Raw genomic sequence first — 65,605 nt, forward strand, 5'->3', positions numbered from 1 at the left:
CATTCATCCGTTCCAGTGATGCGTAGTGAGAGGAGGAAAATTAAATGTTTAGATTTCGAAGGTACAATTAACCTGCGTATCCACTTGTTGACATTCATACAAAATAGTGGATTTTATTTAACCAACGCCAGATTTCACACTGAAATCTATTTGTGAGTACGAGAGTTTAATTTATTCCCCCAGCCTAATCTATATTGTGAGTACAGGTACATGTTAATTTACTGATATTTGAGGGAAATTATTCATTTAGTGTAAATGCCCACAAGATGACGCCAAAGCCTGATTTAATATCAAGTAGCCCTTTGGTGCCATTTTGGAACCTGAACTAAATCATGTTTTGCAGATTGAAAAGTGAATCGCCAGGGTGAGCAATGATGAAGAGACAGCAGCTTCTCATTTGACAGATTTTATTGGAGATGAATGACTTGGGGACACTAACATTGTCTAAAAGAATCGGAGGATTCTAGCACAGCTTGATACTATGTGGTCTCCCGTTACATAAGCGGTGGGCCCTTTGACTTCCTCGTCAATCCTCTACTCTTAAGCGTCTTCCTCGGCATCCTCCTCGAACTCGCCCTCTTCCTCGGCCGTGGCATCCTGGTACTGCTGGTACTCGGACACCAGGTCGTTCATGTTACTCTCGGCCTCGGTGAACTCCATCTCATCCATGCCCTCGCCTGTGTACCAGTGCAAGAAGGCCTTGCGGCGGAACATGGCGGTGAACTGCTCGGAGATGCGTTTGAAGAGCTCCTGGATGGCCGTGCTATTGCCGATGAAGGTGACGGCCATCTTGAGGCCGCGGGGTGGAATGTCACACACGGCCGTCTTCACGTTGTTGGGGATCCACTCCACGAAGTAGCTGCTATTCTTGTTCTGCACATTGAGCATCTGCTCGTCCACCTCCTTCATGGACATGCGGCCGCGGAAAACGGCAGCCACGGTCAGATAGCGGCCGTGGCGTGGGTCGCACGCCGCCATCATGTTCTTGGCGTCGAACACTTGCTGCGTGAGCTCAGGGACAGTGAGGGCGCGGTACTGCTGGCTGCCGCGGCTGGTGAGGGGGGCGAAGCCGGGCATGAAGAAGTGCAGACGGGGGAAAGGCACCATGTTGACGGCTAGCTTGCGCAGGTCGGCGTTGAGCTGGCCCGGGAAGCGCAGGCACGTGGTGACACCGCTCATGGTGGCGGAGACGAGGTGGTTGAGGTCTCCGTAAGTGGGCGTGGTCAGCTTGAGCGTGCGGAAGCAGATGTCGTACAGCGCCTCGTTGTCGATGCAGTAGGTTTCGTCTGTGTTCTCCACCAGCTGGTGGACGGACAGAGTGGCGTTGTAGGGCTCCACCACTGTGTCAGACACCTTTAGAACAAAAAAAAAAAAAAAAGCATAATGATCCTGTTCGGAAGGCATTTTTGTTTAGTTTTGAATAGAGCAACAGGGAAGTCAAGCCTGGAATCGCTTCGGGCCCAAAGTTGAAACGGGCCCAGAGAGATACTGGCACCATTTTAATGACAAAACTGTAACACTACTCCAGACACTGTGACAAGTGGAACCCCGTTGACATTACAATGGCACCCACGGATTCGCATATTCACAGATTTTTTTTCAAGGGTTTGTGGGTGGGGTTTTTTTTTTCCATCGGTTTTCAGTCACCCCCCACCCATTTGACCCCCGTTTTCCAAGGAAACGCTATATTGCATGGCTATCAGCATTTTTCAAATATATTACAGATGCTAAGAGAAGAAGAATTTGAGAAGAGCTTTACAATGACTAGAGAAAATGCCAGAATAAAGTGATCTCACCTTGGGGGAAGGCACCACGCTGAAGGTGTTCATGATCCTATCAGGGTATTCCTCTCGGATCTTGCTGATGAGCAGAGTTCCCATTCCCGACCCGGTTCCTCCGCCCAGAGAGTGTGTGAGCTGGAAGCCCTGTAGGCAGTCGCAGCTCTCTGACTCTTTGCGCACCACATCCAGGACCGAGTCCACCAGCTCGGCACCTTCCGTGTAGTGACCCTTGGCCCAATTGTTTCCAGCACCGCTCTGACCTACACAACAACACAATTTAGCCATTCTGTTCACGGAAGACTAGTCGGTCGTGAATGCCTGAATGTGTTAGTGTACCGTTTGTGTTCAAATATCGGATTAAATGGTTGTACTGTATATTGGTTACCCAACTTATTAGCATTAGCATTAAGCTAGCAGACTAAAGACCGTTTTACACGTGTAATTCTGCTAGTTTTGTTTACCTTGACAGAACACTGCAACTGGGAGTGGCATCTAACAGCTTGAAACCTCATTTTAAGAGGATTTTTTTCCAAGCAACAACAAAAAGGTGAATAATGACTTGCACTTTTAAAAACACAATAGGGTCACTAGCACCAGTGTAGAAATAGAGATTTCTTTGAGCATTTATATTGCTCATGATTCTCACTTTTACTTTCTTTCTTCTTACATGTGGAATTTGTACTCTTTAGTCTTGTAAAAATAGGCTTGTTCCCTTTCGAACTATACTATGCCACTAAAACATTTCTTGCCACATCTACTGTATGTTTATAGCATCTTTTTGATTTTTAATTGAGTGTTCATTCCGATAAATAAAACTTAAAACCAGTAACATTTAATGTCAAAGTAACACTCCTTACTAAATAAGTCATGCTACCAATGTAGCAGTGGTGGCTTTTGTCTACTTGTTGACAGTGCTAATACTAGCTTAGTATTGCTATTTTGTTCAAGTTAGATGTGTCTTCTCTGCCTATTTGAGAAGTGCAGTCATGCACATTAGTGGGGGGGGGGGGCATGGTTTTGGGTCACAAACTGAAGGGGGGGGGGTGCGAGGGGTGTTAGTGAAGGGACGCTACATTAATTGCAAATCTTGCTCGCAGTTTTACCACTGCCAATTCCCCCTTTCGTTATGGAGTGTGAGTACTGTTGAAAACAGGGTTTCGCAACACACCCACCGAAGACAAAATTGTCGGGTCTGAAGATCTGTCCAAAAGGTCCGGACCTTACGGAGTCCATGGTGCCGGGTTCCAAGTCCACCAGGATGGCACGGGGGACATATTTCCCTCCTTACAGCAGGGAGACAAGAAGGAGGCCCACATAAGGACACAGTCCAAAACAGCTCAGTAATGGAACACAAAACAGTGAAAAAAAGTAACAAAACAAACACAAAAGGATGATGAAGTCCCTCCCCTCTGCTGCCATGCTGTGAATCCAACCCCTGTCCTCAATCTTTCCATGTCCAACTCTCCCAGAAGCAAATCTGCTGCTACGCTAACCTAGATTTACTTCGACAATGCCGGGCTTATCTGCAAGTTAAAAAATAAGTCAATAAATAAATTGAAATCAATCCATTGTTTGAATTACCTACATTGTATACACATTCACAAAATATTTATTTTATACTTTAAATCAGGGATCATTAACCTTCTGGCTACTTTGCACTTGATTTTTTTAGTTTTTTGTAACGTCACAGTGGGTTGGAAGAGACATTTCTGATGGTTTTACTATTTCTTAAAATATTATTATAATATAATTTATATTTACATTCCTTTAAAAAAAAATCTTGTTTAATGGTCGAATTTTGAACCAAAATATCCAGAAAAATGTACCTCAAATGTTACACCTCAACTGCTTTCTTTCACTCTTTATGCATTTTCTTTCTTTTTTTTTCCCTTTACATTTATTAAACGTCTTTCACATAGTGAATCCTAAGGAACAGTTTCTTTCATTTCTCTGTACATATTGGAGTAAGAAAGACTTCAAGAGAATGTCTTGTAACCTGTGGCCTCATTGTAATAAACGCTGATCCTGTCCAGCTGGAGGTCGCTGTCTCCGTGGTAGGTCCCCGTTGGGTCGATGCCATGCTCATCGCTGATCACTTCCCAGAACTGCGCGCATGCACACACACACGGCATCGCATGAATGTCCAACAAGCAGTGGTGTTCAAGTCGTAGGGGGAAGGGAGAGGGTGAGTGAGAAATGAATGAGAATGAGAAAAACAGGAGTGTGCACGTTTGCAGGGGTGGCTTTGCAGTGCGGGATGATCCCTCCTTTGACTGAGCCATTGAACATGATGCAGCTGCGATGACTTCCCTTGGAGTCACAGACTGATGACTGGGCACTTCTTTGACATTTAAACATGCAAAGAACAAGGCACAAAGACGCCACTCATCTGCTTCGAACTAAAAATAAACGTCACACTGAAGAAGCCGAGTGTATTCAGATCACCCCCTCCCTCTTTTTTCCCTTTAAAAGACCACACTTGTGAGATTTAAACCCCTCTAAGCCAGTGGAACCGTTGATGCAAGCAAGTAGCTATTTGCAAGAAGAGATCTTCCAACTTTTCTTCCCTCTGTCATGCAGCCTCATTTTTTTTTTTTTTTTTTTTGCAGCAGACACAGGATTTAGAGCAATCTGGATAAACGGGTCACAGTACTTAAGAGATTGAGAGATCTGTGGACTATGATTTAAAAAAAGAAAACGTGACCTTAATATGAGGACTGACAGCGATCAGCAAAACATTGACGGTGAAAGAATGAGGACAATAGGCATCAAAGAGTGATGATGCCACACCCTGACCCACTTGAGCCACGATGACGCCCGCTCAGCCATTGTGTCAATCAAAGCCGGACTGGGCACCCTCGTGGGTCCGCAGGGACAGCAAATGCTACAAAAGGGCCAAATTTAATAGGAGAATGATGTCAAATGTAGCTGTATAATTGATGCTATTCTTTCATAGGCTGGCCATGAGCAGATTAGTAGGGAGAAAATTCAATTGGTGGGTTCACCCGGGATGCAATAGGCGTCAGCTGTTTCCTTCATTCCTTCCCCCACCCTCACCTTCATTTGGTTTAAAGGGAGGAACAATCCACATCGATCACAAAGACAAAAGACAAGACACACATCGGAAAAAAATTATTGAATTTTTTTTTTTTTTACATCGATTGAAACACACCCTGTACCATATTGTACAATGTATTTGGATTTTTATGAAATTTTGTATTTGTTATTAATGGAGGGGGAAAAAAACTAATGCATGCATTGTTCTCAAATGAAATACGGTGATTTTTTTTTCTACAGTGCATTACAGGGCATCTTTTTTCTTGTTTTTTGGATTATTTTTTTAAATTGTTAATTTTCAATTGTCTTTATTCATATGGATCATGAGGGCAAGACCCACAATTGACTAAAAAATATGTATACAGTAGACATCTTAGTATTTTTTTTAACTCAACAGAGCATCTTGTACTTGTTTTCATTCGTTATTTTTTACATTTTAAATCTAAAAGGTTTTAAAGAATTAAAGTTTTCATTTTATTTTATATTAGACTTTTTATTAAAGAGGGCATCGTGTACCATTTAGATTTTTATTATGAAACATTCTGCATTTGAAACATATTTAATTTGACCTATATTGTTTAATTTTTAAATAGGCCTCAAACTATAATCAAAGCCACATCAAAAATGTTGATTCAAATTATGTACCATATTTATTTGACTTCAGTTGTAATTTGTCTATGTTGTCAGAGTATTTTATTGTGATTTGAATTAAACTCCTTTCGATTTAAAACCAAATCCAGACTTATAAAAGCATGGTCTATGGAAATATATTGAAAATATCACCAAAATGATGTTGCTAAGAAAAAAAAAGTGCAATCGTGTGACAAGTAAGTGGGTGGTTGTTTTCAGCGTTTAGAGCCTTGTTTTCCAAGCAGATGTGTGGCCCTCAAGCACAATGATGTCATATGCTCAATTGTAAGATAAGTGCCAATGAAAGCAAAGTAAAATGAAAATGCTTTTTTAAATCATTAGATCAATAGATAACACCCCCCAAAAAAACATTGTGAGTTTGTGAGTCATTTTAAAATATTTTTTTCATGCTTTGTCTGTCAAGTATCTATGCCACACCCAGCAGCTGATAGTCTGAACCATCAGCGCCAGCCCTCAGAAATAAAAATCTAATCGATGGCAATTATTGATTAGTCCTAGAAATTGGGAAAGGCAGGGAAAAAAAACAACATTAACACTTTTGGGCGGGATATTTAAACGCACGGCTGGACAAAGAGAGGAATCGACGTTGAATGGACTTTACAGTTCTTCAGTATTTCTCTCATTTCCACACAGGCAGGCAGGCAGGCAGACAAAGAGCAGACACGCCCGAATAGTGGCCCCGAGGAGACAAATGTACCGTTATTCCGGCGTTCCACACCCACCCTCCATGACTGCACAATGGTATTATTAAAACAAAGGACTGCGTGCCACTGTGTGCCCCTGCCAGCCAGCCACTCTTCTTCTTGCATGCAAATGAGAATTTCATTTTCATTCCTTTTGTTGGGTGAGCCTTTTGTCCACCAACTAGGAAACACTGCCTGCCTAGCCCACCTGCATAAATTAAGACCGTCTTCCCACACTCAAATCGAAACTGCACACTTGATCGAATATCTGTTTTGTTTGTTTCTCATTGTTTCCTACCTTGGCACCGATCTGGTTGCCGCACTGGCCGGCCTGGATGTGCACGATCTCCCTCATAGTGACTGCCAAAAAGTCGGGGACAAAAAAAGGGGAGAGTTCGTTGAACGAGCAGAGATGAGACGAGGAGAGACGGCTGGACAATGGTTTTACAATGCTGGAGGACCTCCAGGGAAAGGCAGGCTGGGAGTAGAGGGCGTGGCTTGTGGGAAGCAAGGTCTGCTTGACGTGCAGGATTGGCTGGGTTTGTTGCGGAGTAGGCTGGGGCCCTGTTGCAGGAGCGTCGTCGCTGCTGCTGCTGCAGCAGAGTTGGGAATGGCAAGGAGATAAAGCAGGCAGACAGAACGCAGCTGTTTTTCAGACACAGATTTGTTTTCAGGTTGAAAAATCATCTATGTATTTTATATTAATTAACTTCTTAATACCACCCCTTGTCCACGTTGTAGTCATACAAACCATCAATACTATTCCTAAACATGAGGGCGGAAAAAAAAGCACCCAACTGTGTGTGCATCATAATCTGAGGCAATCACAATCAATATGTAACCCCTAACCCTAATAACTTGGCAAACACATCAAAACATTCAAAAAAAATACATCATGCTCACCACAGTATGCCGATTAATAAATATATAAATGTGCATAAATCGCTACAGATGTGCATGCAGTCGAACATTGCCTTGACAAAGCAATCAGAGGGCGGGGAAACTGCTGATGTCCTTGAGGGCCAGAGGATGAATTTGAAACCAGATTGGCTAAAGAAAAAAACAGCTCCATTGCCAAAATAGTTTAAATTGGACAGAATAATTGATTTTGCCACTGCAGAGTGAAACATTTTGAGACGGTTGAGAAATTGTGAATTCAAAATAAATGTTCTCAATGAATTTGGGAAGGGCGGCCCGGTAGTCCAGTGGTTAGCACGTCGACTTCACAGTGCAGAGGTACCGGGTTCGATTCCAGCTCCGACCTCCCTGTGTGGAGTTTGCATGTTCTCCCCGGGCCTGCGTGGGTTTTCTCCGGGTACTCCGGTTTCCTCCCACATTCCAAAAACATGCATGGCAGGCTGATTGAACTCTCTAGCATTGTCCCTAGGTGTGAATGTGAGCGTGGATGGTTGTTTGTCTCTGTGTGCCCTGCGATTGGCTGGCAACCGATTCAGGGTGTCCCCCGCCTACTGCCCGAAGACAGCTGGGATAGGCTCCAGCATCCCCCGCGACCCTAGTGAGGATTAAGCGGTTCGGAAAATGGATGGATGGATGAATTTGGGATTTTTTTGGGGTAAATGTAAAATGTCAATTTTTTTTAATAGTACATTATGTTTGGGGGAGTTCAGCATATTGTTACACCGAGGAGCATAATTGCGTAATTAATTTTTAATTCACTGTTACAATATAGATGAAAAAATAATTTACTCACGTAGATTTTCTGTCATTTATGTCATGTAATCAGCCAATTTTTAAATTAAGGCAACAGCTTGTTGTTAGTTAAATTGTGTTTTTTTTCTTGTTTTCCGAAATTGTTAAAAAATGATTTATGGAAATATGCTATTAAGCTAACGATACCGATGTTAAAACAGTGTTTTTTTTCCTCCCATAAATTAGACGGGATTTTGTGCAGGAAATGTGGGCCACTGGATAAGTGGGCATTTGTGGAATTTCAATAATTGTCGACCAGATATTTTAAATCTTGATTTATGTAATAATATGAATTTTGGAAGCTATAAACTCTAAGAAAAGTTCAATTTCGTCATGACTTTCCACGTCACAATGTTGGCATTTAACGTGTAGGTTTACGCTTGGCCACTAGATGGTAACAGAGTGACGTGAATGAAATGGGCGTGGTCATGTTGCACTTCCGGTCGAGCAGACATTTTTGTCGTTCCGATTGACGGTAAACAGCGCCTCTCACACTTGAGCCGCCCCAACGCGAAGAAAGCTCGTTTTAATCGCTCCCCCGACGAATAACGGTAAGTCAAACCTCCACCCCAACGATTTATTCATACGTTTTTCTTTTCAACGTCGTTGCAGCGTTACCCGTTAAACTCCTCGGAATGTGGAGGCGGGGGATAAAGGGGTGGAGCATATCATGCGGAATTTCACCACCAAACACTGTCATTTGGCCGTCTTTATTTGTGTAAAACTTGTTGACAAATGTCTTGAATTTAAATATTTACAGAATGTATCGAGCTTCGTGTCGTTTTCTTGGTTAATTCCTCGGTCGTGGGGGCGGGGTCGTGTCGGTGCTGCGGATTGTTGTAATCAAATTTATTGGGAACGTTCCCCATATAAAACCCGTTAATCCCCACCAATATTTAGTGAAATTGTTTACAAACACCCTAGAAAAGAAATCGTTGTGTTTTTATTTCTGACAAGGTTTTCCGTTTGTGTTTTTAAGTCAAAGCAGCCAAAATGTTTTACACGTGTGGACCCAATGAAGCCATGGTGGTCTCAGGTAAACTGTGTGATTACTATATTTACATTTTTTAATCTTGTATATAAAATGTTTTTTTCTAACTTCTACCAGATTCTCTTGTTTTTATTCCGTCTTTGCAAACGGGATGTGAATCCAGAATTTGATAATTGTTTTGTTCAGTTTCGCAGTGGGCTGTCATTTTAGTTGCGTGAAAGGAAAAACGGCTTTATATACCACCATTTACGTCACTGTGTCATGTGACTGATTTGAGCGAACACGTGTGCCGTTGACGTTGTGTAACGATCAAGGGCACAGAATAGATTACCAAATTATCCAAAAACTAGATGAAAACAACAATAATAATTGGATCAGAATTAAAAACAGATGACCCAATTAACAGAATCCCCGTTGTGGCATTGAGATAATACATGATTGACATTTGTATCGGATATTAGATTGTTTACTATCATGCACGTGGACGTTTATTCCAGCATAAACCTAAATTTAGCAGGGGGAATCCCGTGTAAAGACATTATGGATTAACAGAGGTATTTTTTTTGTGTATGTGTGTGTGAAAGGTTGCAATTTGAATGCAGCCAGTTCCACATTTGTGAAAGTCATTGTTTGTGTTGTGCGTCCTCCGCTTTGCGTGCAGGCTTTGGCCGCTCTCCTCCTCTGATGATCGCCGGAGGACGAGTGTTTGTCTTCCCATGTATTCAGCAAATCCAGAGGTGATCACACTGGTTTTCTTTTTTTCTTTTTTTTTTTGAGGTTGGGCTGCCCTCGAAATGATGGTCTTGAAAACATCCAGCTCATTGTTGGTACGAGACGAGTGTAAAATGCCGTTCTTGGTCTTGCTGGTCATTACGGGCCTGGGGGAGTGGTTGATAATTGATTTACTTGTCCCTGGCTCTGTCTCTCAGATCCTCTTGTATAATAACTCAAACTTGTTATTACATTTGTGTTTTTTGTTGGCATATACTTACGGTGCAACCCCTCACGGTCAATTTGTTTGAAAATATTTTTTAGCTATCGGCCTATTAAAATAATGGAAACTGGGAAAAAATGTTCCAGAGTCAAATGTTTTGCATCCTAAAATGTTGATTAACTTAAATAATTGTTTTTCATCTGTTCATCCAACAAAACCCATTGAGGCTCTGCTTACCTTTTGAGCTTGAACATTGTAGCGTTTTAGAGCTCGACTTCAAGTTCCACGGTAGTCTGTAAGATCCGGTTCTTGATTTGCCCCTTTTTCCGTTTTAGGATCACGCTGAACACGCTGACGCTAAATGTGAAGAGCGACAAAGTGTACACCCGCCGCGGTGTCCCCGTCTCTGTCACGGGCATCGCTCAGGTAACGTTTGAGAGGCTGGACAACGGGAAATGTTACATTTTAAATGAGATCATGTACAGTGAAAGGGTTTTTAAACATACCTTGATTTGGGGTTGCTCGGTTTCAACTGCTACAGACTGACAAATTAAAATGTTCTCCAAAAAAAAACATTCTACACTGGGAAACCCCACTTTCTGTCTGACCAATCACAGCCAAGAAGAGGCGTGTGTTTTCAATGTCAGCGCTTATCTGAACTCTCATGCCGATGCCGTTTCAAACACACGCTGACAAGTTAGCAACTCGTGGTCCAATGACATCTCGAGATAATGACAATGACGTAACAGTTCGACGGTGCATTTAGAGTTGTGAGGCTGTAGAACTGCACTGCATCATCCTGAAAGCGATTTGATGTGTCTTTCCCTGTGCGGTCATACCTTTTTACCTCGCAGGTGAAGATCCAGGGCCAAAACAAGGAGATGCTAGCCACCGCCTGCCAGATGTTCATGGGCAAGTCGGAGCCCGAGATCGCCCAGATCGCCCTGGAGACGCTGGAGGGCCACCAGAGGGCCATCATCGCTCACCTCACCGTGGAGGTGATGCCGTGATTTCGGATCGTTGGCACCTCGGCCGACCACCCGCTAGGACGAGTGACTAAAATGCGTTCCTCACCTGCCGCAGGAGATCTACCAGGACCGCAAGAAGTTTTCGGAGCAGGTCTTCAAGGTGGCCTCCTCGGACCTGGTCAACATGGGGATTGGAGTGGTCAGCTACACCCTCAAAGATGTCCATGATGATCAGGCAGGCGCTTCAGAGAAACACAGCACGGCAGTCAACTGAGGCACCGCCGCATTAAAAAAAAAAATCACAGATGTCAAACTCGAGTCCGCAAGGGCCACTGCCTGAATGATTTCGATGATTCCCCCTCCTCCAGCATACGCGATTCTAACACTCGGTGGACGTTTTTACATCAATGCAAAGAATTCCACGTGTATTGAATCGGAACAACACTCGATACAAAACGCCACCAACGCATTCGTTTTTTGTGGCGCTAGCATCAACGTTGTCATTGTTATAAGCAACGGATGTTTGAACACAAACGGTGCCGCATCACATGTGGATAGACCAAAGAAAATTGAACATTCGGGTATATATGCCTAATCCTCTTCAAAAATCATGAATACTACTGCAGCTTCCTAAGTCACTTATTTGTGCAATTTGTTTCATGTTTATACTAGACTGCACCCTGGTGGCCAATGTGTCCACACTACCAGCAGCCCGGTTACTGTATGTACTGTAATTTCCAGACTACAAACCACACCTGATTAAAAGCTGCTAAAGCTAAATTTAGCCAGAAAAACGAATTTGTACATCCATGAGCCACTTTGGACCAATGACCGCCAGTCTCCACGTTTTTAAATGGGATATTATCGATATTATCAACCCATGGGTTGCTGCTCTCTGTAAAACAACAATGCCGAATGCAGCTGCAGCTACACCGAAAAAAGTTTCACGCCACACAACGCCAACTTGGCTGTCGGTTCACATTCAAACATGAGATGATACTCCTACGACACAAAATGGACGATATTTCATCACAGGAAAGTGCCTGGCGCCTCGGTACCAATACAGTCGCGCAGCAAGCAGCTGGTGACGTAGTTATCACGGACTGCAGACGTACGACTTTTTAACAATCCGGATGCAAGGATATTTAGTCCCTGTGGACTCTACGTGCATCTTTCTCATCTTTTCATGAAGCTTTTAGTAGCCGTGGCCACTAATGCACTTAAGTGGCCCGTATTGACTCTCTCAACCGCTCTGTACATTAGTGCCGAGTGCTACCATGGCAACCATGCGCCGTCAGACTGATGGATGATTTTAGGGTACCCTGTAATGTCGACTTAAGGCAGCCAAAATATTATGACTAGCTGACAATAATGGCTACAGCGCAGTTGCATACCAAAAAAAATGATTATATTGTTCAGTCAATACATCTCAAGGTGGAATAATCACATCGGGCCGTCTGTCGTGTTTGGTTTAGGACTACCTCCACTCATTGGGCAAGGCCAGGACAGCCCAGGTGCAGAAGGATGCCCGGATCGGAGAGGCTCAGTACAAGCGGGACGCCGTCATCAAAGTGAGAGAGTCGTCGTCTTCCGAGCGAGCAAACCTTCCTACGCTCGACGTCTTCTTCTCGTCCGCGTAGGAGGCCCAGGCCATGCAGGAGAAAGTGTCTGCTCAATACAAGAACGAGATCGACATGGCCAAATCCCAGCGGGACTACGAGCTGAAAAAGTCCGCCTATGACATGGAGGTCAACACTAAGAAGGCCGAGTCGGAAATGGCCTATCAGCTTCAGGTACGTAACTCCCGGCTCGTTTCCCGACGGCGCGGTCATCTCCGAGCTCATCTCCGAGCGGTCGCCGCCGCCGCCGCCGCCCTCTCGTCCTGGCAGGTGGCCAAGACCAAGCAGCGCATCGAGGAGGAGAAGATGCAAGTGCAGGTGGTGGAGCGCAGTCAGCAGATCATGCTGCAGGAGCAGGAGATCATCCGCAAGGAGAGGGAGCTGGAGGCCAAGGTCAAGAAGCCGGCCGAGGCCGAGAAGTATCGTCTGGAAAGGCTGGCCGAGGCCCAGCGGTAAAAGCACCCGACGACTCCCAAACTAGGATTTGCTTTGAGTCATCAAAGTTACGCTTGTTTTTCTTCTGCCGACAGCCTGCAGCTCATCATGGAGGCTGAGGCCGAGGCCGAGTCCATCAGAGTGAGTTTTTTTTGGGTGGGGAATTACCACTCACGGAGAGAAATGCAACTTTGGCCTAGCCTGACGACGATCCGCTTTCTCTTCTGCGCGTGTGTAGATGAAGGGCGAGGCGGAGGCCATCGCCCTGGAGGCCAAAGGCCGCGCCGAGGCTGAGCAGATGTCCAAGAAGGCCGAAGCCTTCAAGCAGTACGGAGAAGGAGCCATGGTGGACATGCTGCTGGAGAAGCTCCCTCTGGTGGGTTCCTCTTTTGCGGCAACACTTAATGCGCGTGTCACGGGCGAACGAAAGGCGCCGGTCCCCGTACGTCCTTGAGCCGGCCGGGGCGGATCTGCGGGCCGGATCTCGCTCCGTTATAGCAGAATGAGGTACCAAACGTGCAGTGCCGGAGTTTCGTTCATTTAGTCTTGAAGCAGCCGGCAACATTGGAATGGTCACCGATGCGCGTTCCCGGGCAGCGCGCCACGTTCATGATGAGCAGAGGCAAAAGGGAAACGTTACCCGTTTGATGGTGGTGACGAGGTGATCGGCTTACCCGATGGACGACCCGATGGGAACGTTCACGTTGGCGCCGGTGGTCGCCACACCTTGATAAGCCTGGACGTCAAGCAGAGAGCTTTCAGATTCCTACTTTTTAACTTTTGTGGCCAACCAGAGTTGAAAAATAAAACTGCTGTCGGGGGGGGGGGGGGGGTAGATAAGAAAATGGACATGGGCATTCATTTTAGGAAGGTGAGCAAATCACTTTTTCCCCCTCTTCACTGCAAACTCTGCCTTGAAAAGCAGACCCGCCACACGTGTCCTGACTTCCTCTCTTTCTCCGCGCGGTGCCGCAGATGGCCGAGGAGATCAGCAAGCCGCTGTCGGCGGCCCAGAAGATCACCATGGTGTCCAGCGGCGGCGCGGACGTCGGCGCCGCCAAGCTGGCCGGCGAGGTCCTGGAGATCATGACCCGCGTGCCCTCGGCTGTGGAGAAGCTCACCGGAGTGGACATCTCCCAGGTACGCTTCGCGAGTCGATCCCCTGCTGGCTCACGTCAGACACGCCCCCGTTACCATCCCGCCCTCGGATTTGATGCGTGACGCCATTCGTCCCGTGGACAGGTTACGGGCCAGTCCCTCCGCGTGCATTAAGATGACATCACGCCTCCTCCCCGGTGCCTTGTTGACCAGTCCTGCGACGTCATCTCCCTTCGTGCATGTGGGCCTCATCCAACCGCGTGTGTCCGTCGTCTCCTCTTCATATCTCTTGACAGGTGCTTTTATGGCCACCGGCGAAGATCCGCTAAGCTGCCGCGGTGGCGCCAGAAAGCCTTTTCGATGCGTTTAAAAGAGTCAATCATATGTTTGTCTATTGGATGAGGCAGCCTCGCTTCATGTCCGCTCTGTTAGTCTGTGAAATCAAGTTAGCGTTTCGCAATGCGCCGCGTCGTTACGCCCGGCTGAGCTCCAAATGCGTCCCAAAGAGTGGCTGGGCCTCACTGAAAAGAATCGTCCTTGTCATTTCACGGTGTAAAATGTCATCCTTGCGAGAGTACGACAAATGGCGACGCGGTTAAAAGGAAAAAAAAAAACGAGAATTTTGCAAAATATAAGGTAACGTTAAGAAAATAACTTCAGCATGTAAAAGTCAGAAAAGTTGGGGAATTTTCTAACTGAGCAGCACGTGATGCGAATCGTTTCAGAATACACAAACACACAGAAGAGAAAGCTGTTGTCGTTATTTTATATTACGGCAATATCGCCAGTTCGGCCAAGGACAAAAGTCAAATCAACATTTCATCGAAAGAAATGACTATCCATATTGCGGAAGTAAAGTCGTTTCAGAGTCTCGGACAATCTTGGATTTGAGTGGGAATTTTCAGTTGGTTGTGTGGGGACTTAGTCACATGATAAAAATAATCCTGTACATGTCGATTTTTCTTCCTCACACAAACTTAAGTTAATGCTCAGCAAAGTATGATTTTTCTTCCCTTCTTAAACGTCACACCTTTTATTCTTTGAAAATCTCAACTCTTAGAAAAGTGGAAAATGACTACCAGTAATTTATTCTTCTAGTTCTAATGCCCCCCTCCATTTCAAAATGGACTCATTTATTCCTTGTTAGTCTTTTACCTTTTTGTATGTATAAATTAACATGTATTCTTAGAAAATTTTAATGTTTTAAAACATTTTGAGGGTCTTGTAAAAAGTCCCTGAGAAATTGCTCATTTATTCACATGACAAGGACCCCCCACCCCACCCCCCACTTTCTTCTCAATGTTGCCCGGCTTCTCTTTAACATGGCGACTGAAGGATTTAATTTGGAGGTTCCATTTGAAAGAAAAGCGGTTGTTGGGAGCGAGACGCCGAGTGTCACCTACTGAAAGCGAAAGAAAGTGTTTTGGAATGTTCATGTACGTCAGTGATACTAACTCGGCCGCGCTACTTTTTTGACTAATCGTCCACGTTTAGAAGGACGCTGTAGGGCTGACTTTGACGTTTTTGTAGTACCATTTGTTTGTTTTTAAGCTTTTGAACACTTTACTAATCACCCAAAGCTGGACGCGTGTTGTCACCGTTAAGTGCCTGCCTGCTTCAACATGGTTCAACTACTCCCGGTCAAACCTCGGCGCTCGTGCGCTCAGCCTGTTACGCGTTAGGGATGAAAAAAAAAATAGAATGAAAATCACCGTATCTCGGAATAGGGGTGGAAAATTTATGGTAAATTTCCATGGGAAGTTAAGATGCTGAAACTTGGCAAGTCGGCATCACTCAAAACTGTTTGCTTGATTCTCGTTAATTCCCATGGAAAGTTTCCAACCGATACAAGCCATAATGCTGCCACTACGGATGCCTCTTTTATTTTCAGCGGAACCCTTATTAAACATCTTCTTGACCAATGGTCTAATTTTTTTGTTCAAGAAGAACAAAGCACGTGTAGCCTTTATGTTAATCTTAAGTGTTGAGCATTTATCTGTATTAAAGTGACAAATAAAGTTTCAATTTAATTTCTGCAGCCTTTGGGTTTATTTTTATTTTTTGAAAAGTGATTAACTTTATTGAAACATCTACAAAAATAAACGGCACAAATGGATGACAACGGCATCAAGGTAGCAAGCGTTTCTACAGAAATACAGAAGGCTCCAAAAGGAGAGAGTTTTCTGTATTAGTACAGGAAAAATACAAGATTTGTATTGAAAATATGTACAAACTAAACAAAGCACGTACTATAAAAATACAGGTTTAGTTGAACTACAGTGTATCAAAAGAGACTCCAACGGCACCGCGGCCGTTTGCAATTGGTAAACAACCATACCCCCCCCCCCCACACACACACACACACAAGAAAGCATTTATTCGATATCTCGTTGACAACTGCATGCTACTAGTGAAGCGCTAGAAGTCAACCGGTGTCCATTTTTTGCCTGACGAGTAAAACTGAAGTTGTCCTACTCGTCTGCGGAACTGTCATACAGTAGCTGAAGGCAGTACAGTGGTGCCTTGAGATACGAGCCGTCATTCGGACATTTGCTTTCAGTTGCAAGCGCCAACTTAAGTTACTTCACAATAAGCGACAGTTTGACAAAAACGGAACCATCCTTCCTTCAAGCAAACGGTTTTAACGCCCATCCCGGTTGAAGTATACTGTCAAACCAAACAAACAAAGTGAATTACCGGTACACTTTGTGTATTTCAAACAGACTAGTATTGCTTTTGCAAAGCCCAATTAGCTTAATGTTACAAGATTGAAGCGAAAAGTCACCATAGTCGCAGTTTTTAAGTGATATTTGAACAAGGTCATATTTTTTATGCTTTAAAAAAAGGACTCATAGGAGTGAAAGAAGAAGTACTTTGTGTCTGCATGATTGCAGACACAAATGGAGAAAGTTTGGGGTAAGGTTCACCAGGTTTAAAAAAAATAATAATAATAAATACGTTTCGTGGCGAGTTGGAGGCCATTCAAGGCAGGGCGCGCCCTGGAATTGAACCCAAGGCAGCTATGTGAACCACTACACTGTCCACTGTACACCACGGGTCCTGTTGAGTGCGGTAGGAGAATGAGGAGTCTTCCCCTTTGAGCCTGGATCGTATGCCATTGGCCAATATATGAATCGCTCCACTGACAAATGTTGCAGGGGGAGCCGGTTCCCATTCCCAGTTCACGAAGGACACCAGGCGGGCTGCCCCTCTGGACTCCACTGCCATCAACCAAGAATTGAGGCTTGGCCGACATAATGAAAGGCAGCTATGTGAATCACTGTAATGGTTATTTACTATTTGGCTTCTGCTGTTCAGGATTGTTTGAAGGAGCTCGAGCCTGTCCCGACTGATTTGGGGATGAGCGAGTGGAAAATCAGTAAACCACTACAACAGCCATTTGTTTTCTATCCCGCATGTCCACTTCACTGTTGCAGGACGTGCGAGTACAGCACTGAGCGGTAGACCAAGAACTGAATCCAAAGCAGCTACGCGAAGGAAGGAAAGATGGTTCTGTGTGCCGGAGCTCATCCTTTTATCGTCTCCCATCTACAGATGAGAGAGCAGGTAGAAGTATTTTGGGGAAGTGAGGCAGGGCTTTCCAATCTCATTTCATGGAGATGTCTACTCAAAATAACAGCACGTCTTTGGAGCGAGTAATAAATGAACCGTCTTTGTGGGTGATTTATTACTATTTCCTATCATACGGGATACAGTATGTTTCTAAGACCCAACCATGGTCAGCTTTGCATCTCTGTGAACCACTACATCCACGCACCTTCTTCCTACACAGCTTTTCTTGTATGGGGTTGCAAAGTGGGAAGGCGAGATGATTAAAGTCAACTATGCGAACCACTACACAGACAGTTCAGAGGCGCTGAAGCCGTCAAATCTTCAGATGCTGGTGAAGCTGCATCAACTTCCTCTTATGTCATTTCCTGTCCTTGTAAAAAAAAGAAGAAAAGGCTCCTAATGCAGATTGCACCCGCCACCACTACACTACACAAGCTTCAGTTACTCGGCCTCATAGCTACACCGATCAAGCTTCAGTTACTGTGGCTTTAGGGGGTGTGGGGAAAAAACTGAACCAGCAGCGTCTCCAGCAGCCCCGTCCACCCAAAAAGTACAAAAGATTGTAGTAGGGGGGAAAGAAAAAATCCGGAACGACCGAGGCGGGCCGTTGAAGCGCTGCGCGGCCTTACACCATGTTCATAGCGTCCTCGGCGAGGAAGGCGTGGATGTGGCCGAAGGACGGTCGCAGCTTGCAGTCTCGGTTCCAGCAGCTCAACATGAGCTCGTAGAGACCCTGAGGGCACACGGCGGGCTTGCCCAGGTACACCTGCCGAGGGAGGGGGAGGGGTGCAAGTTAGGGGAGGGGCTTGCGTGGAGGCTACAGAATTGTCCAAAATAGCCAGCGCTACCTGTCTGCCCTGGTCTCGGAAGAACTCTCCGGCGTTGTCGATGACTTGCTCGTCCGTCAGGTTGGAGTACGGCTGCTCCTGGCATACGCTCAGCATCTCCCACAGGGTCACGCCGAAAGCCCACACGTCGCTGGCCGTGGTGAATTTACCCTGTCCAAAAAAAAAACATTTTTTTTAAAGTCTGTTTATGACCCGCCGCGCACCGAATGCTGTGTGCAAGGTTCGTCAACTAGTTTTTGTGTGTCAACTAATCAGCTAATATCAACTAATTAGCACTTGTGGACCAAAATTAGGCCTCCTTGATCCATGTTTTTGTCACGATACTACTCTCAGCTCATCATCAGGGCACTAAGATTTGTCCTTCTATACACAAGGATAAGGAACGTGCACCATTCAGTTTATTGCTGAAAAGGTTCAAGCAATGCAACAGAGATGCTAATTTATGCTAGCATTAAGCTAGCGGGCTAAGGCCACCAGAGGGCGCTCCCAATTGTGGTCATCTCACCATGAGGATGCACTCCCAGGCCATCCAGCGGATGGGCAGCACGGCTCGGCCTTGGATCCTGTAGTAGTCCCCGGCGTACAGATTCCTGCTCATGCCGAAGTCGGCGATCTTGATGTGGCGCTCTCCGCCAGGGTCCTCGCCGCCACCACCGCCCACCAGGCAGTTGCGCGTGGCCAGGTCGCGGTGCACGAAGTTGAGCGAGGAGAGAAACTTCATTCCCGAGGCGATCTGGCTGGCCATGGAGATGAGGGCCGGGTAGCTGCCGGAAAAAAAGTTTGCTTGCATTATTCTCGTCATCTCATTGAGGACTTCTGTGTTTTTATGCCGCTCTTGTTTGGTGGAATTTGGGGACGTTGTCGACGTGAATGCTTAAAAGACAGCGAGTCAAAGTGTTTTGAATAGAGTGAGTGTAAACCTAAAATATCATGGCATTATCTTGATGTAGAATAAAATGCATTGAAAGATGGCGTTGAACTAATAATCTCAATCTTAACGGGGAAGGGGGGGGGGGTGGGGGGGGTTCCAATGAATGTTATTTTTTTCCCCCCCCAAAATCGGTCACCCTAACTTGAATGTTTGTGTCACCTGATTGTGGGCGTGGTGTGCGAAGGCCCGCTCTTGTCCAGCAGAACTCGGTGGGACAGGTACTGGTTGAGGTCGCCGCATTCCATGTACTCGGTGACCATGCAGAGGGGGTCGCTGCTCACGCACACGCCCAGCAGACGGATGATGTTGGGGTCCTTCAGGCGGGAGAGGATCTTCACCTCCTTCAGGAAGTCGTTCCTAACGAGCAATACAAACCAAAAAAAAAAAACATTCAGGTATACGATTACAGACAGGAGGAGGATGCTCATCTCAGCTTTCAAAAGAAAAGGGAACTCTTTTTCGAATCTTTCTTTTGAATGATGTCATTAAAGCGCGGATTGTCGACATTTCATGGAAACATCCTTTGGAGGGTACAAAAATAAAGGTTGACCGACCTAAAAAGAAACATGATTCACAGTGGAAAATGAAATGCAGTAAGAACACGATTCAATACAATGTAAACAATTCAAAAAATAATAATTTCAAATCTGCCTAAACTGAAGGACGCCAACCTGGCATTTTTGGAAGCATCAGGCCGCAGTATCTTGACAGCCACCAGCAGAGGGCGACCTTTCCTCACATTGAAGGGGAACTCCAGGTTGGGAAGGTCCTGAGGGTTTTCAATCTCGCACAGGTGCACCTTTCGCGAGAACAACGGAGACACTGTTGAGCCACCTGTTGCGACACCGACAGACTCCTCCGAAAAATCCGCCCGCTCTCTCATCGCTTGTCGGCGCTCCGCTGGCACATTCGCAGCAAAGTTCAAAGTGAGGGCAGAAGCTACTCAGCAAGGCAAAGGTCAGATACTTGAAGACTTTTACTTGAGTAATCTTCTCCACAGTGACTAACTTGTACTTCAGCAAATATTACAAGCATTTTTTTTCCCAGCAATTTCTTGCATTGGCTGAACAATAGTTGTAATTGTCAATGTATATACCCGGGTACACATCCTTTTTTTTTTTTTAAGCATTATGAGATTTTAAAAAAACTAGGTCCTTTTATTAATAATAAATATAGAAATATTATACCCGGTACACATCCTCATTTTTTTAAAGCATTATGAGATTAAAAAAAAAAAGGTAATTTAATTAATACGAAATAGATATAAATATGAATCAGACTTTTATTCAGCCAAATATGGGAATTGGCATCTGCCCCCCCCCCACCCCCACAATTTTTTTTTTTAAACTTGTCCGGGCCCGAAGCCTTATGCTACGTTCACGTTGGCAGAGGCTTACCTCTCCAAACTGTCCTTCCCCGAGCTTCTCCTTGAAGACAAGACACTGGCGCTGCAGCTCGGGCAAGGGGCCGGCGTCGGCGCCCGGGCTGGACGGGGCCAGGGCGGGCACGGCGTACATGTTGTTGCCGCTGACGCCCTGCAGGCTCACAATGTCGGCCTCGGCGTAGTGCGGCACGCTGGGAGGCAGCGGGGGAGACACGGGCGGCGACAGGGCCGGGTACGGCGGCGAGCCCGGGTAGGGCGGAGGCTCATCCTGCGCCGGGGGGAATCCCTTCTCCGGGGCCGGCTCCAGGCCGCACGCTGGGGAAGAGGCGGACGTTGAGGGTGAAATGCGAAGGAACCGAGCGGATAGGACACGTCGGCTGCTCCGCCGAGGAGGCGCGCGAGATGGTGACGCATGTTTTGAGAAAAGAGAACAAACATGCGTGGCGACAGGAGAAGTCCGGAATGCCAAACCAATCACCAAGATGAAAAACACTTCAGGATTTGGAAAGAGAGTGACACTCGGCAAAATGTTTTGTCTGGGTGTGCCCCACCTCTTGCTGGGACGGACGGGCCCCGGGTCACCAGCGACCCCGGTAAACAAACACAGCAGGCCTCAGTTGGCGTGTCCTTTTACCCCACGGTGACAGCTCGTGCCGCTAGATGGTAGTGTGTAACTTCACTTGGAGTGAAAATGCAAAATGGAATAAATGTGACCGCTAATTGATCATCCATGTTCATGTGAGGAAGAAATGATGCAAAAAAATAGATAAAATAAAATAATATATTGAGGTAACATTTTAAAAAAATATATATCATAGTAATCCCTCAAGGGATGTGGCGCAGCACATATTTATATATTTTAAACATTAAAAAAAAAAAAAATCACACATAAATAGAATGGAAAAAACCCAAAGTCTCATAACCCTGCTCCATATATCCATGTTGGTATTATACGGCCCCGAGGTGGCCAAGACGCCCACAAAAGAGAGAGCAGCACCAATGTCCATTGAATCAAAGCAAAAAAAAAAATGGTTTTATTCTATTTAATAATGCCATTACGATACGGTTCCATAAAGTACAATATGATCGCGTTATTTTTCTTGATAAGGATTTTTTTTTTTCCCCAGCTCTGCTGAAACTACAAAGTAATAAAAAGGCACAAAAACCTGCTGCCGGCAATAAAAATGCTGCCGGATGAGCGCTAGCATGGATTAACGGGATATTGAAAGGTTCCTGAGAAGAAAGTTACCAAAGGCATCCGGCTCGGAACGTCAGACCTTGTCTTATTCGCAAATGAATGAATGAATGACCCACCACACAAGGCAAGAGTTAAAAAGGCAGTGAAGTCAGTCTCATGCATGACTAGAAGAAGAGCGACTACTGACTACACTATATTACTCCACCCGACCCTGACGGGCGACGGCGACCAAAGTAAGAGGAGACCCGATAGGGTTTTGGGGCACGGGGGGTGCAGAGGGAGGGGGGGGGGGGGTCACTTTTTGGGCTGTGGTCGGCCCAGTCCGAGGTGTCTTACCATGGGGCACATTGAGACTCTTTTCCTGAGCCTGACAGGTGCTGGGCCTCGAGCCTTTCCTGTGATCTGACAGGAGCAGGTGATAGGCCGGGTTGTTTAACAGCAAGGCTGGGAGAGCACAAACGGACACAATACACACACACAGATACACACACACACACCAACACACACACACCATCGACACAAGACGAGGTGGGCCACCGCATAAAGTAGACAGAACAAAACAAAATAAGGTCCTGTTAGCATGTGGCGACTGATCAAACAAGAGGATGGGATGCAAGGTGGAGCACACGGCAAGCACGGGCGACGGCCAAGGCGGGTGAGCGCAAAAACAAGGCCGATGGGCTGAAAGCATCTTTTGGAGTCGAGTTATTCCAAAGCGGAGGGGATCTGGCGGAGACGGACGGCATGCCAACCTCCTGTGGTGCACAACAACTGCAAGCGTAACCCCCACCCCCCCACCCCCACCCCTGCTTTTCCCTTCTTTCCTCACTCTGCCTTCCTCCTTTTTTTTTTCTCTCTCCTCGGAACAAAAGCGGTTTCCCGCCCCTCTTGTGCGCGTGCGTCGAACCCACCTGTGCTGTCGCGGCGGTCCCGCGGGTGCAGCAAGGCGCTGGGCTCCTGGTACTCGCTTTCAGCCTCCCGCTCGGGGTCATCGGGGAAGGTGTGTATGCGCTGGTAGCGGCTGGAGTAGCTGTGCGTGTTGTTGATGACCACGTTGTCGGAGGGAACCGACAGGTGCACGCGCAGCTCCTCGCTCGACAGGCCGCCCTGAGCCTGCGGAAAACGGGGATGAATTCTCTCGTCGTCATTTGAATGACCGCGCGAGAGCTACGAGGTAAAGCTCACCCGCCGACGCTCTCCCTTATTTGCTGGAAAAAAAAACTCATGTCATGTAAAAATAGTGCTTGGGTGCCATCTGGTGGCATCTTGGTAGATAAAGAGCGAAGTTTGTGACGAATCGAAAAAGGCAATGACAACGGGCGGCCAATTTGACACTTGCATTCTTGCGAATGTGCCAATGTGAATTATGTGCCTTGGCTCAATAAAGGTTGGCTAACACCGTTCTCGTCTTTGGTTCTAATAGTTTTGCAATTTCCATTATTGTTACTTTTATTCAATTTTGCCTTTTTTTTTTTGTAATTCAGCGAGTCGTAACTAGTTGCATTAGTCAATCTTGCAATTGACAAAAATAAAAAATCTAAAACTAATAAAAAAAAAACAAAACGAAGCATTAAAACCCTGGAGAGCCCACGGGGTCAAATTTGGCCCTCATCCTAAATTAGGATTGAAGCACTAAATATTTGAAAAAACATATTTTGGTGTTCAGTGAACATACAGCGGTCATTTCATGTAAAATTCTTCATTTTCCAAAGAAGAAAAGGGTTCTTGGGTTCTCCAGGGTTAAAAAACAAAAACTGATAGAACAAACTTGCCCTAGAAAAAGAATTAAAAAAAAAAAACTAAATTCAAAACTAACCGCAATGAAAAATGCCAACGTATTCTAACCTTACTAACACAACTCCTGAAATCAAAGTGGTGCGCGTAACGAGACAATGTTGTGCGGGTATGGAAAACGCACTCTCCATTCCACCTCGTCGGCTCACGAGTCGGCGCAAAAAAAGCCAATTCCCCAAGCGTCGGCCCGACTCGCGCCGTTGCCAAACGCGCCTCGGCCTCGGCGACGTGGCAAAGCCACGCCGGCGCGGGCGCTCGGAAGCTCACCTTCCCCAGCAACTTCTTCCAGTACTGCCGCCACAGAATGACGGCGATGACGGCCAGCAGCAGCAGGATGATGCCCACCAGGCAGCCGATCAGGATGGCCGTGTTGCTGCCGTCGTCCTTGGCCACCGGAAGCCCCGCCCTCGGAGACACGGCGGCAAACTCCGAACCTGCGACGGAGGGCGCCAGCAAGCGGGTGAGCGGGCCTCCGGTCGGGATGCGCGCAGTGTAACGTTTCCGACGGCACGCGGTCAGCTCAGACGTGACCGGGGGTGACCGATTCATACCACGCAGGCCTCCGCTCGGAGAAAAGAATGTGAAAATTCCGACGCTCCTTTTCTACACACAATGTATCAAACTCGAAGGTCATACAATCCCCTTTGAAGGTCGTATGAGGCATGCAGGCGTGCAAGAACAAACACCAGCGCCAAGAATGACAACCCCCCCCCCCCCCACACACACACACATCGGCCTGTCAGCACAATCTCTGTAGTAAATCCTCAGATTACTACCCCCCCCCCCCCCCCACCCCCGAATATGTGAGCAAATCATGCCACAGAGTCTACTTCCATCTTAGTTTTTAGACTTTTCCAGACTTCAATCCGGCCAGGTCATGCGCACAAAACACCAGAGGAAGCCATTTTGTTATTGTCCATGAACATGTTGCCCGTTACCGTTTTTTTTCCTGGACACACCAAAACCTCTAAAGTCGGAATGAAAGCATCAAAAAAAAAAAAAAGTCCCGACAATGAGGGAAATGATCAGGAGATGCTGGGACGATTGTCCGCTCGGCTGTTGGTCTTTAAATCGTGACATTTATTCATGAATTCTCAAGCGTTGCGGGAAATATTATCTGTTGCTTGGGAACTCATTTGACGGCGCTTCACGGTGCGACCCGAAGCCGACTGGCAAAGGGCTGCGGAAGGTGGCAAAGGAGTGGAATCGCTCCACCGCCTGACCGGAATGCAAATTTGAGGTGCTGAACACAAAAGTGAAAGCAACAAGCAGGAAGTGCGGCCGACCGTGAGCAGGGGACGAAAACCGGCATCCCGTGATGTCATTGACACCTTCCAGAAAGTGTGAAAAACTGAAAAAAAAATGTTTGGGTTTATGATTCGTCCCGTTGCTCTCGGGCCTTCCAACCTTTCGATTTTTCTGACTGACTGAATCAAACTCTGCGGCCAAAGGAACGCGCCTTGTGTGCTCCAACTTTAGAGGCTCCGGCGGAGTGAACAGAAGGGGCGGGGGGGGGCGATACGGGGATTCGCTGGCAAGGCCCCCCCCCCCCCCCCGGCTTCATCCTCCCTTTGTCTCACCTGACGGCGTCCAATTAGCGGCGGTGTCCGTGGCAAAGCTGGAGCCGGCGGTGGGAGGAGGCGCTGGAGAGGGAGGACGAGGAGGAGACGGACAACGGAGGAGGGTGTGAATGGGCGGAGGTGGCGATGGAAGAAGACGGCAGATGGGGGGGGGGGGGGGGGGGGGGGCGGCGAGGACGCAAATCGTCTCTCTCTCTCTCTCTCTACCGTACAGTATATATAATTTATAGCTAATAATGGGGGGAGGACTTCATCTTTGTACTCTTGCGCTCAAATGTCGACGGAGTGTACAAGTGCACCTCAAGGCGGGTCGTGCAAAATTTTTGGGTTGTTTGATTTTCCGCGCAAGCTTTTGACCGAATCCGTCCGTGCCACTTGCATCCCCAGGAACTCAAATGGATATATGCCAATCAACAGAAAAACTTTTTTATTTTCGAAGCAAAGTGTCCTCCACATTGATCTGATTGATTATTTAATTCAAACAAAAATTGATTTTCGCGACCTTAAACATCGACAAAAAGCAGCATTTGTTGAGTGTCCTCGCTTCCCGAAATTTGATTTTACAGTGATAAAACCTTACAAAATCCTTTAGAATTGTTTTTTTTTTTTTTTCCCAGCGTACTCGCGTGGCTCCTTATCGCAACTCGGTTCAGTTCAAATCGACACCGTAGGAAGTACAGCGATTGATTTGTCTGCATCGCCGATGATATTTCAACAATGTTTGAATTTTTTGGATGCCGTTGGATTATTTCGAACATCCATTTTCTGTTGAAGCACCGCGATGTGCCGAGTGTCAACATGTTAGCATCAACGCAACGTAGCTACAGTTCATGTTTTCTTAATTCCATGCTAAAAACAAACAAAAAAAAAAAAAATCTCAGTCCTGTTACTCGTACAGGGCGTTAAAAAAAAATTAAAAATAAGATACCCGTCAAAGGCCGTTTTGGGGAACGCAACGTGCGATCCGATTTAGAGCTGAAAAGGGGCTGGCCGGCAGGTGTGCACTCAAAGTGAGTTTGAGACAAAGATGAAGAAAGACTGGTAGATGAGGAGGAGTAAAGCATGATGGGTAATGATGAGCTGGCAGAGGAGCAGGAGGAGGTGCAGTGGGGGGGGGGGGGTGTCACCGGGAGGCGGAGCTTGACGAGCTGAACTCACCAGAGGTGGCGGCGCCGGCGCTGGAGGCGCCGTCGTCGCTCGGGGCGGGAGAGGCGGAGGTGCGCTTGACGGATGGTGAGGAGCTGGTGGTGGGAGTCTTGCGACCGTTCGTGTGTGTCATGTCATTTTCAAAAGTGTCTGGAGGGAGGGGAGGGGGCCAGAGAGAGTCTTCAGAAAAACATGACAGCATCCAGCCATCCATTCTCTATCATGCTTGACTTCATTAAAGGCGTGGGGCGATGGAGGCATTTTGAAAAATGTCTTTTTTTCCTTTTTCATTTATTACGAGTTTTTACATTACGCTTATGACGATGAAAAAAAAATAAAACATGAACAGGAAATTAAACTTTGAAATCGAAAAAAGGGACAGACAGCTTTGCACTGAAATGATTTCAAATAGCAATTGCAAGCCCGAAATTGCTTTTCCAGATCACGACTGGCATGAAGTCACGTTGGCAAACAAAACATTCAGACATACGACTGTCCAGTAGGTGTCAAAGGGCAAACATATATATAATATATACTGTATACACACACACACACACACACACACAGTCTTCAAAAAAGAAAGGCATGATCATCTTTGTAATGCAGAGTCGATGGTAAAGTCGTCCCATTGGATCTCATTAGAAAGTGCAGTTGTACGTTTGTCAAGTCAAGCGCGGCGGGTTGCTGAAGTTGTCAGTCATAGGTTTTGTTTACTGCCTGTGAGCCAAACAATGCATTATTTATTAGCAGCTGTTTGGAGTTTTCTTTCCGCTTTGCGGGGTGAGGTGTGATTACGAGGTACTTTGCGACGACCGATGCCTTTTTTTTTTTTTTGGGAGGGAAGACAGTTTCAAGTGGCAAGCAGCGTGACTCCTCCCAATTTGCAGAAGATCCCGTTCGCTTCCATTCGAGCGCGGCCTGACAGAGTAAACGCCTCCCCACCAAGGTTCTGTTGAAGTCGATCGAGCCGGGGGGAAAAAAAAAAAAAAAAAAAGTTGCCAGTTGACTTGGCGATCCGTGACATTACTTTGTTATAAACAAGCTTCACTCCTCTTTTCTTCCCACGCTGCAACGCGGCGCATATACAAATGCCCGGCCGAGCGTGATAACGCATCACAATGGAAATAACGCGGCGAGGGACAAAAGGACCGAACCGTTGGGGATGTCGCTCTCCCTCGGGCGAGGAACTTGAATTGAGACGCCGCAAAGACGATAACCGCCCCGAGGTCGAAAAGGAAATTTGATCACCGCAAAAGTGGAAATGAAATTTGGCACAGTCTTAAATTGTAAGTTTATTCAAATTAAATTAAACTTCAATTACGCTGTGTTTTCTACGCGCTTGCTTGTTAATTTAATATTTATTAGATTTATTCGACAAATATATTGCTCATGCTTTATTTGATATTGCTCTTATAATGAACCGTGTACAGTTCTTTTCTGAAACATTTTATGCAATGAAACACTTTATCCCCCCCCCCCCCAATTTTGCTGCTGCAGACTGCAAATTTCGTCGTCGTTACCCGACAGGAAGGAGATCTCGCTGAGGAGCAGCCACGTATCGGTGAAGAAGAAGCTGCAGCGCAGGATGTGAGCCAGGCGTCCGTCCAGGGGCAGGGAGAGCGTGCGGGACGACGGGTCCTTGAGGTCGTCCAGGGGGACGGCCAAGGCCAACGCCGGCGACGACCACGGCTGCAGCAGGCCGCCCTTGAAAGCGCACTCCACCTTGTTGAACACCCGCACGCCCTGCGTGTGACGGTTGTTGCTGTGCACCTGCGGAGACCAGAATATATTTTCAACAAAAGTCAAAGCGGAAGCTGAAAATGGTCCCAAAATAACGACAGGGTGGACATTTTGGACTCATGTTAGCATTTGCATATTTGTCGCGATGGGAAAATTCACCGCGTTACGCTCAAGGTTCCGCAAACGCTGAAGGCGGCGACCGGAATTAGGCGCCAAAATGCGGCCCTGGGGGGGGGGGGGGGGGGGGGGGGTGACAAAACGCAGGCGCCGGAGGTGACGCGTTGCTAACCTGGCGCTCGATTCCGAGCCCGTCACCTGTAAGTGGAGCCACATGTGAGGCCGACAGCTGCGTCACATGTTGAGCCGCCTGCCAGCCATTTTTTTTTTTTTCTGCACGTGTGCGGGTTGGAGCCAAGGTCGCACCGGTTGCTTTCAATAAAATCCCAAACGGACACCACTAGAGCTCCACCAAGCCTTTCGCCCCAAAGCCCCCCCGAGGGGAACCAAAAACATTGTGTGTTCAAGGAAGTGAAGGTTAACACACTGGTGAGGTCACACTCGGCTGCGTGACAAGTTATCGGGTGCATGTTAAGTAACTTTGCTGGAATGGGGCTCGCGTTCCCACTCTTGACAAATCCACGGCGTCATGTCAGTTGAGGTTAGAGTTGGGAAACCCCCTGGTGAAAATCCAGGAAACAGCCTGAGACGGGAAAAAAAAAAAAAAAGAGCGAGTAAAACACCAGGGGAGCTTTCGAGGGAGAAAGGCGGCTGTCCATTCAAAACATTTATTACTAAAACACGGTGGACATGCCGTGAATGATTAACATGACGGGACAATCGTAAAAACACCAAACTTGTCAGCAGACGCCATCTTGTTTCAACAGGATGAGACAAACGGTTCTCATCGTGGTTTGAGTATTTTCTTCGCGGTAAGGCGCTTCGGAGTATAAGGCGCACCTTCAATGAATGGACTATTTTAAAACGGTTTTCATAAAACAGGCGCACCGCATTATAAGACGCATAGCATAGAAGCTACAATAGTGGATGTGGTTGCATTGTGCGTCCACTAGATGGAGCTCCGCTAAAAAGAATGCAAGACATTGCAGCTTTTTTTTTTTTTTTTTTTTTAACATCGAGCTTTCACAACCGCTGCAGCTATAACAAAGCGTTTTACTAAAGATTTAAAATACTACGAGAAAATTGAATGCTTTTCGGTGCGACTTAATAGCGCGGAAAATAGGGTAATAGTTGGGTTAGGGGAAAAAAAAATGCATTGTGAGAATTTTATCGGGTTCGCTGAAAAGTGTTTTCATTGGAAATGAAGATTTTGAAAATAATGCACTTTAGAAAATCGGGACTTGGGATGTTTATGGTGACCATGAAAATTGGTGACATTTTGCCAGAGCGAAGATACGCGCGATGGAAAATTTCTCACTCCAAGAGTGGAAAAAAAATCATTTCTCCGCTGTGTTGCCGTCGTGTATTTTCAAGGTCGCGTGGATCACATGACCCGCGGGGGAGGGTGCAGTGCTTCATTCGAGCCATAAATAAAGCATTAGCCTCGTCTACACCTATTAGCCGCCGTGATGCTCGACTTAGTCTAATGAGGTCATTCATTTATCAGATCAAAGCCTTCAATTAAATGAGGTAAAAAAAAAACCCTGCTATTTGTCAGCTTCCTTATCTGTGTTTAACACAAGGGAAGCGTTTTTGAAAGTGCTTAATCAAAATAATGCATATTTATAGACCTTCATAAAAAAATAAATACTCATTTTTATTCATGAGTACACTTGATTTACGCATCAAGTTTCTCCAGATTCCAATTAGGGTCACGCGCTCCAAAGCGGAAATGAGCTGGTGGCGCTACAAAGAACATCTTGGAGACAAATCATTATTGGGGGGGTGGGGGGGGGGCACTTGCGCCTCGAGGGGGATGCAAGTGAATGGAGACAGGAAATTGAACGGGGGAGCCACGTGATCACCGAGGTAGCGAACGTGGTTTCGGCGCGTGCTTACTCTTCGGAAATATGCCGCAAAACAGACAAAGAGGTTCCAGTGGGATCGCAAAGATCCCATTCAAGTGGAAACAAACAAACAACAAAAAAAAAGGGACTTTTTTTAGACGGCGGATGCGTCGGAATCCAAATAAGATCTTTTTAAAATCGGTCAGTGTAAATACGCATTCCCCCCCTGCACGGATGTGTTGGGAGTGCGAGAATGCTGGCAAACCGAATTCCCCCTCTTGAGGGATAATTAAAGGATTCAAATTCTTTTTCAAGACAAAGCCAGGTCAATACTTGTTTGCGACTACGCGGCATTCTGTAAAACGGGGAGATTTACGACCGAGCGCACAAAAAAGCAAAAGAACAACCAAAATGCCTGTGCCCATCACAAATCTATGAAAAGAGAGTTGGCGCCGTATCTGTATGATCACGTTCAAGACCTCGTGAAGCGCGTGACCAGCATTAATATTTGAAGAAATTCTGCCGGCATCTTTAAAGCGGTCTTTTAACCCTTTCAGGAAGTGATAAAGAAACACAAACGATGCAGCGACACATGTAGACCAACCATTTAACACACCGCACGTGTGTATTCTTCATCCTCCGCAGAGAATGCCTAATATTCCTGGCGTACTGAGAAGTCCGTCTTCTACTGCCCCCAGGTGGCCGAGATATGCGCGACGGAAAGAGGAGCACAATCCGCATTGAAAGAGTGTGACCAAACTATTTATTTAATCATGTCATTATTCTTCGTTTAAAGTATAACATTATAGAGCGTTATTCCCATATATATATATATATATATATATATATATTTTTTTTTTGTAAGAACAAAAAAATAAAAATAATACACGAGTACACAGCCACGGGCTGCAAGTGGCACTGCCTACCTGCATGACACGGAGCACGCGAGGCTTCTCGAAGTGGAACTCAATGTCCACGCTGGGCTTCCCGAGGACATCTCTGTTCCAGCCCAGGTAGTCGTAGCCGGGCCACACCCGCAGCTCTTTGCTCTCCATGAAATCGTCTCCTCCCAGGACGCCGTCGCACAGCTGACCCAGGCCGCCAAACTGCACCCTGCGCAGAAATGTAGGAGGAGCCTCAAAGTACGAGAAGAGGGCTCGACCACTCATTGATTTTATCATTCACTGCCAGCCCAGGTCAAATGGATCCATGACGTCTGTCGCCGTCAATGGCGGTGAACGAGTTCGATTTTAGTTGTCGGGATGAGTTTTTCACGCCGACTTGCACGGGTTCGACTCACGTGGCTGCGAATAGAGAGGCGCTCATTTAGTGCGGTCATTTTAGGATGTTAAATTGTTCAACGTTTAAAATGTTAATTCATTTCCGTACGTTTCGACGGATAACGGACAAGCTCGCGTACAGAAAGAAAACATTTAACAAGATATGTCCTGAAATAATCCTGTTCTGTTTTCCTCTCATTTGAAGGCTTTTGTTGACCAGATATTTGATGGGCAACGCAACACAAAAACGGTCCGCGTAGAAATTGACATTTGCATCCTCTAAAAGCAAATGTGGAAAAAAAAATCAAATTAGAACTGAGATTGAGAGGGGGGGAGAAAAAAGAAGATTGATTTTTTTTTTCTTTATTTAAAGGCCATATCACCTAAGCCAGGCGCACCACACAAAAAACACAGAGAGGTCACCCCACCTCTCTTGTCTCCCACGAACACACATCTGCGCCGGAATGCGTCTGGATCGCATCAAGAGGTGTTCGCTTACTCATAAGCAAAACATTTTGGGCCCATTAACCGCGCAGCCTGAGCGAGCGTGACCCCTGCCACGAATCCTGATGCGGCCCGTCTAGCGGCCTGCCAAAACATTATGGCCAGGAAACGTGCCTCCAAATCCCTCAGCAACTACAATAACACCGCGGGTCACCTTTTTTCCATCTTTGGGAAACACTTGCTGCTCCTTGACACTTTTCTTGCCATTTAAATTTTTTTTTTTTTTAACAGCAGCGAGTGGAGTCGGCGAAGAGCACTTACCCTTGCTCTGTGCTGCCATCGTAAGTGGAGTCGTTCAGGTAGACGGGCAAGCCCGACAGATTCATGACGTGGCCAACTGGAGCCGCGTAAGCCTTTAAGCCATCTGAGAGAAGTGACGGAGAAGCGGGAATGATTGAGGAGTCGAGATGCCGACCCTTCGTCGCCTGAGCGCGTGCGGCGCGTTCAGATCCGACAGAGCCCATTCGGTTGCCAACGGTGAGCACTTGCTTCAAACTAGGCAAACAAACCCGAGGCTCCGTTACTCGGGTCCGCGGGGCCTGAACGGATCAGTTAATCAGGCAAAGCAGACGTGGGCAGCACTCTGGTTTCCATAATAAACCATTCCGGGCATAATATTTGCCTTTTTTGAGTCATTTTACTCACCGAAGCGCATTTTTAGTTGGCTACATGAGTGTATATGATGCATGAGGAAAAAAAAAAAAAGATAAAAAATTGAGCGCATTTGGCACCATGTTCATTTTCAGTTGGCCAGGATTCCCATTTCACTCTTTCGAACGTCTTTTGAGAACTTTTGACAAACTGGGGCAATTTTTGGATGAGGGGCAAAGGAGGGCACTGCCCCACCACATCCAGCAGATGGCACTGTGGAGAAAAATAAAAATCTTGATAATTCAATCGCCAAACGACTGGACTAGTCGCATCACCATACTAAAAGTTTGGTTGAAAACTATTTCAGGTGATCAGTCCAAAAACTTTACGTGTACAGTGTAGAGATGTGTGGGGAAACTTTGATGATTATAGCCGATTGAGAAAGAAGAATGAAATCCATTTTTAATAAAATTAGGTGGCCTTCTGAAAAGTGGTTTTGGCATTTTGAATTGAAATATCATTTTTTGTTACCAATTCATTAAAACACCCCCCAGCCCCCCCAAAAAAATCTGAGTCAATTCCGCAGCCAAAGTCGTATGCTGCATCTCCCCATCCTTTCCCTGCGGAGTGTGACAGAGGAACCCTTTGCCCAAGTCGCAACCCAAAAAAATTCAGCCAAGTGAGAAGCGAGCTCCTCCGTCAAGTCCATCATTTGGGTGAATGACGCTTTGCCCGCTGGCTGGATAACGGAGATCATTTCAGCTTTCAAGTTTCGTCCGCATGGTTAATAACTTTTGCAAGCGAAAGTAAAGAAAGTACGTCGCCATATGCCAGCGCACACTCAAACAAATCCCCTCAAACGGTGCCGATTGTCGCAAAAAGAGGCCATGTTAAGACTATAAATAAACCTCCTGCCCAGCTCCAGACAATCAGAACTGACCCAAAACCAACCCACTCAAACGACGCTGATTGGCGCAAAAGGGGCCATTTTAAAATAAAAGCGGAATATGGCTAATCTCCGGCTCCAGACGATCGGGAAGTGACCCGGCTCACTCCTTCCATTTTGGAGCAAACTTGAATGAGACGCTCTCGTTAAAAGACAAGAGCAGGACGGCGCTGATCAAGAGGCGGCGGCGGCGTGATGAACGAGGGAGCTGGGACGCCACTGCGGAGAAGGCGAGCGCTCATAAATACAGTGAGTGCTCGGGTGTGGGGGTGGGGGAGGGGGGGGGTCGCACGCAGCTAAAGCTATTCATCAGAGGGCAGACACCCAAGCTGGCAGACGGCATCCTGTCTGTAAATTTGATGCAATCTCTCAAAGCGATGCGTTGGACGCGTGGAGGGGGAAACACACACACACACACACACACACACACACACACACACACACACACACACACACACACACACACACACACACACACACACACACACACACACTTGGAATCATTCTTATCAACTCGATCATTTTTCACCTTCCGCAAAAGGACGCGCGTTCACGCCGGGCCACTCGAAGCAGGCTGGAACCTACTCGACACCTCGCGTCCGCTATTTTTGGGCTGCTTTGAGGGCTCTCCAAAGATTCGCACACTTCCCCGCCTCTGTAAATTCCGATCACGGTGGTCCACAAAAGCCGAGTTGAAGCAACTGCGAGCACGTTTGTTGAGGCCCTTCCAACGTTTCATTTCTTCAACTTGAGGTGCGGCGTCTTCTCTTTATGTCGCCGGCGCGGCAGGACTTAACCTGACTCGATCGCACCACTTTCACGAAGCGACTTTTGAAACCAGCGACACGACACATCGACGCAATGTAAACTTTGCAATCAAATAGCGGGCATTTCTTAGGTTCAGAAATGTGCGCAGATCTCGACAGAAACATTCTACTCGTTCAAATTGCAAGTTTCGCTCTGACAAAGCAAGCGCAGCTACGGACAGAAAAATGATGACATCATCAAGGGCAAGCTTGCAAATTTGAGATCTGATTGGTGGTAAAAAAAAAAAACGTGAATGGTTTTCGTCACATTGGCCAGCACGACTGCGACGGCCACGCGTCAGGGCTGAAATTTGTTTGGACAAAAAAAAAAAAAAACATCTCTCACCCTGCCACACCCCCTGACATCTGGATTTGGCCTGTTTTACAGCCACTTCCCCTCTCCCCCACCACTCATTTTGCTCTTTCTGCGATTATAGCCCCTACGTAAAGTTCGCTGCCGTCCTCACAACATTACTGACTTTGCCTTTATGTCCCGAAGGTGACCCAGCATTTTTTTTGCTTCTCTGACCAATATTTATGACAACCGCCACCTTAGCACAACATAAATAAACAGAACAACTACGAACAATCCAGCCCAAAACTTTCACGGCACGCTCAGACGGACGAATGACAATTCATCACAAGATCCGCAAAGTCCGGTCACGTGACGGCCGCTTACCCGTCCACACGCAGCCGTACAGTTCCACTCGAAGGCAGACGCTCATGACACGGTCGGCCAGCGGGTAGAAGCGCACCATGCGGGCCACTATGGGGGGGCCCAGGTCCTTCAGAACAACATCGTAGGTGTTCTCATTCCCGGACACCACCTTGGAATAAGAATAAGAATAAGCAGTTTTGTTTTTGTGCTCGTTTCAAGCTGGGTAACGCGTTACCGATGTCGCTGTATGAAGCACAACTCCAGATATTGGTTTGTTGAAGAAAAACACGTGCGGGACGCCCAACTAATTACAGTGACCCCTCACCATATCGCGCTTCAATTATCGCAGTATTTTTCCCGAAAGAGAGGCGATTGGGCTCGTCTCTCTTCGCCTCCTCCTCATCAATACCGATTAATTGTCTTTTCATAAACGCATCGGCTGCACAAGGACAGCTGTCCAGCAGCTAGCTGGAGGCTAACGGCGGCTACACTGTCAGAGCGTGAAGTGAGAGTAACACAAGTCTCTCTTTGTCTCTCTCAGAAGGCAATGCTGATGAATATTAAATAATGTACAAGGTTTTATAATGAAAGATTTGAGTAAATACTGTCGGCTTTGTCTCAAATATGTAAAGTATAAATACTGTTTCTGTATTCTAGACATGCTAGTACCCACGTACACAAAAATTCCTAGGGGGGAGACAATGCTCCATCGCGTTTTTTTCACTTGTTGCGGCAGGGTCCCGGTCCCTATTAACCGCGATAAGTGAGGGAACACTGAACAACAACTACAAGTCCGAGTTGCGGTTTTCATCGCGCGTTTCTTAACACGCCCTCTCGAGTCTGGCATTCACTTCTCAAGCGGCGTGATGATTTTCGTGGCAGAAAAAGCGCCAAGGAGAAGCCTTGAACGCGCCAACTGATTTGAGAGTCAAAGCCTGAGGCAAAATTTTGCCGTTGCGGCAATTGTGCAGACTCGAGTCTCTCGCTGAGGCAGGTTCAGAATAACGGCGGCCTCCTTAAAACGTTGCTGCCGCGGGTCTAATTCCCATTGTAGTGCGCACACGCTCCGCCCGGAGCTGATCGCAAAAGAAAATATTGGAGAGGGACCCCATAACGGCTGCTATCAGCACAGGTGTGTCATTGGATTGAGCTGAAAAAGGCCCACTAGGCTCTTTTTGTTCCACCGTGACACGGCTTCTCCATAAGTCCCCACAGAGGAATTATGCGTTAAGAAGAAATGAACACGCTTCATTTCCGTCCTTACTTCCTGGCCCCAGCGGTCCTTCCAGGTGATCCATTTCAGGCCATCTCGAGAGTAGCGCAGGCGATAACTTCGGGCAAATTCCTGGCCGTGCCCGTCGGCGTGGCGACCCTGAGTACCCACCAGGGCCAGGAAGTGGAGCTTGCCAAGGTCCACCTGCAGGAAAACGGGAATCAGTTAGCTTAGCTTAGCGATGGAGGGAAAACACATGACGCTAGCTGGCGCGGCACAGGTTGTTGGCAAGCTTGAATTAATGGAACCCTCGTGACATTCAAAAGTGTGTCAGCTTGATTACTAAACGCCGAATGTCGAGTTTGGGAACTTTGCTAATAGCAGGTGAGCTACATCATACATTTTAAATTATTTTTTCAATACAGTATTTTACAGACACCGCTTAACTTCTTGCGACATCTACAAATGTCCTGGCTGATATTTCTGTTGTAAAATGAACCGAGGCCCGCAAAAGTTTGCCCATCCCTGTTATTGAATGGTTATCAAAAGTCTACACACCCCTGTCAAATGCCAGGTTTTTGTGATAAGGGGGGAAAAAAAAGCACAAGATTTCATAACCTTTACAACTCAATTGGGAAAAAAATATTTTAGAGGGGGTGGGAAGTAAAAGCAAACAGATATTGTGTTTGCACAAGTCTGCACACCCTCTTAGAACTGAGGACGGGGCCGTGTTCATCATTCAGTTCACATTCAAGCTCGTGTTAAATAGGAGTTAGCACACACCTGCCAACTTTTCAAGTGCCTTCGAGTAACCGCAAATAAAGTTCTAGTAGGCTTTTCCTGTCATTTTTGGAGTCAGGTCTTCCAATCCGGGCATTTGAACCAACCTATGTTGACTTTTTAGATGCTCAGAGACATCCGGTCTCGCATCATGTCACCCTGTACATGCTTCAAAAGGTTTGGGTGTGTATTTTTCCAGAAAGTCGCGGTCACATTGCACTGTATGTCCTCCAAGATCATGTGACTTGTGCAGACCGGGAGGACGCGAGTGCGATTGTAAATCAAAATGAGCGGGGGGGGGGGGGGGGGGGGGGGCGTGGCGCTAACCTGGAGGTATTCCGATCCATCGGGGAAGACGGCGCCTGCGGGGCACCAAGCTCCGTCCCCTTCTCCAGTGCTCAACCTGCAGATGGACACGGGTCTCATTTACGCTTGCCGTCCAACAGCAAAAGGAGAGGATGGGATTTAAAAAACAAACAAACAAACAAACAAACAAAAAAAACGCTCAACTCGACTGCTCCCTCCCACGACGATGGCTGCGGCACGCACGCGGGTGAAACCGAGAGTTTGCTACAAAACAAATCGTAATTGATTCCGCAGCGAGAAGACGCCCACGTATAAGCTGACAATGTTGTCTGTAAACACAAGCTGGGAAAACGTACAACTGTACGGAGGACACGCACATCTAAGAAGAGGAAAAGAGGTGAGCCGCACTCTGTGGTGTAACAGTTTTTCTTGGATGAACACACGCACACATTTCCCCCGACACTGGACCTTTCAGTGCGACTTTCCTCCCTCCGAGGACGCCCAGCGTGTTGCTCGGACCACCTGAAAGCAAATTCATGACATGGATGGCGTCACGCTGACAGTGACGCTGCTGCTCCCTCCAGAGGGTGAGCTCATGCTGCAGGAAACAGCCGGATGATTTCACACCCATTAGAGAGCCGCGATGGGAAGATGAGCGGGGGCCGGGTGTCAACACCGCATTCGTGCGTTATATTGTTTCACTTCCGGGGGGGGGGATCGTACGGGATAAAGACAATGTCACAATGTATTGGAAAGCTACCAAACGTGCTTTTTCTTCACAACTTGGGGGAAAAATATAAACTACTTTTTTTTATATCCGAAATAAGGTGAAAAGTCACAGAATTAGGACTACTAAAATAATGAAAAAAAAAAAACATGAACAGGAACACGAGGGTGGCGCGGCGGTCAACTGGTTAGCACGGCCGCTTCACAGCGCAGAGGTGCACGGTTCCATTCTGACTCCGGCATTCCTTTGCATGTTCTTCCCGTGCCTGCGTGGGTTTTCTCCGGGTGCTCCGGTTTCCTCCCACATTACAAAAACATGTGGCCAAATAGGTTTTAATTCCAATACTTCTGAATTTTTGAACAGTTACAAGACGGAAGTGATAGCTTTTAGCACGTGCGCCTCTCAGTCAGCCGATCCGTTTTCCAATCCTGAATTTGGGTTTCAACCTTTAAACCCGCTCGTTGTGTGTTTCTCCAATTAAAATGTGCTTTTGATGAATCTTGCTTTTAGCGCCAATGCCTCCTCGCTCGTTTGCTTTGCCGTGCGTCCGCCGCTCCGTCCGTCTTTGCGTTTTGACAAGCCCGCTGCTCTCCGCGCGTCTCCCAAGAGAGCGCCGCGGCTAATAATCATTTCCACACGGTCGGGCTCTCGGCCAAACACGCGCTCGCCCACACGCATACACGCTGGCTGTATCGCTCCTACGCGTGGTTATGAGAGCGCCTTGCGGGGCTCTACCCTGCTCTCGGCGCCTTTCCTGCCAGACAGCTAAGTAGCTAATGACATTACAAAACACAAACGCCCACTCGGTCATCTTCTGTCACAATAAGCTTGGGACAAATTGCTTTGGGATGGGGTTGAGAGGAGGCGGGGCGGGGCGTACGTGATCCTGTTTCACTGCAAGGCATCGGCTTGGAGTGAAAACATCGCAGGGATGCGGAGCAGACGGAAACACTTGACGCATCGTTGTGCAGAAATCAACACATAAGGTCGCGTGTCATCATCTGAAACATGTTGGCATTGTTTTGGTCGTGGCGGTGGGTGGAAAAGTGAATAAATATTCAAGGTCGCCAAAAGAAATACACTGGTGGGGGAAAAAAAGGATTGAATGACATTGACATTTTTCCCCCCTTTGTCTGTTTTTTTTTTCATCCTTCCTTCATTTGCCTGAAATGACTTTTCTACTTTGCAATCGACGGTCCCAATCCAATACTACTTTAAAGTCCACTAATTGATTCAAATCAATTAATTTAGGTCATTTGCAAACACGACCGACAAATGGGCCCATTTTAAAGCTTCTGGCCCAACGCCGTACAGCTCAAAGCAGCGAACGCGAAGAATTGAAGGGCTCAACTCACTGACCTTGCATGTTTGGCCTCGGTGGAGTCTGACCAGGCGCTGGAGGCGGTGATGTCAGAGTCTAGGATGCTGCCATCCTCCATCCCCAGGGCGTAACGACACTGAGCGGCTGCAGATGCAGATAGGAAGGCGACGGAGATAAAAAGAAAAGAGAAAAGGAATCAATCTTTCAGTCCCGAGCATCGGCCGGCATCGTCGATCATGGCGAATTTGCCTCGTCATGTCATTGTTGGGAAAACTTCTGGACTTTGCTGCCGCATGGTAAGAGAACTCCTAACCCTGCAATAAATTTGCTTGTAACTTCCCCCACTTTGCTGATATTCATCTTCGAGGGGAAAAAAAAAACATATTTTCCACGTCAAACATACCGAAACTGCATCACTTATTCCCACCGGTGATAACATAAAACTATGCACGTAAAAAAAAAAAAAAAAAAAAAAAAAAAAGCATTTGTTGGAGCGTCCCCGGTCCTAGTTGATGTTACGGTCTTAGATTTACAATGCCACTGACTGTCAAAAGTTCACTTCATCACGAGGTGAGGCCCAAGGTCAATACAGCGGTTCCTCTACTTATGAAATGAATTGGTTCTGGAAGAAATTTCTGAACTAGTAAAGATGCGTTATCCATGTAAATGCCCCCCCGCCCCCTAAAAGAAATTCTGATATAAATGTTTTATAAAGCATATAAATGCATGTTACAAATAAGATTATTGCACAATAAATGAGAGTTGTGTATAATGTAAAAAAAATATAGACTAAAGAATCAAAACGATGGTTTCACTTTGAACTGCCCACAATCGGCAGTTTATGGTCAAAGTAACACTTGGCCTGGCTCGCAATGGTATCTATTTACTTTTAAGGGTTGGGGGCAGGCTAAAAAGTCTCTGTGTCAAGGTGATCGGGGGTAGGGGCGGGGGGTGGGGGTTATTGCAACAGTCAGGCAGTGCTTTGCTAGATGTGCAGAGAAACTATTTTCAACTAAAATAGTCACAACATTTCTCTTATAATGCCCCAAAGAATAAAGACCAACCAATCCCAAGAGCAAAAATATTTTTTCTCCAGTTTTTGCCCCCCTAGTTTTGAGGGAATGTGGAAATGTGATTCGGGAGCTGAACAGTGCAGCTGTGCGTCTATCCAAGTGGATGCAGGGCGGCGGACCACCCTGAAACCGCCAACTATTTCAAAATAACGACTGCATATAACAATGATATGGAATTGCTCGACAGACTGGATTTAGTGTGTTTAAAAAATGACAAGTTGAGGAATGTGACCATCGCGGGAAACCTTTTTGGACACCCCTGCTTCAGATGCTCGTTGAGCTGCAATTTGGCTAAACGCAAAAGGCTGATTTGCAAAGACATTTCAGTAAGTACAGTGGCGCCTTGAGACACGAGTGACCTGGACTTTTTTTCAATTATGAGCAGCCGGTATTCTTTATCCTCTGCATAGAATGGCATGTATTATTGCTGTACCGAGGAGCCGAGAGAGGAGCTGAGTCTACAGTACAGTACTGTGCATCTGTCTGCCTGTCTTTTATTACCCGTAGGTTGCGAAATGTGCATTGAAAGAGAAACTTGGATGAAAACGATCAATTATTTTGAATTCTAATCTGTTATGTCATATCGGAGGTCTTGATCAAATATAATAGAGAGTGTCATTTTTCTCTACTCCAACATTTTTGTTGTTTAGAGGGAGAGGCCGGAAGCGATGAATGCCATTTGCATTCATTTCAACACTTAATTGCTCCGTCGGTCATCACACGTCGCTGACAGGCTCCACGTATTTGCCGTTAATTCCCGAATTTCCCACAGCACACCCGAGCATCTCACACTGCGCATGAATGCCGTTGGGAAATGTCTTTCCAAGACGACACCCTTCTCATTGCACCTTTTGTGCGACCCGGCGCGGCTCCCGTTACCGCGAGCCCTGCCGGGGAGGATTTGCGGCACGGGGAACAAAAGCAGCGACAGAAACCACGGCGCCGGCTGCAGGCCAGCCCCTCGGGTGCCGGCGTTGACTCTATTGCAGCGGCAGACATTATCAAACGATTACAAAGACGAGGAGCTCGTCTGCTCCGAGGGGAGGCTCGGGTGGCGATAAAGTAGAGAAGGGGAAGGGGGAGTGGGAGGGGGGAGGGGTCGTTGTCATTGAGTCACCCCGTTGGAATTTGGAGCCGAGTGACAAATGTTAAAAAGCCCAGAGGGTGGAGCATACGCGCACCCACACTGGATCCACACCCATTAAACAGGTGCCCACGTCATTAAATCATCATCATGACGCTCAACAACCGTGTCTTTTTTTTTTCATTACATTAAATGAAATCCACATTTGGAGACACACTCCAAAAACCTCATTCTGGTGAAAATTTGTTTGACAGAGGTCGTGGCTGTGACTCATAAAAGTCTTCTCAAGAGTCACGCTTTCTATCCAAGGCCTGCTTTCAAATCTTCAACTCTCGAAGATTTGCTCCCACACATCAATCAACCACATCCCCCCCCCCCCCCCCCCCATTCCCCATCCCGTCACGTGTGTCCCAATATCATCTACGCAGACTACTTTCCAGTTGTAAATCCAAAAGCATTGCGCCCGGGACAAACGGGCCGTGTAATGAGTTTGGGCGAAACTCTTGTCGCCGTTTGCAACAAAAAAGCGCCGTTGAAGTTGCGGCTCGTGCTTGCTGCCGCAGTCAGATATGAAAGCCGGCGCGCGCTCCTGTTCCACCTGGTTGCCCCCACCGACTGACACTTGGTAATGCGGCTGGGTATTAGCCGTCCTGAGGAACGGGGGACGGTGGGGGGGGGGGGGCGATTTCACTCTCCTGTTCCACTCGACTAGCTGGCAGACAGGAAGAGAACACAGCGCAGTGCCTGTTGATAACACAACGGGAATGAGACTCGCTGATTTGACAATGTGAGGAGAATATTGCGAGGGCGGAAGAAAATAGGGCGCCTACGGGGGGCGGGGGTTGAATTACTCAAGCTTTCTTTTTTTGGAGTCAACTATAACTTGATCCTAGTCGAGTTGAAGTAAGTGATTCAATGACATCATGAATATACGGTAATCCCTTGTTTATCACGATTAATGGGGACCAAAACCACCCGCAATAAACGAAAATCTGCGAAGTAGCGACCAATTAACATATATATTAAAAAAAAGTTGCCCCACGTGGGCCTTTGCGCTTGAGCAGAGCGCAGAGTCAATTAAGGTTGTTTAGACAATTAAGGATGGAGAGACCTGCTTTTGTTCCTATAAGTCTTTCTCTCTCTTTTTTTTTTGCGGACTTCAAAAAAAAAAAAAAAAAAAATATATATATATATATATATATATGTATATATTTTTTTATGAATGTTTGAAAAAATCCACGATGCAGCGAAGCCGTGATAAACGAACCGCGAAATAGCGAGGGATCACTGTATATATTTTTTTCAGCACAGAACAGCGACCGCTAATGTTAGCGTTGAGCCACGGACTCTTTTTTTTTTTTTTCGTATTTAAGAATGGACTTGCCCATTTCGTAAATGAACATGCTACTTGTCTGATTTCCATGTGGTGACATTTGTCATTTGTGCCGCTGCCCGCGTTCCTCGCCGACGGTCCCGTTGTCCCAACGTGAATAATTGAACAACCGGCTAGCCGCTGATGCTAACCGCTACGCTCTTGGACCAACGCAGACGCATCAAGATCACGTCGCCCTGTTCGTTGGACATTTCGTTGCGCCGCACAATGTCAGAGCGCGGACGAGATGAGAGATCCGAGATCGGCTTTCATGGCGCAGAAGGAACACGCTTCAAAATCCATTTAAGAATCTCGAGGCCATTGACTTGCTTCGGTAGGTGCCGCTGTTTTGGTTCACATCAACGATCGAACGGGCTCGGCGGTTCACTCGAAAAGGAGACAACGTGCCCAACCTGCGTCAAAGTGCCACTCGTGCTCTTCGGCCGACGACACCCGCACCGCCAGCACCGCCGCCAGGGCGGCGACCACAGAAGAAGGTGTGAGCCACCCGGCCGGCCTGGCCATGACTGCAGCGGCGCGCCCGGTTACCTGCCCGCAGACGCGCTGCTGGCCACAGGCATTCCTGTCGACGAGACAAAGGAAAAGAAGAAACATTCAGAAACAGTTGACGATCTCAGTGTGCGTGGCTTTTTCCTTTCACATCAAAAGCCTAAACCGTGAAACGTAACACCTTGACTGTGCTTTCATAATCGTCACTGGAATAAAATACAAAGTGAACCGCATCCTTACATTTGTCCCACCCTGTCGAGTGGAAAAAAAAACAAAAAAACAACTCGATACGATATTATGGCTGCTCAGAATGGTCCGCAGAGTTTGTTTTTCATCCAGGAACAAATTGCGCTCGACGACTTGCCTGGCATCACCGTCTTTTGATAATTCTCTTAGCAAATGAAACAAAGAGCGAGCACAAAGCCAAAAGTGCCCAAAGCCACTTTGAGGCGCTAATTTGTTCCTCTGTCTTTGGCCTGCTGGGTGACAATGATGCTTTTGTCGCCGATAGAAAAGAACTCCAGCGGTGATCGAGGACGCTACAATTAGCACGACATTTACTCTGGCGGCTGCTTCGCCCCCCCCCCCCCCCCCTTGTGAGGCACGTCGTTTTTCCAAATAGCTGATATCAAACTGGCTTTCACTTCATTGGACGGGTTGATCCAGCCGGCGGCGGTTGCACAACAAAGCAAATTAGGTTTGGAGAGATTTCAAAACAAAAACAAAAATCAATCCGCGCTGAATGGAAGCATTAAAAAAAAGAAAAATCCCAAAACATCATTTATGTCTCACCTATTGCTTTTTGTCAGACAATACCATTACAATGTTGACAAAGTGAGATGACAGCTGACAGCGCGCATATTTTCCTCATGAAACGTGTCCGAGGAAGGAGTCCAGTGGTGGCGCGAGGGGAGGAGGAAAGACGATCGGCTCAAGTCTGAAGTGGGAACGACAGCTGGGAGCGAAAGAGAGCCGCCGAGAGTTCAACTTCATCTCCTCGAGTAGACCGAGCCGGCCGACAGCTGACGCACAGCTGTAGCGGCAGCGGGACGAGGAGAGGGCGGAGTCAAACGCGTGGAAACAGAGTCGAGCCTCTCCTCTGTGATTTACGCATCGGCCTTCACCGCGGGATTCTTCGTCCGATTCTTTAAACTGGCTGACGGTAATTCGTAGAGATTAGCATTTGAGCGTTTATGTCTCCGATGATTTGTGCCGGGAAAGACGCAACAAATTGTTTGGAGAAACTGAGGGTGACTGATCCGCACGGTGGGCGTATCGGTTCGCATGTTTCGACGCTGACGTTTTCGATTCCACTCGCATTTCAAAAACTCGTCTAAAGATAAGATAAGAAAACCTTTATTAGTCTCGCAATGGAGAAATTCCCAATTCACAGCAGCAAAGTTATGAAAGGAAGAAGTCGAATACAGGAGCTGCTGGAAAGGGGTTAATTGAAGAATCTAAACTGTCCAGAGGTGTCAGTGACCACCCCGGTATGCACCCTTGCCTGCTGTCCAAGGTCAGCTGGGATACGCTGCAGCTCAACCGCAATTCATCACAACGAGCGCCATCGAGAAATGCAAAATCTCAACGTTATTCAGTTAAGTTGACACACATGGTCTGCTTTCAGGGGCCGCATAAAATGATGCGGCGGGCCAGATCCGGCCCCCGGGGCCTTGCGTTTGACACCTGTGAGCAAACGCAGTGCGGCGAACGGAAGAACAGGAGCGAGGACGACCTTGTCGGGTGGTGCTGGTGACATACGGCCTCGGAAAGAATGAAAACATGAGTGCAAAGGGCTAGCGAAGAGCGCAGAAAGGCCGTCACAGTCGCTTCAGCTGTCTCGAGTCGGTCCTTCAAAAAAAAAAAAATAAAAAAAAAAATAAAAAAAAAAAGGGGACGCCCCGCATGTGTTCCCAGTCAGGACACAGAAGATGCCGTTTTTTGAGCACGGCTGCTTTCGAGTGGGCCGCAGTTAAGAGCTGAGAAGCCCCACTGATGGGGTGTTACTTGTCATCGGCGCACATGGCCAGCGGCGATGTTTTTTTTTTCTCAAGGTATCCCAGCACACATCACGGAGACGAGGACATCACCACATAAAAAAAAAACAAAAAAAAATACAGCCAAGACAAATGTTTTGGCGAGCAGGGACCAAAGTGTCTGCAGCCATCCGAGACCACGTTTTGCTGGCAACGTCAAGTGGTGCTGAACAGCTGTGGTTGGCGCTCAGGCCGATGGGAGAAAGGACCGCTTTGCTCTGACGTTTTGTCTTGGCTAATCCGGGCGCTGCGCTCGTGAATGCACATGTGAGCAGCTGCTCTTACTGCCTGGAAATGAAAAGAAAAAAACAAAACAAAACCAAAAAAAAAAACGAGGATGGGATCAGCCACTTATTAGTTTGCATCATTGCCTCATTGACGACTTGCTAAGATGAGATGTAGCGGCAGAAGCATCGGCAGCTGTCTTCTGGAGTGGCACCAAACTTGGAACCGGAGACCACTTCAATAGGAGATCCAAACAGGAGAAGATTTGTTGGGGTGATTAAGCGTCCGCTAATTACAGTTTCCAAGCAAGGGACTGAGGTCATGTGGCACTTGGACTTACTGCTCAGGTGGACGGTTCATCCAGGCCGGGCAATCGAGAACAGATTCTCATGTGGCATGCCGACCTGGCAGCAAACGGCGGGGTCAAACTAAGCAAAATAAGCACATACAAATATGTGCAAAACAAACTGTACGGTGCGATTCCAGTGACCTCATAGCACAAGGTGAATAAAACGTTCACAAATGAGCAGAGAGTGAAACTGGGGTGGAGTCTTCGCAATGAGCCTTTTATGGAAAAACATATTGACGTTTGCCCAGTTTGTTACATCACCGACGTTTTGCTACTGTGCTCAGACCGAGCCAAACGAACGGAAAACCAAGGCGGAAAAACAAGCCAACTCAACTAAAAGGGTGCTAATGTGAAAACGCCACGTTGGATTCAAAGACTAGCACCGCTTCCTTGATCCATAAAAAAAAAAACAATTTTCAATTCGTCGCAACTGCCACACCTTTGTTCGCTCACCTTGTATACGTCAAATAAAATAAAAATCCAATGTTAAAGGCCCCGACGCCAATTTTTACAACGACTCAAACTCACATAAACGTACGAGAGCAGATCTCTCAAGTAGTGAATCGTTTGTGTACGGCGGCTATTAAGCAAAAGGCTTCTGAAGGCTGTGCAGACGGCCTCCACGTGTGCTCACAGTCGGAGTTTCTGCTGGTTTGCGGCCGCAAAGGCTTTGAAAGATGTAAAAAAATAAATTGGAAATTGGAAAGACGCTTTTGATGAAACGAGGACAAGTGGCATGCGTGCTCAAAAGAAGCTCCCGTTTAGCACATCGCTTATCGTTGACGAACAGGTGATGTATGCTCGGCGCGAGAGTCACAGCGCTTTCTTTATCGAGGCACATCTGTACCACGTTTACGCAAGTAATCTATCCAATAACATGAATTTCATGTCAGCCGTGCCAAGACAAAAAACAACAAAAAAAAAACCCATTCAACATCATCTGCTACTAATACAAATGTGAGCTGCGTGGTAAGCGTCTAATATCAACTTGGAAGTTTGGGGCTTTGCTAAGGGCACCTTGGCAGCGTTTTGGAAGTCAACTGGCCTCCCTCCAGCAACCACCCCCTGCTTTCCATTTTCTTGATCAAAACCAACGGCGTGAATGAAAATGAAAGGGAGATTGTCTCCTCGTGCCCCGTTTCGTTTTCCTCAGAAATCGCGTGTGGACATTGTTTGACGGCCGACCCGTTCGAGTACCGGGGCTGGCTGTGCATTTGGCTCCAAACGTTTCAAGTGGGGAGCAGGCGGACTGATTTTTTATATATTTTTTTACAATGTGAGAGCCCACAAATAACTCAAAGAAAATAAAAACAACGCTTCCGTTTAATAGAGTGTGAAACACGCGCGCTTGCAGCACACCCGCATGCACGACAATGTCTGTTGTGGTACCGTGAATGGCCTGCGAGAGGCGACACGGTGCCACTCCACACTGATGGAAAATACAAAGAAGAGGAAAGTGCACGCGTAGAAGAAGATATGAAATCATCTCGGCCAAACGTTAGCTCATCCGGTTACGACATTGCAGAGTCGAGCTATTTGTCATTTTTACTTCAGTAACAGCGTGCGCTACGGCTCGCTTCCCAAATATTGTTCCGCTTTATGTCACAATCACGGGACATCAACATTTCGGATCATATATTTGATTGGCTGGGATGGAAATGCTCAAAGCGAGTTGGTATGAGCTTCATGTGCGCCATCTCCAACGTCCTCTGTTAAAAGTTGACTCATGGCCACAGGGGACATCGGGAGTACCGAGCTCTTTGTTTTGGACTTCCTTCTGACACACACTGTAACTGAAGGGAAGGAAGTATGAATGATTTCTCCGCAGCGCTTCGCATGATGAGGAGGGGAGGGCAAACCGGGCGCTCAGAGTCATTTGGTGTATTTTCCTGAAAACTGTTGTTTCTTTTTTTTTTGTTGTTGTTGGTGTGAGACTCGCAGACAAAGTGAGGAAAAGTGCGAGTCCACCATCAAGGACATTTTGAAGGTGGCCATGCGGCTCTGCCTACTGTGTTTGTTGATGTGTTAATGGATAACATGTACTTTGAATCAGTAATCGTTTCACCTTTGCTTCGCCTGACGTGAACCAAACCTCGTCTGCGGTACATCTGCAAAGCCTTGGAATAAACACTGGCCCACGTCGACAACCGTACAGGGTCTGAGAATCGTCACATTAGCATTTAAGCTAGTTGGAACCATTTAGGACACGAGCGAGGCAAAATGTTCCGCATCTAAAGCATCCAGCCAATTAAATCTGGGTTGAAAGACTTTAATTCATCAAATACTTGAAAAACTTTAAAGGCAATGACCGCTAACTGAATTCAGTTCTGTTGACCACTCCGAGTATGAACGATAACACTGATGCTAAAGGGTGAGACGGAGTAAACAGAAATTCACTAAATCTGGGTTGGAAAACTAATTTACAGACTCGGTTTTCATGTCTTAAAAGAAGTGCGTGGGAGTAAAGATTCTTGACACGACCGCGGAAAGCAACATTAGCACTGACGCTAGCGCTAACAGCTTTCCAAGATGAGGGAAAGGCTAAAGTGCCAGCTAGCCCGTGAAAAATGAGACTTGCCTGGCACGGTCAAACATTGAACAGAGTTGCACTACATGAGCGGCTTTGCATCGCCATCCTTTACAAAAAACAAAACAAAACATGATTTGTAATTTATTAACTCATTCACTCCCAAAGACGTTTTTAAACGTCTTTTCAGACTTGGTCCAGAATTGGCTGGTACTGAATGAGTTAAGAGTAGTAGTCATCAACATGCAGCAGAAAATCTGAAGAGCTAAGTGTTATTTCCCAAGAATTTTGAGAGTCCAAATTTGAAGGCAATCTGCGCGACTGTATCTTCTATTATCTTGAGGTAACCAAGTTAAAAAACAGTGGATGGTCACGGTCGCGCCATCTTAAAGCAAAGGCGTCCATGCTGCTCCCCGCTCGAGTTGCCGATTCAGGCGTGGCGTCGAGATGCTTTTCTCAGTCACACGACAGGATGCAAAGCAAAGCGGAGCGTGAGCGGTCAGTCTCGGTCATCAAATTCTACACTTGCGTGTCACACGAATCCTCTATACAAGGAAATGGGAGTCACCGCCGTGGTATGTCACACTACTATGAGTTGTGAGGCGGGGGGGGGGGGGATGCTGGCAGACGAAGAGTTCTGACTGAGGCGCGGGGCAATGAAAGTGAAGCACTTTGCCTCAAAAGAAAAAGTGAGCGGGCGAGCTGGTGAATCAGGAGTGATGCAAGGCGGAAGAAAGCACGCTGAGGGGAACATTTCCTGGAATAATTTGTGAGCCATTAAGACAGCTATGCTGTTTGCGCACCCCCCAAAAAAAACAGAAGCGCACAAGCAGTTTAATAACTGCACAGATTCACAAGGTCTTATTGGCGGAGATCTACGAGTCGAGCAGTGGAGAAAGAAATGAAGGCAATAAGACTGGGAGTTTGCCGGCGCGAAATGCCGCGCAAGTGCAATCAATGAGGACTCGCAGCTTCACTGGCACCCTCAATGTCAGCACTGCAGGCGGAAGTTTATAGGGGGGGGCAAATGGTGACTGATGACCAAGGCTCGCGCTGCCAGACCTAAACTAGCTTCATCGGCGGCAGTCGCATTCGCTACAAGGTGAAAGAAAACATCATGACCAGCTGGAGGCCAAAAGCGCATTTTCTTTTACGACTCCCCTCCATAAAAAGACACACACACACACACACAAAAGAAAAAACATCCCATAAATTCATCTAACTTCGTGTTCATGACAATCCTTGGCAAAGGATATGATCCATAATTCACACAAGTAGTTCACGTTAAAACTCGAATGGCTGCCAAGGTTGAATTGGGGAGGGGTTGGTTGTCTGCGCGTCTGAATGTCAGCAGGCCGTGCTCTGGTTCACCGATGGAAGGTGACAGAAACCGAGCGCTAATTAGGCTGAGGAGGAGCGGGGCCATCGGGACTCACTATTCTCACGGTGTCAAGCCTTCACGAGGAGGTGCGGGGATGGGGGGGGGGGTCTGAAAAAGCGACCGTGCTGCGCTCACAGCATAGGAGGTCATACCGAGCAGCATGCACACGACTCCCGTTATTTGCCATCATTTCATCATCATTTTCAAAGTGAATTTCAGCAATTTTATGGCACTTCTCTCCAAAATGACAACACGATAAGAAAACAAGCACTATTTTATACTTTTTTTTTTTGTTTGTTTAAATTGTAATATTTTTACACTGTAAAATGCCCGTTTACCCACGTGGAAAAAAAAACAATTTAAACGTAATTTTCGCCAGTGGATTTTTTTTTTCAACAGTTAAAAAAAACAAACAAACATTTTCAGACCATCTTCATGCGCAAGACCATCGACAGGCAACGTTTTGAAAAACAGTTCGATCAAGTCCCCGTCTCACTCACCGGGAATCTAAAAGTTTGCTCAAGTATTTCTGACACACGCGCACACACACAAATTCACCTTCACTATTTCTTGCTAAGCGCCGTTAAAAAGATCAGATGGTGGAATCAAAACAATGTTTTGAACAATCATGGCAGCACCCTTGCACCAAATGACTCGACCAAAAATAATCGACACTCTAGGGGGGGGCTAATCGTCTAATCCTCATCAGGAGCCGTTCTGGTATGTTGCATGAGTATAATCTCTCGAGCCCTGGAGTGGATTAATGAGATGTGGTCGATAGTTACAAAAGTAACGAAAGTTACACGTTTGATTAAAAAGGAGACATACGGGATTAGGCTTTTTTAAAATCTAAACACCAGGTTCCTGTCTAAAAGGTAAAACGGCAAGCGTGGCTTTTGTTACCATGACAACCGGGGCAGCGTCAGGCCATCGAGAGGAGGCGAGGGGTCGCCTGTTAACAAGCAGCCCAGAATCTCAAAAAAAAAAAAAAAAAAAAAAAAAAAGGTTCATTGCTGCATTGTCCTTGCCGATTCATGAAGCGGATCGGTGCATGTGGCGCATGCAGAGGACACTTGGCCCAACGGAATCGTCACCTGCCCCTACGCCGATGACATCAGCCGACAATCGGAAATTTGCCGGCTATCAGAGGCCAGTGTTGATATCACTGTGCTTCCAGTGCAGCTCTGCTTACCCTGCGGACAGACCGAGCGTGCATATGCATGCACGGCAATGGCTGACGCACGCTTTGGCCACGCCTTTTGCCGCTTCTGAGAGGCTATTCTTGTTGCAGCTAGGCAGGTTTCAAAAGAATGATTAAAAGGCACAAAAGGAGGATTTTCAAAACATCGTTTTCGGATCATAGTTTCCCCACATAGTGTGTATGACCAGATGTGCGTTTCATTTAAACACCACCACATAAGATGTTTGTTAGCCTTTCTTCCGAATTTCCCATGATGTAATAGAATGAAGCCATCTGATTTTCAGGCCAAGTTTTGTGGTTGTTTAAAATATGCCACGTATAATCCTCTTTGTTTGACGTTTACTTTGACAGAGGGTTGTGCCAGTAAGTGGAAGAGCATTTCATTGTTCTGCCCGTCCGTCTCCGAGAGATGAACCAATGTTTTTGCGAGGAAATAAATAATTTTCAGCCCAATGAAGTGAAACGGCACCGTTTGCACGGCACGCCTGCTTGTTTTCTCAAGGCTGAAGCGAGTCCAAAATCCACCTCAACAGCATGTGGGTGGGTGAACAAGTTTGGACTGAAAACGCGGAGGTGGAAGTGTTATGGTTCTCACTCTCACATGCGCACACACGCAACACGCACACGCACACACAAAGTCGAGTCGGGACATGCCAAACGATAGCCTCGCCACTTCACTTTCCCCTCTCACTTGTTTTGTATAATCCGGCAGGAATGAGAGGAGCGGCGCCTTCGTTTTCGTTCCGACGCGGCCAGACGCTAAAAAGCGGCGGCCAAGCGCTCGACAGGAGCCCTCGCGCGCCTCTGCGCTTTTTTATTTCGACAGGCCCGGCCCGGTTGAGGGCTTCATTAATTTAATCACGCCTTTTGCAAACAATCAACTCCCAGGTGTTGCGCAACGCGCCGTCGACGGTTCTTGACTGTTACCATGACAACAGCTTTACCTGGGCCAAAAGGCCTTCTCTTGTCGACAGAGTTTTTTTTTTTTTCTTTTTTGGCCCGAGGAATTATTTGCGCTGCGGCTCCAGTTAAAGGGTGCCGGATTGATTTATTAAAGGACGAGGTTTTTGCTCACGCCACGAATCAATTTGAAGCGTTTGGAATTTGTATCGCACGTCCGTATCAGCGTTCGGTGTTGCTTTAATCCCTGAAAGTTTTTGCAGGTTTTAATTTTCTAAGCGCCGAGAAGCAACTCAACCAGGGAGACGGCCGCGACCTTTGCGTCTCGCCGCTAATGAGAAAAGCGGCAGTGTTCAAACTCCAAATGAGGCAGGAGCAAATATGTGCTCACATTAACGTGTGGGCGTTTGTGGACGCTTCGGTTGGAGTTGGGCAGAGAATTCCCCGAATTCAATTTGCAACGCCGTGCAAATGCGACGTGTAAACGTCACTTGATCGAAAAAGGCCCACCGGAAAAAAAAAAAAAAAAAAAAAAAAAAAAAGTCCTGAAGAGCACCGAGACTGAGTGACTGCAATGAAGCGGAGAAACCTTTTTTGGGGAGGGGGGCAGCTGGCCAGGAGGGCCAACGTGATTTCAAAAGCACAGAAAGCGGAATGGAAAGACGAATCGCAGGATAAAAGTGGAACGGGAACCAGTTTGGTGGAGCTCAGCTGTCTGATTCACGCCGAGAAAACTCAATTGAGGTACACGGCCACATTTTTCCCTCCATTTCCATTCAAAGTCGGTCAATTGGGTGGCGGAAGGTTGACCTGCGGTGTGCTAAACGGATCTTTTACCCACCTTGGATGAAAAAAAAAAAAGACTTTCCCGTTAGCCTATCCCAGCTGTCTTCGGGCAGTCGGCCGGGGACACCCTGAACCGGTTGCCAGCCCATCGCAGGGCACACGGAGACGAACAACCATCCGCGCTCACAATCACATCTAGGGACAATTTTATAGTGTTCAATCAGCCTGCCATGCATGTTTTTGGAATGTGGGAGGATTACCCGGAGAAAACCCACGCAGCCACGGGGGGTGAACATGCAAACTCCACACAGGAAGGGCCGGGATTGAACCCACGACCTCCGCACGGTGAGGTCAACGCGCTAACCACTTGAGCACCGAGCTGCTGACAATGAATGATACTTAATTTATTTTTTTTAAATTTAGGATATTTTGATCTTTCCGCATTTCATTGCCAATGCGCTTAGAAATGGATAGACTCAATTTAAGATGCTCTGTCGTAATATTAGCAGTGTTAAAAAAACCCACAACAACAATATCGATTAGCAAACCGTTTTTCTTGACAGCCTTCCTTCATCTCATTAGAGGCGCTCACAGAAAGGCAAAGAAATGTGCTCGTAAATAAAAAAAAAAAAAACCAAAGACAAAAAAGGTGTGATCTTAGCCAGAGGTGCTCAACTTGGGCCGCAGGCTGACACCTCAATCACCCCCCCCCCACCCCTCTGCCCCCTCCAGCCCTTCCTCCAGTTCTAAAGCGACTTAAATTACACGGCTCACGACAAGCTCCCCATGCTAATGTGAGCCCCCCCCACCCCCACCACCTGACTGCGTCGTCCCACCCGCGGGCACCCAAAGACACATCAGCCAACTCACAGCCGAGAAGGAAAAACGTAGCGTGGCTGCTTCAACTTTGATGCAGAGCACGACTTTGCTGCGCGGTCCAAGTCGTCTACAGCCCCGACATCGCCAGGAGACTTTGGTGATTGATGCGCGCGTTAGTAGACCCCACATCCCACTCACCCCCCCCCCACCCCACCCGAGCGGTCTGTATGCATGTGGGAGGTCTTGAGCACATGAAAAAGTTAAAAAAAAAAAAAAAAAAAGAAAGCTCAAGCTGCAATTTTTTTAACCCCCTTTTTTTTAGGGGGTGGGGGGGGTTGTGCAGTCTTTTGTTCTGAGGAAATTCCTGATTTTGCATGACCAAGGTTTTTTTAAAAAATATATTTTTATTGGGCAACTCATTTCACTGCAGAATGTCTCGCGGTCCAGCGATTTCATCGCACCCCGCTGATTCAAGACGCCCCCGTGCCGGATGCGGCAAAAAAGCCCAACATCACCGAGCCTCCGCCATGTTTTCAACCATGAGCTGCGTTTTCTTCAGATGCTTGGAACGGCCGAGCGCACAGGTGTCAAACTCGAGGCCCGGGGGCCAGATCTGGCCCACCGCATCATTTGATGTGGCCCGCGAAAGCAAATCAAACATGTTAACTTCTATGACGCCTGCTAAAATTTGTACCAAATTTTCATATGTCATATGGGATCATTTGATAGGCTACAATTTCGAAAACAAAAGAAGCCGGAATTATCTCCACCAGGCCTTCGACTTTCTTGACTGAAAGAGTACCGACATTTTTTTTTTTCCCCTCAAGTGGCAATCTAACGATATCGATCCTCGGACTCACTCCCGCAAATAATCTCCGATATGTCATGCTTTTCATCTGGGGGTTTATGACGAGCAGAGCGCGACATCATCTTGTTCATCTTAAATTTCATATGCTGGTGCGGGAGGTGGGGTGGGGTTTCTCTTCGGTGGGGGCCTCCCCTAGTGAAAAAAAAAAAAAAAAAAAACGAGGCAGCGTGCCAAAATGCCATCGGAGACAAATGAGATATTCTTTGAAGTCGGGCTCAGAAACCAAAATTCGACTATTCCCCCGCACGCACAAGCGGGTGGCGTCGACGCTTATCTTATCACAGCATCCCTTGACGGGACTGGCGGCTGGGGGGGGGGGGGCTGATAAAACGAGGAGACTGATGGAAAATCACAGGAGATGGATTAGTGGCGGCAGAGGTGGTTATGAATGATGAATCATACAGCGTTGCTTCAAAAAGGGAGGCATTGGCCTTGTCTGCCGCCAGGCCGAATGGTCGCAGAAAGACGAGCATGTCCGCAAAATATCTGACAAAGAATCCCTTCCATCTAGTTACCCCCAAACTACCACAATTTGTTTTTAATACGGAAAAACTGAAAGGCAAATAGAAACTGGATTTCGGCCTGTTTTACTGCCACTGCACCCCCCCCCCCCCCGCCCCTCGAGCTCAGAGAGGGGGAAATCGGTGGCAATGAGCAAAGTGCGGCTGTTGCTGTTCAGGATTCGAGAAGAACAGAGGTGTGTTGGATTTGATACATTTGATCATCATTAGGATTTTCTTTTTGGGGGGGGGGGTTAAGAGCGATAAATAAAGAAGTAGCAAGGGTAGTTTGTAATTGTATGGTGGTGATTCATGTCTACACTGTTATGACGTGAAGTGTTTTCCATTTTCATGACCACGCCACGCTTGAAAAAAGTGACCTCCGTCTCAATAGTTTTTCTTCTCTTGGTTAAATAAAAAGGTTTTGATCGATTTTATCTGAAGGCGGAGACCAAGTCTGACACTTGAAGAAGAGACCTCGGTCTCAATTGTTTTTTTTTTTTTGTTTTTACCGCCTTGGTTGAATAAAGGTTTTGATTGATTTTTCTGGAGGCGGCGGCGGCCAAGTCTGACTAATCCCGTGATGCTTTATTTCATTTCACGGACTCTTGTGCAACTTTGTATGTCGTCGCATCATGCGATTGGTGTTGCCCTCTCGGGGTCCATGGCAACCTGAAAGGGCGCTCCGTGCATTTGTGCTCCTTCCACCGAAAATGGCGTTTCTGAGTTTTTTTCAACAGGTTGTCATTTGGGGCACGCGCAAGTCAAGGTACGAGCGGAATCGTCCTTCCGTTTGGTCAATTCTCACTTTTCGGACGAGCAACAAATTCGAGAGAAATGTCGACATCTGTCACTTTGTACGAAGCAACATCAGCTCACGCCTCATTTTTCAAGCATTGACAATAAGAGTGCGTTTTTACAAGTACGCGACATGTCAGGAATGAAAATGGACGGCAAGCGGAGATTTACTCCATTCGTCTTTTTTGTTGTTTTTTTTTTGCACACATGCTCTCGTTCGGACACGGACATTCCAATCCACTTCAATGTTTCAAGTCCTTGAACAGATGCCGTACGGTGGAGGCTGCGAAACGCTAAATTGATGTTTCCGGTGCGGCCGAGCCGTCTCAAAACAATCTTTTGGTTTTTTTTTGTTTATTGTATATGTTAAATTGCTCCATGTACAGCACTTTGTATGCGGCGATGGCTGTTCGAAAGTGCTCTACGAGGTTGTCATCAGACGGCGGCAACATGCTGAAATTATTCGCTGACAAACGAAAGAAAATTCAAAGACAAAAAGTGCGAGAAGGGATTGCTGCCGATCGATGACGCGCAACTGGAATTGAGTGAAAAGCCAAAACGGGTAACCTTTCCCCACCCGGCCACAAAATTTGCCAGAAATCAGACGAGCCGCCGCATTTGCTTGATCACAACACGCAAAACAACAGCGACGAGAACGTCACCTCCTTGGCGGAGGTAATTAGCGGATGAGAGGAAAATCCAATCGAGATTTGGAAAGCCGGCAAAGATTAAACCCCCGAGAAGGCGCAGACGCCCACTTTGAAGTCTCGCCTCCCCCGTTTAATACAATCAATGTGCTCGTCTGACCGCAGCAGGCGATGCCGCTGAAAGGCGAATCTGTCTAGACTTGATGAGGGCGCGCTTGAGAAACAAGGACAAGAGGATTCCCCGTCTTTCCCCATTAGAAAGACAAGTCTGAACTGTTCCTGAAACGTCTGGCCTCAAAAAAATTGAAATGCGATGCGATTTAATGATTGACTGCTTGGGGGGGGGGGGGGGGGGGAGTTTGCTCGGCGAACTTTGGGACTGAAAACACGATTATCCTCTGGCGTGGGTAACCTGCCGTGGCGTGCAAAAAAACCCCAAACAAAACAAAAACCAAACTAAAAATCTGCAAACTGTGATTTCACTTGGGAGGTTTCAACGCCCCGCGACAACCTGCTCAAGTCTTTGGGCACAATGGAAATAAGTCGGCCCCGCGTAAGACAACGAAGCGGATAAAGCGCCAAACAGGCTGCGGTCAATGCTCAACCAGGGCAGACCAACCGGTGCTCTTCTTCCCTCTTGGTTTTTTTTTTTTTTTTCAAAACAAGTTCTGCAGCGGGCGCCTTTTCAAATCAAGGTGACGTGTTATCGTAACAACAAAGACCCCTTGTATTCTATTCTATCCTATACCAATCATTAATTAAAATACAGCGTACTTAGGGCTGGGCGTTCATTAATTCGAATATTTGCTGATTTTTGGGGGTATCGTATTTTCGGACTTATATATGGATCGATATTCTTGGATTTCTTGGACGTGGTATTCGAAAAGTTCTGTGAAGTGCTTCGTTAGAGCTGCAGCGGTTGTGAAAGCGCGATTATAAATGAAGCTGTATCGTCTTGAATTGTATTCCCTTTAGCGGAGCTCCATCTAGTGGATGCATAACGCAACCTCAGCCTCTATCGTAGCTTCTATTCTCTGCAGCTGATAATGTGAGGCGCCATTTCTACGAAAACAGTTTTAACAGAGGCCATTCATCAAAGGTGCGCTTCATACTCCGAAGCAGCCAATAGGGCGGAAAATATCCCAAGAGCGCACTAAATGAAAATATCGTAAAAAATATCAACATGAATCGAGTTTGTTTCTTTCCAAAATGTTATTTGTTATTTCCTGTGTGGAATGTGTCCCTTTAAGGGGCATGGCCTCGTGAGTGACATCATGAGCTGGAACGGGCTTGGCCGGTTCGCCTGCGTGTGAGCGTCCGGGCGCGAGTGTTCACGTTTCGGATTTTTATCTTTGACTATTTGTCCTGTTTAATAAATGTTTTCAAGTGCATGTACGACTGGGCGGCCCGGTAGTCCAGTGGTTAGCACGTCGGCTTCACAGTGCAGAGGTACCGGGTTCGATTCCAGCTCCGGCCTCCCTGTGTGGAGTTTGCATGTTCTCCCCGGGCCTGCGTGGGTTTTCCCCGGGTGCTCCGGTTTCCTCCCACATTCCAAAAACATGCGTGGCAGGCTGATTGAACAATCTAAATTGTCCATAGGTGTGAGTGTGTGCGTGGATGGTTGTTCGTCTCTGTGTGCCCTGCGATTGGCTGGCAACCGATTCAGGGTGTCCCCCGCCTACTGCCCGGAGACAGCTGGGATAGGCTCCAGCACCCCCCCGCGACCCTAGTGAGGCTCAAGCGGTTCGGAAGATGAATGAATGTACGACTGTGGCTCTCCTTGCCCACATGCGAGGGCATTACAGTGGTGTAGCCGAAGCTCATGAATACCGCAAACCTCTGCCTTCAAAAAGTGAGTAGGAGGACTTTTTTTTTTTTTTTTAACTTGTAATCATGCTTCGGTGACAAATGCATCACGTAACTACATTCTGGATGTTTCGGAAGCCCACAAAAACATCATAATAATAATAATAAATAAAAATAATGGCACAATTCACCCCCGCGGCTTCAAAATATATTAAAAGCAGAACACAAAGTCCCATTTAGCGATTTGCTCAAGCCGTTCCACATCCCGGCGCTCCCCCGGCCGGACCGCACAAGCACATAAACTGCAATTACACAGGGCCAAGGGCTCCCCGGGGGGGGGGGGGGACGTGGCGGGGAGAAATTAGCAGCCAAAGGGCCATTAACCAAGCAACCGGGCGACCTGAACACGCCACCGGGGGATGTGGAAGCACACTCGGCGGGGCCCCTCCGCACTGCATACTCCTTCCTTTGCGCTCTTTTAGTTCATCTTTGCCCAAAAAGGCAAAACGGCTTCAAAAAGCCTATAAAGTTAAAAAAAAGCTCTTCTTGGGCGGCATTTCGAGCCAGGAGCCAGTAACACGTCGACTGATTTTATGTGCCAAGAAAGGTGAGCGCAGCATGAAATTACAGCTACCGTCCATTCTTCATCGCTTCCCCCCATTGCAATAAACGCAACGTTGCGTTTCATTTTTGCATCACGACAGTTGGTGCAAAGATTACAGCCACCGTCGCCCGAGAGGTAGCCAGAGATTCTTGCGCGAAAGTACCCAGAATACCCGGAGAAAACCCACGCAGGACCGGGGAGAACATGCAAACTCCACACAGGAAGGCCGGAGCCGGGATCGAACCCACGACCTCTGCACTGTGAGGCCAACGCACTAACCCTTATCACCGGGCTTGCCAGTGCCAGTTATGGAGACCACAATTGTAATTGAGATGAAAAAAAAAATGGACACTTTGGGCACAATTTGAACATTTTCACTCGGGAGTCAACTCGCTTTAGTTGCAAGCCGACGAGACACGATTGGCTGCGTTTTGAGTTCCTTTGAGAAGATGCACACGTCCTACTTTAGATTGCATGACGGTGCGCCATGAATCGATAGAATATTTACAAAAACCGTGAGGGGTGCACTCACTTTTGTGAGCTACTTAACTCTATGTTTGAGTTGTCAAGAGTTCAATTCTCATGTTTGGGTATTAACAACAGCAAAAAAAAAAAAAAAAAAAAAAAAAAAAAAGTAATTGCTGCTCTTTTGAAACTCGTGAGCATGTTTTCACAGCACGCCACAGAGCTTCAGCTCACGTTTGCGTCCGCTTCCCCCAAGGCAAAAGCGCATGCGCGCGATGATGTCATCTGAGGTCAGCCGAGTACGTGCAAGCGTAACGGGGGTTGCGCCTGGACGTGCGCAGGTGGTGACCACCAAACACTGGCTGTGGGGGCTGTTAAACCAGGAAAGAATGGCTGTTGTTTGGCTTGGTTTTTGTGAAGGAGGCCCCATGTAAAGAAAGGCAGGAGGAATGCGGCTCTCTGGAGAAGAAATGCTCCCATCCAAGACCACAAGTTAGCGGTGCAGGAGAGAGGAAACACGCGCTAACAAATACAAATTGTGACTAGGGATGGGCGAGTACTGATATCAGGTCATCATCGGGCCAACACCAGTCTTATTTTAAGGTATTGGGTACTCGTGAGGGCTGCTGATACCACCCACTGACACTTTAACGAAAAAAATTAAATCTGACATTGAGTAAGTAAGTCCTCCTCCGCAGTAGGTGGCGCAATGCTGCGGCAGATTGACACATTCGCTAATCATCATCATCTGTGTAGCTTTTTATCATTATGTCATTGAAATGTTATCTATCAAAAGTACTAGAGGTAGTGATAGTCAGTATTGGTGAGTAGAAGAAAAAGTGACTACTCTGTACTGGTATCGGAATGGAAAATAAAAAAAGCGGCATTAAACATCCCATCAAATATTGACGCTAATTCAATTTTCTACAGTGTATGGTGGCCTTCAGGGGACCCAAAAAAGCAAAGCCGTCTGTTGTAAAACTTACGACTTCTCAACGTTCAGCTTCGGGCTTCAACCGTCATATTCATATCGTCAGCACTGAATAACAAGTGGTGTCCCGTGGCCACGAAAGGAAGGGAAAAAAAATGCGAATAAAACAACATTGGGAAATGTATGAGTTCTCAGTATGCACGGTTGTGTTTTAACTGTCACATTAATACGGTCATCAGTGAATAACGAGCAGCGTACGCTGCCCTCGAAGATACCAAAGGGCAAAAGTTGCCATTGAGCTCTTGTTAGGACTCCTCGATATTCAAATTTCTGTTTCAACTGTCACATTAATACGGTCCGCGGCTTGTAACAAGCGAGTTACGGTGGCCTTCTAGGGCCCAAAAGGGCAAAGCTCTCCATTGTGAAACTTCTTACGGCTGCTGAGCATTTGGAATTGTGTTTCAACCGTCACATGAATAGAACCAACGGGATAATACAGTCAGACGTGTATGGTGGTCTTAAATAAAACAAAACAGGCAAATCTCTCCCAAGTTCAGCTACTTCTCAATATTCGCACGGGCACTTCGATCGTTCAATTTATATATTCAGCAGAGACAGCAACTCTCAGCAAGCAAAGCTCTCCAGAGTCAAACTGAGTAGATTGTCGCTGTAACTGATTTACAGTCAGCAGAGAATAACTCGCAGTGCGCACTGTGCAGTGGATTCTGAGCCATCTACATCCTCGTTGTAAAAACGTATGACGGAGTCAAATCTGTGCTTGAACTGACTAAATCGTGTGCTGGACAACAAAGAGTAATGGTGACTAATTGGTTCATTTGAGTCACTTGGCACACCAACCAGGACACCTTGCTTTGCAGACGTGCTTTCTGCTGGCTGCTCACTTGAGTTTGCAGTAAATCCAGGACGTGATGCACACCGTCAGAGCATTTCAGACACGCGGCTAATATTTCTGCGCAACGTTACACCTTGGTCGACCTATATGCGGCGGGGGGGGGTGCTCCGTCACCGTGGCGGCCGTCCAAAGCCGCTTCGGGACGAGACTGACGGACGCCAAGGCACACGCCAACACAAACGCACGAACCGCAGCCGTTGAACGGGAAGGAAATTGCCGAGGGAACGTACCTTAACGAGTCCCAACCGCTTCTTGGTGACAGCTCCCCCAAACTTTTTGGTCTCTCCGCTTCGGACCTGCTTTCTGGAAGTGTCCGCACAAAATAACAATCCAACAACGTTCGCGCCGAAGTCAGCGAGCTTGTTTGTTCAAAACACGTCCACTTGTCACAAAGTAAGGGGAAAAGTGTTCCGATAAACGTGGCGGAGGGAGAAGCGAGACCGTCGGAGTCGGTCGGTGAATGTGAGCGCCCGGGTTGTGGCGACTCACGCGAGGCAGCCGGCCCGCAGCGGGCGCCACCAGGTGCTCATTTACATAACTGCACAGGCTGTAGCCAATCACGGATGCGAGCAAGGTGCCTCATTGGATATTTAAGAAGGGGGCCTGGTCCAATGAGAAGCTGCGAGGGGCGGGGCTGCGCGCCTGAACTTTGGAGTGAAACTTAAGCGTGCCTGTGCGCGTGCGCGCGTGTGTGAAAAGCCTTTTAAAAGGAGCTCCGATGGCATGCCTCGTTAACCCTCTGCTCCCAATAATAAACACAAAACAAGAGAATACGACAGAACACGACAGGACAATATTATTAACAGGCTGATTGTTAAATATGATTTTTTTAAATTCCATGAAAATGTATTACACATGAAAGTGAAATGGAAGTTAAGCCTGAGTAACAGTTCTAAACGATGAGATGCAAATGTATTGAACTTAAAAGTTGAATACAACTGAACTGTACTGAACAAACATGGACCGGATAAAATGTGAACGCGTGACATTATTCGATGTTTGAACATTTAATTTGGTAATTATTTGCGCCACTCTTTGAGGAGTACTGGCATGTACTTAGTTTACCTGGACTTATCCGGGTAGGCGATTAAGAACGTTTTTTCATTTGCAATCCCAACATACATTATTTGAATTGTGAACTATCTTTTATGTCACAACCCACCACGGCTTACCCCATTCGATGCGATTATTTGTCATCATTGTCCCTTTATTTCCTGACATATAAACTCTGCCTTGTCTTTTCGTGTTACAAAGCACCTGGTTCCGGCCATTTAATACGTTCCCAATGCTTGTGAAGGAAACTTTATTACCCAGCGTCGATGGCATAACAGCGTAGCATTACGGCCCCTGGGCCATAATGAGTCAAATTGAAGGCTTTTGCAGTAAAGCACAGCAATGCGGCCGCAAAGGGCTGAGAGTTGTTGATATGGGACCCCGAGGCAGAAGCAGAGACTGGGAGGAAATTTGCGTTTCAAAAAAAAAAAAAAAAGGGCTGCCCGTGTGTGTGTGTGTGTGTGTGTTTCCGCCGTTTTGCAGCGAAAGCTTTATCGGCTGCAATTTCCCTACGTGTTGCTACATGCCTCGCTTGACTGGGAGGCGGACAAAAGCTTCAGCTGGAAGGGACAATCAAGGTTATTAACCCAGTGGGATCCACCTCGGATTGACGCCGGGGTGTTGATATCATGTTTACGGTGCACTCGCGGGCCATGAATGCCTTCAAAAGATGCTCAATGAAATACGAAGCCAAGTTTGTCACACGTTTGGGTCGGGGAGAAAGGATGAATAGAGAGTACGTTCACACACCTCAAATGAGTTGGGACCGAGAAACGTCCACACGATCACGCCCCAAAGATCTAGTCTGTATATTTTTCATGATACAGTATATTAACAACCGATGGACACTTCTCATCAGACCCGTCCCCACGGGGTGGCCCATTAGGGCCCGTGCACCCCCCCCCCACTTGATCTTCCAAAAAATGAACTTGAGTATGACATTTTAATTTTGTTTCGTCACAGGAGCTGTTTTTGCGTCATGAAATGCCGATGTCGAGTTGTTGATCCCCAAGACGTTCAAAAAGTGTCAGGAAATAACGGTGAGATTTTGTTGGAATGATGGCCAGTGTTTTTGTCAAAAGCCAATCACAGCCTTACTGAAAATAACGTTAAGTTGGGTGTAAAGACCAAAACTTGATGACGACAACAATGGTGGTAAGGTTGTTGGTTTTTTTTTCTTGTGTGCGTGTGTCTGGCATGACATGTCTGTAAAATACATCTCTCAATTATCGCGTTATTGTTCGCAAAATATTACAAAGGGTACTCCCTCAATATCGCATATTTTTACCAAGTGTGGGGGGTTTCATTGAAGGTAATATCATGACATAACGCGGCAACATGCACAAGATTACCGTATAAATTAAGAGCTCTTTCTGGCCTCATTCTCTCCGTTGCGTCGTTTACATTCTGTCACTTTGATGAAAAGCAATCCAATATGCAACTCTCAAGTGTTTCAGAATGTTTGGCCTTGATAATGTGTCCTGCTTCCCCCCCCCCCCCCCCCAAACTTTCAGTCAGGATAAAAGATGCAATTAAAAATCTTTGCGGAGGATTGGTGTTTCTGTATACGTTATCTTATACGCAGGAAAGGGCGGACAAAGCTTGTGTTTTCTCGCGCCCGTTTGCGACATTTCAACACTTTGTCAAGTCGCCGCTGCGCTCTGTTAGTCACCGAGGCAACCGTCAATCCCGCGGTAGAAATGTTGACCTTTTCCCCCATTATTTCCTTGTTGTGCATTCTTCTCTTTGTGTTTCACTCTGTCTTAATTTCCGAGACCTTTTTTTTTTTTTTTTTCAAAGAGACTTTCTTGTGGGAGGAATGTTTGTGTCACACTTTCTCCCATAAGCCCCCCCCCCCCCCTCCTCTTCCCGAAGTGTTTTGAGCATAAAGCAGCGGAGCATAGAGAGCAGGTCTGATCCTGTGAGGAATTCACTGGGAGAACGAGGGAGGACATTGTAACACGAGCCGGCGCCGTACCAACAGATTTGTTTTTATACAGTAGCTTTCACAGGTATCTGCACTATGCTTGAGTATTTTTATTTCTGGAGATTTATTTATTTATTTATTTTTAACTTTTGCCATTTCACAAAATGATGGGGTGGGCCAGATCTGGCCCCCGCGGGGCTTGAGTTTGACACCTGTGCTGTTAAGGGCAAATAAAAATACACCACCGAGAAATTTCATTAATGACTTTGCCAAATTTGAATGATTACAACCCCCCCCCCCCCCCCCACAAAATTCCAAAGTGTTTAAAATGATGTTTCAATTTCATGAAAAACCAAGACAGTTTCCGCTCTCGGATGATGCAGGCATGTCGGCTGAATATGCTGAAACCGCGCCCCGCTCAACTGTTAACTGTCAATCAAATACAGCTACAGCTATGTCTAGCACATGCCAACACATCCTCCCATGTTTGAGCTACGAAAATCTATCCGCTTAAAGCATCCGGTGGCTGGAATACACCCCATACGGTTGTCGCAGAGACCTCCGTGCTGTGACGAGAGGCGCTAGTCGCAAACTAGCTCGCGAGCTAACAGGCTTCCTGACACAATGGATGGGTGCTACTTACGCCGTACGAGCTAGCTAGACACGAGCTTTGGCCGGCTCCAAGTGTGGCTAATCATGTGACCGGAGTCGTTTCTAAGTCAGTAACCTTCGCCTCCATGGTGGCAAATACGCTACACGCTTCTGACAAGTTTCGCTCTCGCTAAGTGCAAACTGCTAAGCTAACCTGAAATTGACATGTAATCGTGAAATAACGGAATAAAGTGCTGAGGTGATTGAGTAGACTTTTCACATCACGGTAAAGCGCAGAGTACACGGCTGCGAAGAGCAAAACAGGCAATATAAAGCAATCTTATTCGCTATGCTACATGACTAACAGGCCCAAAACTGGAAGCTGCACTACCTGAAGTTACACGATGGAAAATAGAGTTTGCTGCTTGACACAATGTGAATTGAAGAATTTACCACTGTTCATTTTCTACATATTTAATAATTGTCCATTCGGTATGCTGTTGTATCTTTACTGTTTAATATAACCTTTGCTTGAGGTCTCTGGGATTAACCCGCAAAAAAATGGATCCTCATAATTGGAAGAAAGCATTAGCAAAACTGCCGCGCAAAGAAATAAATCAAAAAGCTATTTCGAAATTCTATTCAAACGTGTACAAATGTATTTATAAACAAATCTTAGAATTAATTTACAAGGTCTTATTACCAATTGTGAGTATTCTTTTGATCGCTGAGGAAAGCGCCGTGACAGGTGATTTACCGCCTAATGTTTTGAAAATATAAAGCATCGCCTTTTGACGAACTGTGAAAACATCACAGCAAAGTGGAAATGGCTAAATGGGGGAAAAAAAATGGACAATACAAGCAGCCCAAACAGTCAGCCAGTATATATCAAGCTACCCCACCCCGTCTCACCCTGACAGCTGTGCAGGGCTGCAAAATTCAGACAACACAGATCACTCGCAGAATGCCAAGCTTGCAGTATGTTGGGAACTCGCGGAAAACCACATACCGAGCATACTGGC

The 65,605-nt window shown here is 46.8% G+C and overlaps 3 protein-coding genes across 3 annotated transcripts; 1 reads left to right on the plus strand and 2 right to left on the minus strand.

Moving 5' to 3' along the window:
* Positions 1–390: 390 nt before the first annotated feature.
* tubb5 (tubulin, beta 5) lies at positions 391–6,614 on the minus strand. Its single transcript, XM_086113045.1, has 5 exons — positions 6,471–6,614; positions 3,778–3,886; positions 2,954–3,064; positions 1,797–2,041; positions 391–1,353 (listed from the first exon to the last, which is right to left on the minus strand). Exons 1-5 carry the CDS (start codon positions 6,525–6,527, stop codon positions 541–543), a joined length of 1,335 nt encoding a protein of 444 aa, XP_085969171.1. The 5' UTR covers positions 6,528–6,614; the 3' UTR covers positions 391–540.
* A 1,693-nt stretch (positions 6,615–8,307) lies between these two features.
* Positions 8,308–15,957, plus strand: flot1b (flotillin 1b). The gene is made up of 13 exons (XM_086113046.1): positions 8,308–8,433; positions 8,862–8,918; positions 9,535–9,610; positions 10,143–10,233; positions 10,662–10,805; positions 10,891–11,010; positions 12,251–12,346; positions 12,416–12,568; positions 12,665–12,846; positions 12,925–12,970; positions 13,068–13,205; positions 13,805–13,969; positions 14,072–15,957. Exons 2-13 carry the CDS (start codon positions 8,876–8,878, stop codon positions 14,099–14,101), a joined length of 1,284 nt encoding a protein of 427 aa, XP_085969172.1. The 5' UTR covers positions 8,308–8,433; positions 8,862–8,875; the 3' UTR covers positions 14,102–15,957.
* ddr1 (discoidin domain receptor tyrosine kinase 1) lies at positions 15,953–43,514 on the minus strand. Its single transcript, XM_086113044.1, has 20 exons — positions 43,497–43,514; positions 43,160–43,329; positions 39,256–39,361; positions 37,191–37,266; positions 36,135–36,287; positions 34,892–35,039; positions 32,131–32,233; positions 31,012–31,198; positions 27,902–28,151; positions 26,394–26,531; positions 25,236–25,298; positions 23,923–24,089; positions 22,773–22,974; positions 22,198–22,305; positions 20,677–20,978; positions 19,951–20,078; positions 19,439–19,636; positions 18,854–19,112; positions 18,349–18,498; positions 15,953–18,266 (listed from the first exon to the last, which is right to left on the minus strand). Coding segments are annotated over exons 1-20 (3,051 nt in total). The 5' UTR covers positions 43,499–43,514; the 3' UTR covers positions 15,953–18,125.
* Positions 43,515–65,605: the final 22,091 nt, after the last annotated feature.

Source organism: Hippocampus guttulatus, chromosome 6, assembly GCF_054856545.1.
Source record: "Hippocampus guttulatus isolate MCC_2025c chromosome 6, RoL_Hgut_1.0, whole genome shotgun sequence".
NCBI classification, from domain to species: domain Eukaryota; kingdom Metazoa; phylum Chordata; class Actinopteri; order Syngnathiformes; family Syngnathidae; genus Hippocampus; species Hippocampus guttulatus.

Coding starts and splice junctions, on each gene's coding strand:
- flot1b (XM_086113046.1), top strand. CDS start 8,876: ATGTTTTACACGTGTGGACCCAATGAAGCCATGGTGGTCTCAG. Junction 8,919..9,534: donor TGAAGCCATGGTGGTCTCAG/GTAAACTGTGTG, acceptor CTTTGCGTGCAG/GCTTTGGCCGCTCTCCTCCT. Junction 11,011..12,250: donor AAGATGTCCATGATGATCAG/GCAGGCGCTTCA, acceptor TGTTTGGTTTAG/GACTACCTCCACTCATTGGG.
- ddr1 (XM_086113044.1), bottom strand. Junction 28,152..31,011: donor GCGTGCTCCGTGTCATGCAG/GTAGGCAGTGCC, acceptor TGGTCTCCGCAG/GTGCACAGCAACAACCGTCA. Junction 22,975..23,922: donor GGAAGAAGTTGCTGGGGAAG/GTGAGCTTCCGA, acceptor CGTTTTCCGCAG/GCTCAGGGCGGCCTGTCGAG.
- tubb5 (XM_086113045.1), bottom strand. CDS start 6,527: ATGAGGGAGATCGTGCACATCCAGGCCGGCCAGTGCGGCAACCAGATC. Junction 3,887..6,470: donor GCAACCAGATCGGTGCCAAG/GTAGGAAACAAT, acceptor GCATGCGCGCAG/TTCTGGGAAGTGATCAGCGA. Junction 2,042..2,953: donor ACCCGACAATTTTGTCTTCG/GTGGGTGTGTTG, acceptor GTTGTTGTGTAG/GTCAGAGCGGTGCTGGAAAC.